Here is a 72,089-nt window from a genome sequence, read left to right as displayed (position 1 = left end):
TACATTTAATCAATTTCGATCCCCATTCTGTAAAAGCAGATGAGTTAGCTATAAGGGAATACAATCGTCTCAGACAGAAGTTTCGTACAGATCTTGTCCTCATAAAGTTTGCCAAACAATGGGCTCCCAAAATTCCAGATTTTGTTTGGGCTATATCCAAAAATGTTATGGAGTGTCAATCAGCGGCAAGTGAATGGAAAAATATGAGCTCCTGGTCTATTAACGGATTAACCAATACGGATGGTGTTTCGTGTTATGCTAATTCTATTATACAATGTATTTTCAATTGCAAACCTCTTAGGGAAGAATTTTTCAGAACTTCGGAGGAGAAAGAAAATCCTATACCTCTTTTACTTCGGTCTTATGTGGAAAGAAATAAATCAGTGAGTTCATGCGTTGTAAGAGAATATGTAGGAGAATCGTTTATTCAAAAAAAAACACCACGACGTTTCTGAATTTTTCATGGGAATCTGCAAAAAATCTGATTTACTTCAAAATGCTGTAGAACATAAATTGATTATTAAAGTTCGATGTAAAGCTTGTCAATATACGACCACAGATGAACAAGCAAATAATATACTAGTTTTGAGCTTTCCGCGTGTTAAAAAAGCTTTTACTTTACAGGAATTAATCGAACATAGTTTGTCTCAGTGGAATCCGATTGAAGGTCATCAGTGCAATGCTTGTGGCGGAATGGGAACACTCTTAACAAAAACTTCGCTATCAACTGTTCAAGGCGTTTTGATTCTTCAACTTTTAATATTATCTATAGATGAAAAAACTATGAAACTTTCAAAGATTAATTTTAGTATTAAAGGTATTCCATCCGCTGTAGTTACTGTTTGCGGCGAAAAATATAAAGTCAATAGTGCTATTTTCCATCATGATCGAACAGTATTTGAAGGGCATTATACGAACATGTTAAGATCTGGTACGTCATGGGTTTTTGCTGATGATGCTAAGGTCGAAAAAAGAAGTTGGCCGAGAAACGCCAAGAATAGTTATGTGTATTTCTTGGAACGAACAAAAAAATGAATTAATGATAATAATAGTTGTGTCGTAACATGGCCTGTGAATTTTTTTCAAGTTCACAGTGCACAAAAAGTAGTCAAATCAAACCGTGAAAACAGCATGAGTGCTGTAAAAAAATTGGAGACAAGTACATTTATGTTTTATGTAACCTCGACTGATGAATGAAACCCGACGTGTTACTCGTGTAGTCCAAAAAATAAATGCTCGATGATTTATAAGAAGTTGTTCGATCTATTCTCTGGAAACTTGCTTCAATAATGAGCAATTCATTACTAAAGGTTATAAAAAAAAACTATTTCAAACGTAATGAATAAAAAAAATGAATCTGTTAAATCTTGGTAATGTATGAAAAACATTTGGTTCAAAGGAACAAAAGGTTGTCAAATAAATGCAAAAGGGACGAGTACATCGGATGACGAATAGACAAAATTTTTAACATAATGGTATGTAAAAAAAATTACGAAACCAACTGTGTTTGAATAAAACAATTAAGAAAAGCTCTCACAAATCATGAAAAAACATTATATTAAAAAAATTAAAAATCTGGAATTATTTTGTAAAGGAAAAAAAAAATCAAATAGAACGTGAAAAATTCATTCTTACGGGAAGTATCCAGAACTTGAGAAAGTTCTAAAACTTGCTTCAAATGAGCAATTCATTACTAAAGGTTATAAAAAAACCATTTCAAACGTAATGAATAAAAAAAATGAATCTGCTAAATCCTGGTAATGTATGAAAAACGTTTGGTGTTCAAATGAACAAAACGTTGTCAAATAAATGCAAGTGACGAGTACATCGGATGGCGAATGAAAAAAATTAAAAACATAATGGTATGTAAAAAAAATTATGAAACCAACTGTAAATAATTTCAACAACACAATTAAGAAAAGCTTTCACAAATCGTGAAAAAAATATTATATTTAGAAGAAATACAAATCCGTAATTATATTGTAAAGGAAAAAAAAATTCAAATAGAACGTGAGAAATTCATTCCTACGGGAAGCACCGGAACTTGAAAAAGTTCTAGTGAATCAAAAAGTTACCAAAAAATCGCATCAAAGGTAAAAGTCATTTGTTACTCTATGGTGACAGATACTTAGAAGAAAATCGATTCTTCTCAGACTTTCAGGATCCCTTGGTATTCACAATATTCGATGTCGATTTCGTGTCGGTACAAATTATGTTTAAATATGTGCTAAAAGTACTTGTCCGGCCCATCACTTTTCATTCAAATTGCTCATTCAAATAAAAATCAGGGCTCTTTTAGATCTAATGGATCATATGTATGCCTACAGAGGGAATTGAGAAAATTATCTCCAAGAGATTTTAACTTAATTGCATTCAATTTTTTTGTAATATACAAGAGATATTATTGTGTATTGATGAAAAAATACCCTTCGGACGATAAAAATTGTCAAGCTTCCAAATTAACTCTCCAGTTTATATTGAAATGACGGCAATTTTTACTTCACATTTCCTTCTTCAACCGAATTTTATTTGTTATAGCAACTAACCTATTCAATTACTGAAGATATTCAACTGATAATAAATCACATTTTAATAAATTTTCGAGAGGATTCGTCTGTATAATCTCGTTTTTTTTTATTATCACATACACAATTGCACTTTGTTAAAATCAACATAAAAACATGAGTGAATTGTTGCGAAGAAATAGTTGCTGCCGAGCATATATGAGATGATGTTCGAATTCAGGTGGGCGTGTAACGGCAGCGTTAATACTAGTTCCATAAAAATAATACATTAATTAAGGTCTAGTTTGATTCTTATTTGAATGAGCAATTTGAATGAAAAGTGATGGGCCGGACAAGTACTTTTAGCACATATTTAAACATAATTTGTACCGACACGAAATCGACATCGAATATTGTGAATACCAAGGGATCCTGAAAGTCTGAGAAGAATCGATTTTCTTCTAAGTATCTGTCACCATAGAGTAACAAATGACTTTTACCTTTGATGCGATTTTTTGGTAACTTTTTGATTCACTAGAACTTTTTCAAGTTCCGGTGCTTCCCGTAGGAATGAATTTCTCACGTTCTATTTGAATTTTTTTTTCCTTTACAATATAATTACGGATTTGTATTTCTTCTAAATATAATATTTTTTTCACGATTTGTGAAAGCTTTTCTTAATTGTGTTGTTGAAATTATTTACAGTTGGTTTCATAATTTTTTTTACATACCATTATGTTTTTAATTTTTTTCATTCGCCATCCGATGTACTCGTCACTTGCATTTATTTGACAACGTTTTGTTCATTTGAACACCAAACGTTTTTCATACATTACCAGGATTTAGCAGATTCATTTTTTTTATTCATTACGTTTGAAATGGTTTTTTTATAACCTTTAGTAATGAATTGCTCATTTGAAGCAAGTTTTAGAACTTTCTCAAGTTCCGGATACTTCCCGTAAGAATGAATTTTTCACGTTCTATTTGATTTTTTTTTTCCTTTACAAAATAATTCCAGATTTTTAATTTTTTTAATATAATGTTTTTTCATGATTTGTGAGAGCTTTTCTTAATTGTTTTATTCAAACACAGTTGGTTTCGTAATTTTTTTTACATACCATTATGTTAAAAATTTTGTCTATTCGTCATCCGATGTACTCGTCCCTTTTGCATTTATTTGACAACCTTTTGTTCCTTTGAACCAAATGTTTTTCATACATTACCAAGATTTAACAGATTCATTTTTTTTATTCATTACGTTTGAAATAGTTTTTTTTTATAACCTTTAGTAATGAATTGCTCATTATTGAAGCAAGTTTCCAGAGAATAGATCGAACAACTTCTTATAAATCATCGAGCATTTATTTTTTGGACTACACGAGTAACACGTCGGGTTTCATTCATCAGTCGAGGTTACATAAAACATAAATGTACTTGTCTCCAATTTTAATTACTAAACGTACTTTAAGGAACTTTAATGAAACCGATTTTAATGATACACTTGGGTTTTTACTAAATAAATTTAATCTCACAACATTTATTTCGTCGAATTCTACTGCTGATCTTGATATCGTGTTAGACTCCCTTTGTAAACAAATACTTGTCGCTCTTGACACTCATGCTCCACTCAGCACTTTTAAAATAAACAAGCCACTAGCGCCATGGCTAACATATGAACTCAAAATGCTCATTAAACGAAAAAATGCTATGTATAAACAAGCAAAACGCTCAGGTAGCGTACTAAACATGGCTATCTACAAACAGTTTCGAAACGATGTCGCTCTAAAAACAAAACATGCTCGAAACAAATTCTACCGTGATAGAGTGTCATGTGCGAGGGATTCAGCTTCTCTTTGGCGTGAACTGTCAAAACTTGGTTTGATTAGATCAAACTCGTCATCACCTTTTACTTTTTTCTCACGAGAAGACCTTAACAACCATTACGCTCGAGTCTCAAATACTATAGCTTCTTGCTCTCTAAACATGTTTTTAAATTCTCTGACACCACTTGAGGAGAGCAGGCCGATTTTCGAATTTTCGGAGATTTCCATCGACTCGTTACGTGCCATTATGATGTCCAAATTGTCTGCCTCTCTGTCTCCTGGACCTGATAATATTTCGTCATTTGCCTTACGCAAAGGTTTAATCAACATTGTACCGGTACTAGTGGCTGTATTCAATAACTGTCTTCGGTTAGCTCATTTTCCATCTTTATGGAAAAAAGCATATATACGTCCACTGATAAAAACAAACCCTCCAGCCTCACCGTCTGATACCAGACCGATCGCAAATCTTAGTGAAACAGCTAAGCTCTTTGAGCGTTGTATTTTTGATCAAATATCTGCATTTCTCGTGAGACATAAACTATTAGACCCCTATCAATCAGCCTATCGAGGTCTACACAGTACACAAACTGCCCTTCTTCGGTTATGTCATGACATTAGGCAAGCAGTCGATGACAGGAAGGTGACGATTTTGATTTTATTTGATTTTAGTAAAGCTTTTGATACGATACCGCACGGGAACCTACTTACTAAGCTTCGCAGCTTTGGTTTTTCTGACCTGGTTTTAAAATTTTTTCATTCGTACCTCACGGACCGATCTCAAGCTTGTATTGATGGCCAAGGAAACTGCTCGGATTGGGCTAAGATTACATCGGGTGTACCCCAAGGTTATGTCCTTGGCCCTCTCTTGTTTTCTCTTTTTATCAATGACATCAGTAACGTTCTTACGTACAGTAAACATCTAATCTTTGCAGATGACACCCAAATTTATCGCAGCTGCTCTCTATTTGACATAGCTGACGAGATGAATAAAATGGCGATAGATGTGAAAGCAATCTCCAACTATGCTTCGAGAAACGGTCTAAAACTTAATCTAAGCAAATCCAAGGCTATCATACTAGGCAGTGGCAAGTACATAAATAAATTAAACGTAAATACTCTTCCTGTCATAAGCATTGATGGTGAAATTCTACCCTATGTTCATGAAGTTCGAAATCTGGGCGTTATCATATCATCAAATTTATCGTGGGCAAAGCATGTAAATAGTATTTCTAGTAGGTTAAATGGAGTAATGTATCGTCTTAGACACAACAGAAACGCACTCTCAATCGAGGTGCGAAAAATAGTAGTTGTCACACTGGTATTTCCAGTTCTCGACTATTGTTGTATTGTTTATAATGATCTCACTGCAGAACTAAATACCAAGCTGGAGGTTTTGTTGAATTCAGGCATTCGTTATATCTTTAATTTAAAATACGATGAGCACATTACTCCTTACCGAAGACAGTTACGCTGGCTAACTGTAAGGTCTCGTAGACTTTATTTTATCGGTATACTGATCTATCGAATTCTGAACAACCAGGCACCGTCCTACCTCATTGAACTTTTTCCGCGCGTTAATGCATCTCTCAGGACCAGCAGTCGCAGAGAGGCTGATATTTTTCACATTCCATCGCATCGCACCAGTACTTATAAAAATTCGTTTGTCATAGCCGCCATCTACTTTTGGCACTCCTTGCCAAGTCAGATTCGAAACTCATCATCTTTGAATATTCTGAAGACTCGCCTGTTTTCCCATTTATTTGAAGTCGTGGATATGTAATTACCAAAAATGGCAATAGCCACATAACTCGTATACTTATCATCTATTTTTGAACTTGTTGGTTTTATTGCTAAGCTACCGTACATAGTTTAGACCTGCGCTATCATTTTTTGATCATTCCTATCCTAAAACAAAACTGTACTGTTACCACTATTCTACATTTATTTTTAAATTTAATTTGGTTCTTCACTCATATCTTTAAACTTCTGTTTATTTCCCTTTATTACTACGGCATAATGATGCCTGAAATGTATTTTTTCGTTTCACCAAAAATACTGTTTGTATACTTGTAATTTAAATCGACTATTTATAGTTTATTTTTAAATGTTTTATACTACTCGTTATTTATAACTTTATACTTTTTTTTTGTATTTTTTAGCCTCAAGGACGTATGTCCAAGGCTTAATAAACATATCAATCAATCAATCAATCTCTCTCTCTCTCTCTCTCTCTCTCTCTCCTACTGTCAAAATCTCGTCCATCTTTGGCTAAATTTGCGTGTTCAGTTTTCCTGCTTTTCGTGTGAAATTATATCATCGTCAGCCATTACCTCTGGATTTACTGCGCATGCGTGTTACATGACATCCTTAAGTTCTAGATATATACTGCTTTGGACATATGTATTGGATTCTCATCAACTATATATTTCCGCGTGTGTGCCGTAAATCATCGACTACATGTTCCCTTGGAGATTCACCGATACCACCACTCTCACCTAGCTGTGTTGTGATTCTTACCTCGCGCAATTCACTGTTACTTATCGTTGTATTATTCGAAAAGTCAGCTTATCTCCATGCCGGTCGTGTGTGCTAAGTGTTCTCGCTCAATTGCTACTCATACAGCGTCTTGTGGCGAGTGTAAACATACTTTCCATCCGGGCTGTGCTATTTCATATTTGCGTATCTCTTCGGCTCGTTCGTGTTGCCGGGAAACTTTTATCCATTCGTCGAGTTACGATTGTACGTCTGCTGGCTCATCTTCTCCGGCAATTATGGCAGCCCCACCTATTGAAAGTTCCCTAGACTCTATTCTAGCTCTGCTAAGAACTTCAGAGTCAAATTTTACAGCATTTGTCGCTGAACAACGTCAAGCTAATGCAACCACAAATACTGCTCTAACTGAATTCTCTCTCTTCGCTGAAGAGCATCGTCAGGCTATCAAAAACATTCATGACGCTCTCAAGGACCTTCCTCAATTAGCCGAGGCCGTGGTTTCTAACACAAACTGTATCTCAGCTCTCGAATTGCAAAATGAGTTGCTGCTCCGACAAATTGGTGATCTTAAATCTCAACATGTTTCACGCTCCAATTTTTCCAATGAGATAATTTTCAAAGGATTTCCCTCGAACGTGCCGGATCTTCCTCGTGATCTTGTGATAAAAGTACTCAACGCTCTGGGAGTTCCTCATCTGGCCTCGCACATCGTTAGCGTCCGTCCGTTTCTGAGAAAACGTCTGGATAACGTTAATCTGAGCACTGCGGCCGGTACCATGATTTCACCGAATTTTACCTCGCTCTTGGTCACGGTCACCTCGTCTGCAATCTGTGATGCAATCATTGATGCAAAGCGCATCAAACGGGATCTTAGGCTTACAGAAGTGATGGGTAGATCGCATGCTGGCAAAATCTTCGTAAACGAATTTCTTGCCCACGAAACCTATGTTCTGCTGCAAGAAATCCGCAAAAAAGCAAAGGACCTGGGCTTTGAAAGAGTATGGACCCGTAACTCTTCTATTTTTGTGCGTAAAGGGGCGGGACAGGAGAAGCATGAGGTTCACTGCGCCGAGGATCTCGCTAGACTATGCGACTAGGCTTTTCAGCTGATTTGCACGTCATTCTTCATAGCCCCCTCAAATACAACAATTCAGCTGAGCGGAAAATCCAGTGCGGTGCTATTACTACCTAGCTACTATCTCTTTCTGCATTCCACATCATCGTTATATATTCTTAGTCCTATCTATTGTGTTTTTCCTCTTTTTCTCTTTATTGCTGATTGCTTTTCTCTGTAATTTTACTCCCTGTATCTACTTCCTGCGTCTGCTCATCTGTATACTCTTAATTTACGATATCTCCATTTGATATACTTTTGTAAACCGAACTGTACACTTAGTATTAAGTTTTATTTTTATTTTTATTTTAAAATTAATATTATCTTTAATTTTTTACTGCATTTTCTCTAGCTCTCATTGCTTATGTTCTATCTTTGTAAATCGCAATAATTTACTGTATTCTTTCGTTATGCGCCCTTTAGCTTGCTTGGGCGGAAATATATATCAATCAATCAATCAATCAATCTCTCTCTCTCTCTAAGGAAAGACGTGTCTAATTTTGCTCTGTCTTAAATTCGTTATAATAGTCGGAAAAGTTGCATATTGTGACCAAAAAAGAGAGAAAAATATAGTGCTAAATGCAAAGATCAATCTGTGTTATTTAAAAATAATTAGTGCCTGATACAAATTGAACTAAAGCAAAAATTGTGTATCTCTACTCGATCGCGTGTTATAACCGCCATATTTTTGTTTTCACAACGCAGTGATAACGTGGTTTGTCTACCGAATTTTGACAATTTAATAATCATAGTGAACTATCAAACACGGATTTCTCTGCACTACATACAAACTGGTGTTAAAGTTCTTCTGTCCATCAGTGCAGTGAAAGTGCATCCGCTCAATTTATGTGAAAACGTCAATAAATATCTATTTAAATATCTTTGAGTGTCTTCATGAAAGGGTCGACATGTCACTCAAATTGCGCATGCGTCTCTTTACTCACTAACACTATGAAAACAAACTAAGGTGTTATTGTAGACATTCATCATCACTTTGAACTTGTCGTCGGTGTAGCTGAAGTAAACATTACTGGGATTTTCAGACACAGTGTAAATATATATCTTATTATCATAGATCATTTCATCATATACCTTGACACTCTCAGTACAGAGGCCTTTTTCCGTCTCTCACACCGTTTGACATCACACAGAGCTATCACCTTACTACATATCTATTAAGATGATACAGTGCCCCCACTCTAGCTAGGCGGACGCTCGACCGTAAGCATCCATCTCTTTTCTTAAACAGCGTGAAAGAAAATACGTTTTCAGTATATATGTGCTAAGTCAGTGCTGGCACACAATTAAATCTACACATTCATGCCTATAAACTGTGCTAAATGCTCGAAAACAATCGCCACGACTGCTATAACGTGCCCTACCTGTACACGAGTGTTTCACCCTGGATGTGGCAGCCTATATATCACATATAGATCAGCAAACAGCTGTTGTGTCAGTTATATCTCGAGCATCACTAATCATTTTCCATCCACAGGAAGGATTACAAAGATGGCGACAAATGTGACACAACCAATTACCCTAGAAACTCTTGCCGCGATGATTCGAAATTCTGAGGCTAATTTCGCCACTTTTGCTGCAAATTCAGAGGCTAATTTCACAGCGTTCGCAAATAAACAGCGTCATGCTATTCAAAACATCAATGCAAAAATCAATGATTTACCAAAATTATATGAGACTGTGACCAATAATTGTTCTAGAATTACTAACCTAGAAACAATCGTTAATAAACTATCAAACACATCTCTGAATAAGAAAAATGATATCAGTGACTCATCTCTCCGAACTCCGGATGAATTAGTATTTTCTCGGCTACCGTCCGGTCTTACTATAGCACCAGCTGATGCAGTGAGGAAAATCTTCGAATCTCTTGGATTGGCCCATCTAACAAACCACATCATTGAAGTAAGAGTTATGAAGAAAATCAGCGCTACAAATAATCAATCTGCTCCCGATTACTCATTCTCAAGCAGTTCTAACACAACAAATGCAAATCGTGAGCGGGTCACTTTCTCACTGGCAGTGGTACTTACCTCACCGTCGATTGCTAGAATTATACTGAAGAAGAACAAGCTCAAGCGTGCCTTATTAGCCGCTGAATTATTTGGGAACAATGTAACTGGCAGAATTTTCATTAATGAGATGTTATCGTCGTCTCAATTCAGTCTTCTGATGCATACTAAAAGACATGCTCGTGAAACTTCCTTCAAGTATGTTTGGTCTAAAAATGGTCACATATTCGTCAGAAAAAATGCGGAACTTGAAGTGATACCAATCAACACCATGGATGACCTCAACAAGATGAAAGCGTGACTCTCTACTCCTGAGACCAGCTCTTCAAACGTCATAAATAATATCACACACTCTCAGAAATATGTATCGAACCTCAAAATTGTGCAAATTAATGCAAATTCTTTATTGTCGCATATTGATCAACTATGAATATTTGCACAATCTTCCTTATATCACGTTATTTCGATATCAGAAACATGGCTACATAGTTATATACATGATGATTCAGTCAATATCGAGGATTATTTCTTACTGAGAAATGATCGTGAAGGCAAAGAAGGCGGAGGTGTCGCTTGCTATACACACATCTCTCTTAAAGCCAAAATTGTTGCAAGTTCTCCTAGTGACTTCACAAATTCACCGGAATTCTTGATTATTAACATTTTCCAACCACATGGTGAGTCTGTTCTTTTCACTTCTATGTACAGACGGCCTAAAGGGCAACTCTTCAATGCGTTTATTGATATTTTCACACAGTATATGCACAATTATAAAAATATCGTTATTGCTGGTGATTTAAATTGTAATTTACTCACTAACAATTTTGAGGCATCGTTTCTAAGAGAATTTATTCATTCACACGCCCTATTTCTTGTACCTTCCGAAGCGACTTTTCACACTTCTCATTCTGATTCATGGCTCGATGTAATTATTTTAGACAATGCGAGTAAATTACTATCATTTACCAAATCATCTGAACCATTTATAGCTGGTCATGATATGCTCATATTAGACTTTAAATTCGAATGTCAATCTACACTGTCTCAGGTGATCACAAGATGGCGACTCTCTTTATTCAACGAACATGAATTTAGCAATGATGTCAACCTTAAGTTACATGAAAATATGGCTTGCTCATTTGAATCTACTTGCGGTCAACAAATGGTTCATGGTCTCGCAGTTTACTAACTCATTGTGTGACACTTTCAATTTACACGCACCCATGCGAACTTTTATGAGTTCGAAAAAAACGCTACCTTGGCTAACTGAAGAACTCAAAACGATGATAAAAGATAGAAATAATCTGTATAAAAGAGCCAAGCGTTTAAAAAGTGGATTGTGTTACGCAGTGTATCGTAAATTTCGTGATCGTGTTACCATTACTCTAAAAAAGGCTAAATATGATTATATACAAAATAGATTAAACAATGCCAAAAACTCTTCATGCCTCTGGAGAGAATTAAAAAATTTAGGACTCGTTAAATCACAATATGCGTCTCCCCTACACTTTTTTTCACCACAGGATCTAAATACTTTCTATACCTCGATAAGTAACAATCATCCTGCACTCAATTTTCAAGATTTCACTGATTCGCTCTCACTCCTACCGAACCCAACTACACCTATATTTAGTTTTTCTCAAATTCCGGTGACTAGTGTCTCTAAGTTATTAAAATCGACAACAAATACCTCTCTTAAACCTGGATCCGATGGGATCTGCCCTTTTGCACTTAAAAAAGCTGCCTTAGTCATCGCCGTTCCTCTTGCGAACATTTTCAATTACTCGATTGAACACTCAATTTTTCCGACCCAATGGAAACGAGCTCTTATTAGACCGCTATCTAAGATTAAATCTCCCATCACACCATCTGACACACGTCCTATTGCCAACCTCCCAGAGCCTTCAAAAATTTTTGAAAAAAATTATATATAAAATGATCTATGATCACCTATCGCAACATGGTATATTTGATCCTATGCAGTCAGGATATCGAAGCTCGTTCAGTACACAAACTGCTCTTTTAAAAGTCACTGAGGATATAAGACTTGCGATTGATGAGGGCAAACTTACAATTCTGGTACTCTTCGATTTTAGTAAGGCTTTCCATAATGTGTCTCGCGGCAAACTACTGCTAAAGTTAGCGATACTTGGCTTTGACTTCTCGTCACTCAAATGGTTACACTCTTATTTAACTGGTCGCACTCAAGCTATAGTTGATAATGAAGGAAGACGCTCTGACTGGTTGACTACAACAATTGGTGTTCCTCAGGGTTCTGTCCTGGGACCACTCCTATTTTCACTCTTCATTCACGATATCGGTAAAAATTTGCGTTATAGTTAGAGGATGATTTTCGCCGACGACACGCAAATATACCTTCACTGTCTTCCTTCTGAACTCAATCAAAATATAGCGAAAATTACATATGATACGGGCGTAATTTTTGACTTTGCAACAACAAATGGTCTCACTTTGAATGTGAAAAAATCAACTGCAATGGTCATTGGCAGCAATGGACAAGTTAGCAGAGTTGAACTCAATAATATCCCTCAAATACGAATTCATGGCTTTCCTATTTCATTCACAACAAATGCGAGAAATCTCGGAGTACATTTCTCATCCAATTTATCTTGGAAAAAGCACATACTTCAGATTTCGCAAAGAACGCATTCGACTCTTCACAAACTGATCTATCAGAAAACTCATTACCAACACGTACAAGAATTACGCTAGTATCAACTCTGATTCTCCCTCTTATTGATTATTGTTCGTTAGTCTACCTTGATCTACCTGAGTACCTAAATGCGAAACTACAAAAGCTTATGAATTCTGGTATAAGATTTATATTTAACCTTAGACGTGACGAACATATCACGCCATATCGAAAATTACTAAATTGGCTATCTGTAAAAAATAGAAGACTTTACTTTCTAGGCTTATGTATTTACCGCATACTATTTCTCGATGTGCCTGACTATCTCAGAGAACTTCTACCTCTGCATGATCTATCCACGCGTAGATTTACCAGAAATGTCCAAAACCTAACATTCAGTATACCTATACATAGAACATCCACATACCACAAGGGTTTCCGGCTCTCTGCAGCCTATCTTTGGCACTCACTTCCCACAGACGTCAAAACTGCCTCTTCTCTTGACATATTCAAAACAAGATTAAAAGCTTTTTTAACTGAGTCCGAAAACAATAATGTGCAAAAAATATAATGATGCAATAATAATATAATACTGTGAAACTCTATGTAAATGAGCTATAATGCTCCTATCTTATCCTACTTTATATTCGTTTATATATATATTTATTAGATATTAAGTTATGTTGAACAGAATGTAATTTGTATTTTTGCCTTATAGCTTTCTTGGACATAATAAATTTGTCATCATTATCATTATCATTATCATTATCATTATCATTATCTCTCTCTCTCTCTCTCTCTCTCTCTCTCTCTCTCTCTCTCTCTCTCTCTCTCTCTCTCTCTCTCTCTCTCTCTCTCTCTCTCTCTCTCTCTCTCTCTCTCTCTCTCTCTCTCTCTCTCTCTTTTCTCCCTGGTTTTCCCTAGAAAAAGCCCGGAATCTCCCGGCTTTTTCTAAAATCTTCGAGCGAGCGTTACACAAACAAATTTATAATTTCCTCCATCTTAATAATTTAATCGATCCGCGACAATCGGGGTTCCGTACTATGTTCAGTACCCAAACGGCTCTCCTTCGTGTCACTGAAGATATCCGTCGAGCTATTGAACAACGTAAAATCACCATTCTCGTACTGTTCGATTTTAGTAAGGCGTTTGACACAATACCCCATCTAGCTCTCTTGTGCAAACTTAAAAGTTTCGGCTTCGCTGACTCAGCTGTTTTATTCATGTACTCATATCTTGTTGGACGTTCTCAAGCGGTATCAGATGGTCAGAATGGGTGTTCGTCTTGGCATAGAGTCACTAGGGGGGTGCCACAAGGGTCTGTTTTAGGCCCTCTTCTCTTCACTCTCTATATTAATGACATAGGCACCGACTTGCGCTATTCTCACCGAATGTTATTTGCGGATGACACACAAATTTATCTCCACTGTCCACCGGCTGAGTTTAATGTGGGTATTGCTAAAATTTCGCACGATGTCAATGTTATTTATAATTATGCGGCCTCAAATGGGCTTAATCTCAATGCCGCCAAGACAAAAGTGATTGTCTTTGGCAGCAATGCGTATGTGCGAACTCTTGATTTGTCAACATGTCCACAAATCATCTTAAATAACAATCAAGCTCTCCCGTTTGTTTCCGTAGCTAGAAATTTGGGCCTAATCATGACATCAGATTTATCGTGGACCAAGCACGTAAACCTCATCTCGAGTAAAATTCACTCTACTCTCCATAAGCTCAAGCACAACAAAAATATATTACCTGCCGCTTTAAAAATTACTCTCATTCAAACTCTTGTCTTACCCCACATTGATTATTGCTGTTTGCTGCTTACGGATATTACGGGTGAGCTTGATCACAATTTACGAAAATTATTGAATTGTTGCGTGCGCTTCATATTCGATCTCAGGCGGGACGAGCACATCACCCCCTATCGGCACCGTTTAAGCTGGCTGTCTACTACACCGTGAACTCACTGCGTAAACATTATTGATCAGTAGCTCTGCGTCTACGATGATTATCTCTGTATTCCAGTCTCACATCTGATTACTCTATACTACACTCGATCAGTTCTATTTGTTTGTAACCATCCTCTACTCTAGTTCTAAGTTTCGTTAAATTGTGTTTTTAATTTTAATTTTAATTTTAATTTTTCTTTTTTTAATATTGTACTCTTCTCTACGACAGCGCTCTATTTAAATTGTATTACTATAAACTATGTACTTTCTTTGTTCATGCGCCCTTTAGCTTGCTTGGGCGGAAATATATATCAAATCAAATCAAATCAAATCTCTCTCTCTCTCTCTCTCTCTCTTTCTGAAGAAAGACGTGTATCAAATCGAGTCGTCAAAGTTTAATAATTGTGTTATGAATTCGATGTGAAAATTACTTATCAGTGAAAAAAATGAAGACTAGTGAAAACCTTTCATCAGTGGAGTGAAATAAAAAAAACCAATTACAAACGCGAGGGGTGTATTTTTTCGGTGAAAAGTGTGTAGATTTTTCGCAGTTCTCCATAGAAAAGGACGTCGTTACACCGGTTAACTCATCTGCGCAGACGCAGCCCGCGTTTTTCTCTGTCGGTAAGTACACCACTACGAGAATACTGACAAGATTTCGTGCACACTATGTCAAAGCTGACCAGTGACGTGAGCGACAATAGCGCCAAACCGGCCCGTACTATACCAACGAGCGTAGGATCACCGATCGATATTAGTGATCTGTCTAAGCGCTACGGCAGCAGCAAGAGCCATCTATTGAACGCATGATATAATAATAATATAATATATATCGATACAGTTATCATCTAAGGTGTGGACAAAAATAGTCGGTATAAAGGAGTGAACGGTAACATCACCGGGGTCGATGTAAATCTATCACGACGACTCTCTTAAACGGTTTGTTATGATCAAAACTCCGTTATGTCTACAACCAAACAACGGATGAAAGTTAAATGTAAGCAGTGCAGAAACCTCATTATGAAAAACGTCTTTGAGTGTCAAAAATGCTCGAAGGATTTTCATAGGAGCTGTGCTGGAATACATAAACGACTAAACTCTAATAATCAAGTTGTCAAATGTACCGGAGATATTATTGAACGTGTCAGAGAGGCAGAATCTTCCAATGATGAGGTAGAAAGAGGGGTGAAAAGAGCGAGAGAGGATGATGATGATGGTACAGGGTATGATAACGACTTTGAAGAAATTGAAGAGGAAGAATTGACGCTGAACCAGAAAATCGATGAATTGCTGTTCGGGCTAGAAACATTGACGGGCGCGGCCAAAAATTCGGAAGAAGTATTACGGAAGATCATGGAAAAAGAACTATATTTATTCAAACAAGAAATAAAAAATCTTATAACCCAAGAAATAAAAGAAGGGATTAAGAATTTCATTACAGATGATTTAACGAATGAAATGAAAAAAATTATGAATGATGTAAAAGAATTGAAGACATGTGTAAATAATATGAACCAAGGTAAAAGAAATCTTAATATGCCAGCAGTTGAAATAAGAAATGAAGTGAGTGAACTGGAAAATAAAAACTTAAACATGACGTATGCTGATAAAATCAAGAACTCGCGGATGCAGGAAATTGTAATTACACCTATAGTAGAACAATCAAACGAACAAACTATGGGACAAATAAAACCGAATCGGGGTTAGTAAAATCAAGAATGCAGGAAAGGGCAGAATAATAATAGGATGCGAAAAAGGACAAGATCGAGAAACTCTAACTGCCGAATTAAAAAATAAAATCGGAAAAAATTATAAGGTAACACAAATTAAAAAGCAACTTCCGAAATTAAAGATCGTGGGCATCGATGAGAACTTGAACTTAAATGAAGAACAGGAGAACATTTTTCTGAAGAAAGTTATTGAACAAAATGAAGTAGTGATTCCAAACCAAGATTTTAAGATAAAAATGATTAAAAAAACCGTGAGTGAGACAGGAATAGGAACAATAATAGTGGAAACAGATCCTAAGATACATAAGATATTTATTCAAAAAGGCAAAATTAAAGTTGGATGGAAAATGTGTCCAGTATATGACTTTGTAAGAGTACTACAATGTTACAACTGCTGGGGATACCACCATTATGCAAAAGAATGTCGAAATAAAGTGAGGTGTCGAAAATGTGCTGGTGAGCATAATCAAAAAGATTGTGAACGGGAAAGAAAACAATGTGTTAATTGTTCTTATCATGCAAGCAGATTTAAAGAAAGTGAAATAAGTGTTGATCATGAGGCTACGGACAGAAAGTGTGAGATATTTCGGCAGATGATCGTAAGGGCACAAAAAAATACAACATATAACAATGAATAGCAATTAACTAATACCTATGATGAAAATAAAATCAAAAAAGAAACTTGTAAGCCGCTGATCTTAATGCTAAATATTCAAGGCTTCTTAATGCATAAGGACGAGATTGATATGTTAACGCGTGATAAAAAACCAAAAATATTATGTTTAACTGAGACTCATGTAACAGAGGAAATAGGAGACTTTGAATTGAAGATAAATAATTATAACTTAATTAGAACAAACACACAGAACAGTAGAACTGGTGGTGTACTGACATATGTACGACAAGGAATATGGTACAAAATACTTCGCTCAGAAAATTTAAACTCAAATATGTGGATTAATGTGATTCAACTTTCGGAAAAATACGAGAAAATAATAATAGGTAATATATATCATTCGCCAAGTCAGAGTCATGGCAGATTTATAGATATGATCGTTGAAATTTGTGAGGAACTAATTGATATGGGTCAGGTCATATTATGTGGCGATTTTAATATAGATATGTTAAGAGAAACACACTATAAAAGAAGATTAATAAAAAATTTCTTGAGCCTTGGTATGAAACAGCGAGTGTCAGACCCTACGAGGATCAAGAGACTCGGCAGAGTCTCGGGACAAGTACATTGACAGCCCTGTCGTCTGCTGGCCCGAGGCTCTCGCCGAGACTATATTATCTCTGAATAAAACGATTCGCGGTGGTAGGGGTAAAATCGACATGTCATTTTCTTGAATTGCGAAGCTCAGGAGTTATGTCGCAATTTGAAAATTGAACTGTCAGCTAATTAAGAAATTCTCTTTCGATTGCGCCCAAAATCAGCATGATCGGTGGCGTAATTGCTGAGAAAAAACTTTGCACGGAAGTAGTAAGGCTATACCAGTTCTAACTCAGGGATCTCAGGGGGGAGCGGGGACGGGGGAGCGCGGGGACCGTTGCGGGGCTGCATGGTATGTGGAAGGGGAAGGTTCTCGGACAGCGGGGGTGCGGCGGCACTTTGATGACAAAAGATTGCCGCACTTCTCGAATGACTGATTTATGTTTCCGGTGTGATCATCAGATTGCATTGGACGGAATTTTCTTTTGAAAAAGTGACCTGCTCTTTTCGAAAATGATCTCAATTATCGGACCAAAGCACTACTCTAATGACAAATTTATGTGTCCTAGATATTTTTGCATTCCTGAGATGGTGCCAGTTTCCATGAGATTTCTTTTTCAAAATGCCCCTCCCCCGACTTTTCACTTGAGACTTGTATCTTTGAAAAAATATCAAGAGACTCGGTAGAGTCTCGGGACAAGTACATTGACAGCCCTGTGGTCTGCTGGCCCGAGACTCTCGCCGAGACTATACTTTCTCTGAATAAAACGATTCGCGGTGGTGGGGGTAAAATTGGCATGTGATTTTCTTTAATAGCGAAGCTCATGAGTTATGTACGGCTTTGAAAATTGAACTTTAAGCTAATTAAGAAGTTCTCTGTCGAATGAGCCCAAAATCAGCATTCTCGGTGGCGTATTTGCTGAGAAAAAACTTTGCACGGGCTCAAGATTATGCAAAAGTTACTGACACATCACGAGTTCGACGTATACGTATACGCGTTTTGACGTAATTAGTGGTAGTAGAGTTGTGCCTCTACGCATTCTGATTGGCTCAACGATGTCGGCTCCTCCAGCTGCTAGGCCGACCGCGAGTGGGGCTCAAGAGTTAGAAGGCCTAAAATAGCGAACAGGCATTCTGTATATCTATATATGCGTTATACAGAATGCCAGTTCGCCATTTTAGGCCTTCTAACTTTTGAGTCTTACCCCGACCGCGCTCAGACTCCGTGATTTATATATATATATATATATGTTTATGACGAGGTAGATATCAGGACCATTTCCAGGTCGCAACGGTAAAAAGCGGGACATTTGGCACATACGGGGCCGGTCCCCGTAATTTTTTATATGAAGCGGTCAATATCAGGGCCGGTCCTACTTTTTCTAAGGTATCTTATGAGGACCCTCCATTTCTTAGGTCAACAGTATACTATAGGGACCAATTATTTCACAACTCAAAAATCCTTCGGACAAAAATCTTTCCAGTAGCTGATGCTGAAAATAATGAAATAATTGAAATAGAAACCTAATAAACATTGGATAACAGTAATTAGTCATTGATGCTATACTATTAATAAATAATGGATTTTATTTGGGTTTTATCACCTGATCAATTGTCAATAGTTCAAACTGTTAAAACCATGATCAGTATAGCATGTGTGCCGCAGTTGCTACTTCACAACGTAATGTTGAAAAAAACAAAATGATACAGCCGTATAAAATAAAAATTAGAACGCTGTTCTGCGTTATCGAAACCAGAAAAAAAAGTAAAACTGTCCTGATACTTCGAATTTCTCCTATATACCTAAATAAAATGGGATTCCGATTAACAAAGTTAGTATATGCAATGTCTATTTTCATGCGTAACGGGTGTTCTGGGACCCTTGATCTCCACATTCCACAATTGCTACAGTCCTGATCTATAGCATTACAACCCAGTTCATATTGATGACAATCCCTAATTCTTTGATAATTCCAGTAAATGCGATTCCATCATCAATGTACATTCTGAGATGACACTCAAGAACAATACTTATGAATACCGCGGTAGATGTATACGAATTTGAGAACATGTTGTACAATCAAAATGACAGTGTCAGATAGTAGACTAATATTTTCATGACAAATCGAATCGAATCGTTTTAGGAGAATATAACTGAAATTACAAAACACTGTATCTTCGTCTAACTTTCGATTTTTGAAGACTAGTCCAGGACAATAGAGTGGAATACTTTAGAGCGAGAATACTATAGAAATTATTTTCCGCAATATCATAATAAAATGTGAATCCAAATAGGTAAGGACAACAAATAGGAAGGCAAGAATGCGTCGGGTAATGCGTTATTTCAAAAAAACATATTCGGTCATCCGAGAAAAACGAGTATTTTTACGATTGTCTATTTCCGGATCATTGGAGTCGCAGGAATATGCGAAGGAAGTTAGATACTGAAATATATTTATTGCCTTGGTCCTAAGGCACATTTCGACGTAGAACGACGTTTTACGATGATACTGTAAAGATAGTAAGTCGGGTTTTCATTTCTCTGGTGTTCACATGTACCCTTTCAAAATAGCGGAGGTGTCGGTATGTACCATTGAACAAAAGTCTGGTTGTAACAGTAAGTACGGAGACCACGGTCCTCCGATTCACCACTGTAACAATGTGGCTTTCCCCGTATGTGACACTGCATAGATGTACATATTCGCGCTCGTATACGGTCCTCACATGAACCGTTATGCAACCGTGACGGTGCCGATATAAATCGTTTGTCCAATGTACGTTTCAAGATTTTATTTGATGTAAGGATACAAGTCGGGACCTGGATTAGAAATTAATACAACACAATTATTCCATCTATCTGCTCCGAAGTACATTGTATTGAAAAGTGAAAAGTAATCATTCTTTCCATGCTGCTCTTCCTTCAAACTCCGTCTTCGTTGCATCACCGAATGGACATATTTTTTTAGCGTCGTATGCGCTGATAAAGCTATACTCTGCTCTAATATAATGAGGGATCTTAGCATTTTTCTTTACCGTTTTTGTGGAGATTATCTTTTGCGCTTTCGCAGTGAAATGCGAAATCAAAATGGTAGGAATAACAAATAGAAGGGTAAGAACCTTTCGGGAGATGCAGTAATTCAAAAAATATTTTCGGTCATTCGAGGGAGCTGAGTTTTTTTAAGATTACCTATTTTCCAGATTTTTGGGTTCTACGTGTCGCAGAAATGTTCAAAGAAAGCTAGTTACTGAAAATTATTAATTGCCTCCGTCATGAGATTTACTTTGACGTAGAATGACGATTTACGATGATTCCGTCAGGATATTAAGTCGGGATTTTATTTCTCTGACTTCTCATGTACCCTTGTAAAATAGCGAAGGTGCCGGTATGTACCATTGTACAAAAGTCTGGATGTAATAGTAAGTACGGGGACCACGGTCCTCGGATTCACCAATGTAACATTTGTGGCTGTCCCCGTATATGACACTGCATAGATGTACATATTCGCGCTCGTATACGGTCCTTACATGAACCATTATGCAACCGTGATGGTGCCGATATGAATCGTTTCTCGGATATACATTTCGAGATTTTATTTGGTGTATAGATACAAGTCGGGACCTGGATTGGAGATTAAAACTACACAATTATCCCATCTATTTGCTCCGAAGTACATTGTATTGAAGAGTAAAAAGTAACCATTGTTTCCATGTTGCTCTTCCTTCAAACTCCGTCTTCGTTGCATCATCGAATGGACATATTTTTTTAGCGTCGTATGCGCTGATAAAGCTATGCTCTGCTCTAATATAATGAGGGATCTTAGCATTTTTCTTTACCGTTCCTTGTGGAGATTATCTTTTGCGCTTTCGCAGTGAAATGCGAAATCAAACTGGTAGGAATAACAAATTGAAAGGTTAGAACCTTTCAGGAGATGCAGTAATTCAAAAAATACTTTCGGTCATTCGAGGGAGCTGAGTTTTTTTAAGATTACCTATTTTCCAGATTTTTGGGTTCTACGTGTCGCAGAAATGTTCAAAGAAAGCTAGTTACTGAAAATTATTAATTGCCTCCGTCATGAGATTTACTTTGACGTAGAATGACGATTTACGATGATTCCGTCAGTATATTAAGTCGGGATTTTATTTCTCTGACTTCTCATGTACCCTTGTAAAATAGCGAAGGTGCCGGTATGTACCATTGTACAAAAGTCTGGATGTAATAGTGAGTACGAGGACCACGGTCCTCGGATTCACCACTGCAACATTTGTGGCTGTCCCCGTATGTGACACTGCGTGGATGTACATATTGGCGATCGTATACGGTCCTTACATGAACCATTATGCAACCGTGATGATGCCGATATAAATCGTTTGTCCAATGTACGTTTTAAGATTTTATTTGATGTATAGATACAAATTGGGACCTCGATTAGAAATTAATACAACACAATTATTCCATCTATCTGCTCCGAAGCACATTGTATTGAAGAGTAAAGAGTAGTCATTCGTTCCATGCTGCTCTTCCTTCAAACTCCGTCTTCGTTGCATCACCGAATGGACATGTTTTTTTAGCGTCGTATGCGCTGATTAAGCTATACTCTGCTCTAATATAATAAGGGAGCTTAGCATTTTTTTTATCGTTCCTTGTGGAAATCATCCTTTTCGCTTTCACAGTGAAATGCGAAATCAAACTGGTAGGAATAACAAATAGGAGGGTAAGAACGTTTCGGCAGATGAGGTATTTCAAAAAATAATTCCGGTCATTGGAGAGAGCCGGGTTTTTTTAGGAGTTACTATTTTCCAGATTTTTGAATCCTACGTGTCGCAGAAATGTTCAAAGAAAGCTAGTTACTGAAAATTATTAATTGCCTCCGTCATGAGATTTACTTTGACGTAGAATGACGATTTACGATGATTCCGTCAGGATATTAAGTCGGGATTTTATTTCTCTGACTTCTCATGTACCCTTGTAAAATAGCGAAGGTGCCGGTATGTAACATTGTACAAAAGACTGGATGTAATAGTGAGTACGGGGACCACGGTCCTCGGATTCACCACTGCAACATCTGTGGCTGTCCCCGTATGTGACACTGCGTGGATGTACATATTGGCGCTCGTATACGGTCCTTACATGAACCATTATGCAACCGTGATGGTGCCGATATAAATCGTTTGTCCAATGTACGTTTTAAGATTTTATTTGATGTATGGATACAAGTCAGGACCTCGATTAGAAATTAATACAACACAATTATTCCATCTATCTGTTGCGAAGCACATTGTATTGAAGAGTAAAGAGTAGTCATTCGTTCCATGCTGTTCTTCCTTCAAACTATGCTTTCGTTGCATCGCTGAATGAATATATTTTTTAGCGTCGTATGCGCCGATAAAGCTATGCTCTGCTCTAATATAATGAGGGATCTTAGCATTTTTCTTTACCGTTCCTTGTGGAGATTATCTTTTGCGCTTTCGCAGTGAAATGCGAAATCAAACTGGTAGGAATAACAAATTGAAAGGTTAGAACCTTTCAGGAGATGCAGTAATTCAAAAAATACTTTCGGTCATTCGAGGGAGCTGAGTTTTTTTAAGATTACCTATTTTCCAGATTTTTGGGTTCTACGTGTCGCAGAAATGTTCAAAGAAAGCTAGTTACTGAAAATTATTAATTGCCTCCGTCATGAGATTTACTTTGACGTAGAATGACGATTTACGATGATTCCGTCAGTATATTAAGTCGGGATTTTATTTCTCTGACTTCTCATGTACCCTTGTAAAATAGCGAAGGTGCCGGTATGTACCATTGTACAAAAGTCTGGATGTAATAGTGAGTACGAGGACCACGGTCCTCGGATTCACCACTGCAACATTTGTGGCTGTCCCCGTATGTGACACTGCGTGGATGTACATATTGGCGATCGTATACGGTCCTTACATGAACCATTATGCAACCGTGATGATGCCGATATAAATCGTTTGTCCAATGTACGTTTTAAGATTTTATTTGATGTATAGATACAAATTGGGACCTTGATTAGAAATTAATACAACACAATTATTCCATCTATCTGCTCCGAAGCACATTGTATTGAAGAGTAAAGAGTAGTCATTCGTTCCATGCTGCTCTTCCTTCAAACTCCGTCTTCGTTGCATCACCGAATGGACATGTTTTTTTAGCGTCGTATGCGCTGATTAAGCTATACTCTGCTCTAATATAATAAGGGAGCTTAGCATTTTTTTTATCGTTCCTTGTGGAGATCATCCTTTTCGCTTTCACAGTGAAATGCGAAATCAAACTGGTAGGAATAACAAATAGGAGGGTAAGAAGGTTTCGGCAGATGAGGTATTTCAAAAAATAATTCCGGTCATTGGAGAGAGCCGAGTTTTTTTAGGAGTTACTATTTTCCAGATTTTTGAATCCTACGTGTCGCAGAAATGTTCAAAGAAAGCTAGTTACTGAAAATTATTAATTGCCTCCGTCATGAGATTTACTTTGACGTAGAATGACGATTTACGATGATTCCGTCAGGATATTAAGTCGGGATTTTATTTCTCTGACTTCTCATGTACCCTTGTAAAATAGCGAAGGTGCCGGTATGTACCATTATACAAAAGACTGGATGTAATAGTGAGTACGGGGACCACGGTCCTCTGATTCACCACTGCAACATTTGTGGCTGTCCCCGTATGTGACACTGCGTGGATGTACATATTGGCGCTCGTATACGGTCCTTACATGAACCATTATGCAACCGTGATGGTGCCGATATAAATCGTTTGTCCAATGTACGTTTTAAGATTTTATTTGATGTATGGATACAAGTCAGGACCTCGATTAGAAATTAATACAACACAATTATTCCATCTATCTGTTCCGAAGCACATTGTATTGAAGAGTAAAGAGTAGTCATTCGTTCCATGCTGTTCTTCCTTCAAACTATGCTTTCGTTACATCGCTGAATGAATATATTTTTTAGCATCGTATGCGCTGAAAAACCTATACTCTGCTCTTATATGATGAGGGAGCTTAGCATTTTTTTTTACCGTTCCTTGTGGAGATCATCCTTTTCGCTTTCACAGTGAAATGCGAAATCAAACTGGTAGGAATAACAAATAGGAGGGTAAGAACGTTTCGATGGATGAGGTATTTCAAAAAATAATTCCGGTCATTGGAGAGAGCTGAGTTTTTTTAGGATTGCCTATTTTCCAGATTTTTGAGTCCTACGTGTCGCAGAAATGTTCAAAGAAAGCTAGTTTCTGAAACTTATTGAGGAAGGTAGATAGCGACGATACAATGTTGCCTTGCTATACTATTTTAAATAGATTTAAATTTTCAAAATTATAAGAATCTAATCAAATTCGGTGAACATATTCTTTAGTGCCAAATTTGACAATACAAATTTTTAAAGATTTTTTTTCTGTACAGTTATCGAGTAATTGATCACTCAAGTTCACGTGCATAAGCATAGCGTTTCCATATATATATAATTATACATTCCGGGCATAAGCAATCTGCTTTAATGCGTAAATACTCGATAACTAAGCAGAAGAAAATTTTGAAAAAAATTGTGTCTTTGCACTTGATGTTGAAGAACATTATCACCAATTTTGATCAATTTCTTATCATTTTGACAAATGTAGCCACTCTCCTTAATTCTCTCGGTCATGAGATTTACTTTGACGTAGAACCACGATTCACGATGATACTGTCAAGTTAGTGAATCGGGTTTTTATTCCTCTAATTTCCACATGTACCCTTGTAAAATAGCGGAAGTGCCGGTATGTACCATTGTACAAAAATCTGGATGTAATAGTGAGTACGGGGACCACGGTCCTCGGATTCACCAATGTAACATTTGTGGCTGTCCCCGTATATGGCACTGCATAGATGTACATATTCGCGCTCGTATACGGTCCTCACATGAACCATTATGCAACCGTAACGGTGCCGATATAAATCGTTTGTCCAATGTACGTTTCAAGATTTTATTTGATGTAAGGATACAAGTCAGGACCTGGATTAGAAATTAATACAACACAATTATTCCGTCTATCTGCTCCGAAGCACATTGTATTGAAGAGTAAAAAGTAATCATTCTTTCCATGCTGCTCTTCCTTCAAACTCCGTCTTCGTTGCATCACCGAATGGACATATTTTTTTAGCGTCGTATGCGCTGATTAAGCTATACTCTGCTCTAATATAATAAGGGAGTTTAGCAATTTTTTATCGTTCCTTGTGGAGATCATCCTTTTCGCTTTCACAGTGAAATGCGAAATCAAACTGGTAGGAATAACAAATAGGAGGGTAAGAACGTTTCGGCAGATGAGGTATTTCAAAAAATAATTCCGGTCATTGGAGAGAGCTGAGTTTTTTTAGGAGTTACTATTTTCCAGATTTTTGAGTCCTACGTGTCGCAGAAATGTTCAAAGAAAGCTAGTTACTGAAAATTATTAATTGCCTCCGTCATGAGATTTACTTTGACGTAGAATGACGATTTACGATGATTCCGTCAGGATATTAAGTCGGGATTTTATTTCTCTGACTTCTCATGTACCCTTGTAAAATAGCGAAGGTGCCGGTATGTACCATTGTACAAAAGTCTGGATGTAATAGTGAGTACGGGGACCACGGTCCTCGGATTCACCACTGCAACATTTGTGGCTGTCCCCATATGTGACACTGCGTGGATGTACATATTGGCGCTAGTATACGGTCCTTACATGAACCATTATGCAACCGTGATGGTGCCGATATAAATCGTTTGTCCAATGTACGTTTTAAGATTTTATTTGATGTATGGATACAAGTCAGGACCTCGATTAGAAATTAATACAACACAATTATTCCATCTATCTGTTCCGAAGCACATTGTATTGAAGAGTAAAGAGTAGTCATTCGTTCCATGCTGTTCTTCCTTCAAACTATGCTTTCGTTGTATCGCTGAATGAATATATTTTTTAGCATCGTATGCGCTGAAAAACCTATACTCTGCTCTTATATGATGAGGGAGCTTAGCATTTTTTTTTACCGTTCCTTGTGGAGATCATCCTTTTCGCTTTCACAGTGAAATGCGAAATCAAACTGGTAGGAATAACAAATAGGAGGGTAAGAACGTTTCGGCGGATGAGGTATTTCAAAAAATAATTCCGGTCATTGGAGAGAGCTGAGTTTTTTTAGGATTGCCTATTTTCCAGATTTTTGAGTCCTACGTGTCGCAGAAATGTTCAAAGAAAGCTAGTTACTGAAACTTATTGAGGAAGGTGGATAGCGACGATACAATGTTGCCTTGCTATACTATTTTAAATAGATTTAAATTTTCAAAATTATAAGAATCTAATCAAATTCGGTGAACATATTCTTTAGTGCCAAATTTGACAATACAAATTTTTAAAGATTTTTTTTCTGTACAGTTATCGAGTAATTGATCACTCAAGTTCACGTGCATAAGCATAGCGTTTCCATATATATATAATTATACATTCAGGGCATAAGAAATCTGCTTTAATGCGTAAATACTCGATAACTAAGCAGAAGAAAATTTTGAAAAAAATTGTGTCTTTGCACTTGATGTTGAAGAACATTATCACCAATTTTGATCAATTTCTTATCATTTTGACAAATGTAGCCACTCTCCTTAATTCCCTCGGTCATGAGATTTACTTTGACGTAGAACCACGATTCACGATGATACTGTCAAGTTAGTGAATCGGGTTTTTATTCCTCTAATTTCCACATGTACCCTTGTAAAATAGCGGAAGTGCCGGTATGTACCATTGTACAAAAGTCTGGATGTAATAGTGAGTACGGGGACCACGGTCCTCCGATTCATCACTGTAACATTTGTGGCTGTCCCCGTATGTGACACTGTATGGATGTACATATTGGCTCTCGTATACGGTCCTCACATTAACTGCGAGAATGAATTTTTTTCGCAAGTCAATGTCTCGGTTATTTTTTGAATTGTTGTGTAGATCTTCTGGCCAGTTTTTGTTATTAATATAAACTTTTTTTTTGGGAAAAGCGGGCACTGTCCGATGCATAGTTTTTAACCTGTGGCCACCTTAATTTTTTACTATGCCATCTTACTGCAGCCCTCAGTGCGACTGGTTTTCATGGTCCGATTTTAATTTACCTCAACGATTTTGAAAGAAAAATTCTCATAGTTCAAAACATTTATTATGATTTCCCATTAAAACGCTAAAAAATATGTTAAAATAAAGCTTAACATCACGAGAACCGGACGAGCGCACGAGAGTAGTTGAAGAGAGGGAGAGAGCTACAGGAAAGGGGAGCGCAACAGTGTTACTATACATATGCTCTTCTTTGTCTGCTGCTCTCCCCCACTCTTCAACGACTCTCGCACGCTCGGACGTTTCTTGTGATGCCTACAACAGAATTCTATTCTTTGGAATGACGATTACGGGTGGGAATCTAAAAGCTATTAACTAATCCAAAATCTTATAAATTTTTCTGAATCTTCATCACCAATGACAATGTGATCTCAAATTTCATAATTATTTTGTAAATGCAGCCTGCAAATTCACGATTTTCATGATGGAACTACATTCTTAAATTTACCGCGGAAACCAGGATATGTAACGAAGTACATGGTTGAAATTTTTTTTCCATTATTGAAATCAAACTTTTGAAAATTCCAATGTAATATTTGGTCCGATTGTACCTATCGACCACTTTTACATCAAAAGCACATATCGAGGTGGTCCATAATGCGATTTGATTTAACATTCCAGTGTTTCCATTGAACGAATTTGTTACTGTGTACAAATGAAAAATTCCTTATCGGTGACCGAGATATCTTATTCTGTAAACTTTTATCGATAGTCGAAGTCGCGCATGAAACATTTTGGCTTATTTACTCGGATAGACTGTTATGTACGCGAGTACGAAATTTCGACGAATTGGATGTAAACATTGAACACTGTCGTGTCGATATATATATCAGTTACGCTATGAGAACAATCGCTGTTGGATTTGTTTTTCGCCCCTAACTTCCCACTCTAACCGCGGTCACCTACAGTAGCGGAGAATTTTCAACTGTTGCCACTAACAAAAAGTCTGCATTATAACGCGCAAACAATATAAGTGTCGACGCCTTTGGATGTGGTAGTAGCTCATCCGATCTACTTATGTGCCGGCCGGCCCGTTCATTGCTTAGTGTGCCGTCTTACAATCAACAAGTGAGAGTAAAAATGTTTGCGCTAATCCAGTTCGACGACAAGTCATATTATGTTTGCAAAGCCACGGACATTTCCAAAAAAGGGAACGAAAACATTATTCGTTACAAAGGAACGCGTTTCGCTGGAAAAATTTTAGAGAAGAATGGTAAGTAATGAATGAATATAAATCGCATAGAAAAATGATTTCACCTCCGATTATTTCGGTTTGGTATGGTTTTGTCCTTAGATTTCTCGCTCACTTATTATTGAACGAATGAATTTAAGCATCATTTTATTATTGTATGGTTCTAAAGGTAATAAGAAATATCTACTAGAAAAGAAGAAAACATTAGAACGAGAAGATGTTACAGATGCTGGTAATATCAAAACACAAACAAAAGTTGTAAACATTAACGTAAAACTACAACGCTGTGACAATGTAGACGCTGAAGTGAAAAGTTCTACATTAAACGTGTATACAGGTATGGACCTTTATAATTATGCACATCAGAATTTTTCTATACTCCAAGTATTCAAAGTTTTCTGTAAAATGAAAGTAGCTGAATTAACAAATGATTTTACTGCTTCAAATAGACAATAGGAATCAATGTGCCACCATGACGAAAGAAGATGAAATTACATTGCAAGGAATTGATGAGAATAAAAATTACTCAATAAAAGTCGAGCGTGAAGACAATGCTCTCATTGACAATTCAAGCTCTCAAGAAAAATCGAATACATTTTATATGAATTCGGGTATGTATGATAGTAAGTTTTCTAGAAAGTTTTTTGATCCTTCGTTTCTTTATTTACATTTCTTATCATTCAGTTGTTCGAACTAGGAAGCATCTTATAACTTGTATATCATATTTGTTAAATTTTACAGTTAAAAACATGAATATTGAAATTGTTTATGATCAACTTGAATTCATTAAAAGAAAACTAGAATCGATTTTGTATGTACAGTACACTCTACAAGCGGGTTATACTACAAGCTACAGCTATACAATACAGCGATACAAGCTCTGGCTACAAACATATTATAGTTCTCAATCACTCATTATTTTCTGTAACTCTGAAATGAAAAGATGTTTTTACTATTGCGACAGGAAATAAAACTGCATCTGCACTAAACAAAAAAGGGTCAATGATAATGAATCGAAGAAACAATGTGTTGATTGACGGTGCAGACACTGAGAATAAGACACCTCACATTATTACTGGTACGCATGATGATGTGGTTTTAAAAAACTGTAATCAAAGTTGTCTATAAATTGAAATCTATCAAATGCGTTATAGTTCTAGTTTGCTCATTATTTTCTACAACTTTAAAATGAACAAATGTTTTGATTATTGCCACAGAACATGAAAATGATAGTAACTTGATTGAGGAAAAAGATAAAATTGTATGTCAAGAAGACAATGAGAACAAAAATTGCTCAGCGATAATGAATCAAAGAAATAATGTGTTCGCTGACAGTGCGAACACTGAAAAAAATACATCTCTCATTATGAATGGTACGCATAATGATATGGTCTTCAAAATTTGTTTCAATTTCCAATGCTTTTCATTCTATTTGGTCTATCAAAGTTGACTGAGCATTGATCATACACATAGGTTAAACTACACTAATTTTTTAACATTATGGAATATGACAATGACAAAACATGAATATTTCTGTTTTTTCTTTTTTAACGCTTCACCATGATTCTATGTAAAAAATATGTGTCAAAGTTTTCTGCATATTGAAAGTAGCATGTATTCATGAAATGCCGTTACTTTTTGTGTAATGATTTCCTTTAGAAAACTCCAGACAGAAAATGACTAAATTTTCATTATTTTAAGTAGAAAACAAAAATGAGTGTACCTCAGGAGTAAAGGAAGATCGAACAGTATTGCGAGAAAATAATTTGAACAGAAGCGATTCATTAGTAACCGAGCAGAAAGGAAATGTGTTTATGGAAAGAGTCATCATTCAAAATGAGTCTAACGTGCCACACACGGATACAAGTACGTGCTACCAAGATTTCTCAGAATTTCGTTGAACTTTTTGTTTTGTTGATCTTAATTCGAATCGTTCAGTCGTTTGGTCTGATAAGCATATAGCTGTATTCACAAATATTTACCCATTGAATTTTACAATTGAAATTATTAATTCTGATGTTTTCTATGATCAACTTAAATTAAAAAAAAACTGCAATTAAAATTGTCTATACAATGAAATCTATTAAATAAGTCAGAATTCTATTTTACATATTATTTACTATATTTGTGAACTAAACAGATGTGTTGATTATTGCCACAGAACATGAAAATAAAAGTAACTTGATTGAGGAAAGAGATAAAATTGTATCTCAAGAAGACGATGAGAACAAAAATTGCTCAACGATAATGGATCAAAAAAATAATGTGTTCGCTAACAGTGCAAACACTGAGAACAATACACCTCAAATTATTACTGGTACGCATGATGATGTGGTTTTTAAAAACTGTAATCAAAATTGTCTATAAATTTCAATTTATCAAATGGGTTATAGTTCTAATTTGCTCATTATTTTCTGTAACTTTAAAATGAACAGATGTTTTGAATATTGCCACAGAACATGAAAATGAAAGTAACTTGATTGAGGAAAGAGATAAAATTGTATCTCAAGAAGACAATGAGAACAAAAATTGCTCAGCGATAATGGATCAAAGAAATAATGTGTTCACTGACAGTGCGAACACTGAAAAAAATACATCTCTCATTATTACTGGTACGCATAATGATATGGTCTTCAAAATTTGTTTCAATTTTCAATGCTTTTCATTCTATTTGGTCTATCAAAGTTGACTGACCATTAATCATACACATAGGTTAAAATACACTAATTTTTTACCATTATGGAATATTACAATGACAAAACATGAATATTTCTGTTTTTTCTTTTTTAACGCTTCACCATGATTCTATGTAAAAGATATGTGTCAAAGTTTTCTGCACATTGAAAGTAGCATGTATTCATGAAATGCCGTTACTTTTTGTGTAATGATTCCCTTTAGAAAACTCCAGACAGAAAATGACTAAATTTTCATTATTTCAAATAGAAAACGAAAATGAGTGTACCTCAGAAGTAAAGGAAGATCGAACAGTATCGCGAGAAAATAATTTGAACAGAAACGATTCATTAGTAACCGAGCAAAAATCAATTGTGTTTATGGAAAGAGTCGTCATTCAAAATGAGTCTAACGTGCCACACACGGAAACAAGTACGTGCTACCAAGATTTCTCAGAATTTCGTTGAACTTTTTGTTTTGTTGATCTTAATTCGAATCGTTCAGTCGTTTGGTCTGATAAGCATATAGCTGTATTCACAAATATTTACCCATTGAATTTTACAGATGAAATTATTAATTCTGATGTTTTCTATGATCAACTTAAATTTAAAAAAAACTGCAATTAAAATTGTCTATACAATGAAATCTATTAAATAAGTCAGAATTCTATTTTACATATTATTTACTATATTTGTGAACTAAACAGATGTGTTGATTATTGCCACAGAACATGAAAATGAAAGTAACTTGATTGAGGAAAGAGATAAAATTGTATCTCAAGAAGACGATGAGAACAAAAATTGCTCAACGATAATGGATCAAAGAAATAATGTGTTTGCTGACAGTGCGAACACTGAGAACAATACACCTCACATTGTTACTGGTACGCATGATGATGTGGTTTTTAAAAACTGTAATCAAAGTTATCTATAAATTTTAATTTATCAAATGGGTTATAGTTCTAATTTGCTCATTATTTTCTGTAACTTTAAAATGAACAGATGTTTTGAATATTGCCACAGAACATGAAAATGAAAGTAAGTTGATTGAGGAAAGAGATAAAATTGTATCTCAAGAAGACGATGAGAACAAAAATTGCTCAGCGATAATGGATCAAAGAAATAATGTGTTCGCTGACAGTGCGAACACTGAGAACAATACACCTCACATTATTACTGGTACGCATGATGATGTGGTTTTTAAAAACTGTAATCAAAGTTTTCTATAAATTTTAATTTATCAAATGGGTTATAGTTCTAATTTGCTCATTATTTTCTGTAACTTTAAAATGAACAGATGTTTTGAATATTGCCACAGAACATGAAAATGAAAGTAACTTGATTGAGGAAAGAGATAAAATTGTATCTCAAGAAGACAATGAGAACAAAAATTGCTCAGCGATAATGGATCAAAGAAATAATGTGTTCACTGACAGTGCGGACACTGAAAAAAATACATCTCTTATTATTACTGGTATGCATAATGATATGGTCTTCAAAATTTGTTTCAATTTTCAATGCTTTTCATTCTTTTTGGTCTATCAAAGTTGACTGACCATTAATCATACACATAAGTTAAAATACACTAATTTTTTACCATTATGGAATATTACAATGACAAAACATGAATATTTCTGTTTTTTCTTTTTTAACGCTTCACCATGATTCTATGTAAAAGATATGTGTCAAAGTTTTCTGCACATTGAAAGTAGCATGTATTCATGAAATGCCGTTACTTTTTGTGTAATGATTCCCTTTAGAAAACTCCAGACAGAAAATGACTAAATTTTCATTATTTCAAATAGAAAACGAAAATGAGTGTACCTCAGAAGTAAAGGAATATCGAGCAGTATCGCGAGAACTTAACTCGGACAGAAATGATTTATTAGTCATGATGCAGAAGGGAAATGTGTTTATCGAAGAAGTCGGCACTCAAAAAGAGCCTAAGATACCACATACAGATACAGGTACATGCGACAAAGATTTGTCCAAAATTCGTAAGAGTATACTTCGTTTTGTTTATCATATATTTATAGAGGTCTTACTTGATGTTTCTTTTTTGCAAATGCATGTGCAAGAATGTTTATTTTCTTTAATCGTCAGGCAAAATAAATTTATTCCCAGTGAATGATAAGCTGAATAAATATTTCAAAAAATTATGCGAACGATTGCAGGTAGTGGGAAGCAAGCGAAAAGAATAAATGCTCAATGATGATGCAAATATTTATGAAATAGCAAATACACGTTACATTCGCCCACGTTTATATGTACACATGAAAGCTTACTGGTTAAAAAAAAATTTCTCTCATTTAGTACTTCACTAAGTTAATTGGAAAAACACTTTCAAATAGATAGTAATTTAACAGAATTTTGAAACAAAACGAAAACATATTTGCAAAGTTATTCCCTTGGATCGATAGAAGTCAGATATTTAAAAAAAATTGTTCCGTATATTAAATTCAATTTCATTGAAATGGACTCGATTGTTTATGAATAGGAAACGATCGCATCGAATTTTCATGGGTTGAAGAAAAAGATAAACTCCTACTCCGAGACGTGCAAATGGATGTAAAATCGGTGCAAGGCGATATAAATGACATTTCTCTGATCGACGAAGTTAACAGCATTGAATTTCTTCTTCATAATAAACATGATCTTACAAGTTCGTATATAATGATACTGTAGGGTCCAGTTATGAATTACCGTTATCGCCGATTGTTTATTACCACTTCACTAATTATTTGCATGACATTTAGGAAATCACCAGTTTTTAAATATATAAGTTCTTTCGAACGATCAAAGTATTCGTGTGATTGAAGTATTTAGACGAATGATAAAGAAAACAGTCTGCGTAATCTTTTTTCAAATATAATGAAAATCCATTTCATTATTGTGTACTTTTATTCCGTTTATATTATTATCAATACTAAATTTATTTAATGCGAAACAATTTTCCGATTCTCTACGGAATATCTAATGGGAATTTTCAAAACTCGCAACAGAAATTGACACAATACCGCAGGCCAATGGAGACGATGAGTATTTACTTGCGCCCTACCAGACGAGTAGTATATCAATCGATGATATAAATGGAAATCAATTGGACCATCCGAATAAAGTCTTGACTCGAAAAATGCCAACAATCATTGATGATCAAATTATAAGAATACCTGGTGTGTTCAATATATATTTACTCGAAAATCAACAATATTCAAAAATTAAGACTAAATACTTATGTACAATATTATTTACAGAACTGAGTGAATCTCTGAACGGAGTAGCACAGATTTTGCTGAATGCTGATGATCCTCTTTGGAAAAAAGCTTTCTCTGGGTCTACAGAATACTCAAATAGTGAGGAACATAATCCGAATACCTTCACACTTGATAGTGCAAAGTACGCAAATAATATGTCAGGAGAAATCGCCGTTCATTCTTCTACATTCATCGATGAAGAAGGTATTTAAATTCCTTGATCCATGATCATATTCTTCACAATTCAAATTAACTTGGTAATAACGTGATTGTCATTCTCTTAGAAGACCGATCCTCAGAAGACAGATTCAATGCAGCTGTCCAGAGAGATGACGACATCAGCTCTATTATCGACGATCCTAATTTTATTCCTGATTCAAGTCCGTCAGATGAAAATGAGGAAAGCGGAGGCGATGATGAAAACGACCTTTTGCCGAAGAACGACTCCAACGTTTCAGCAAACACTACGACACATACATTTACACAAAGTGTCAATATTGAGGGTCATAGTGCTCCAGACGATCAAGATTTGGTTGTTACAACGGCGGAGTCGGGATCGAAAAAAGATTATTGCTGCTATTGTCACACGATTCAAGTGAAGCTTTGCCGCCATGTCATACGGAAACATAAATCCGAAGAGCACGTTGCTGAAATGTTATCGTACAGGACGGGCAGTGTCGAAAGGAAGCACATCATGGCGATTATTCGCAAAAAAGGATACTACTTATTCAACACGAATCGTGCTCATAATACTGGTGAAAGAAAAGTTATGAGGAGGCCAAACGCTCGCTATCGCAAAAATGCAACCGATTTCGCAACGTGCCCAGGATGCTTAGGAGATTATTCAAAATCATCATTACGCCACCATGCACGACGATGTTTAAAAAAAAAAGATAAAACTCGAAGGGACCTAATGATAAATTCAAAAGCTAAAACCGGTCGCATCCATCACGCAGCGAGCAATGTTTTGCGCCAACGAGTATTTCCTACTATGAAAGATGATCAAGTCGTCAGAGCAATACGGTACGATCATCTTATAATTCTTTTCGGAAATAAACTTTGTCAAAAATATCAGGATCCGCACTTCTACGATATGATCAGACAAAAAATGAGACAGCTTGGAAGATTTTTAATCGAGGCACGTAAAAAATCGAAAGATATTTCTGATTTGTTCAGCGTCTTTTACCCGAAAAATTACGATGCTGTAATATCAGCGATTCAATCGCTCGCTGGACTCAATGAAACTCAGACAGGATTCAGAGTGCCATCGCTTGCGACTGCTTTGGGTACATTACTCAAACAAGTTGGAAAGTTGTGTGTTTCCAAATACATTAAAGATCAGAACAAAGAGAATCAAATCTTGACTGAAGATTTCATCAAGTTGTTAACTGAAGATTATGGGTCCAGCATCGCTCGTACAGCTTTAGAAACTTGCGCCAGAGAAAAACGTAATAAAAAAATAGTGCTGCCAACAAACGAGGACTTAACCAAACTCCAAATGTTTCTCCGTGACAAAATCAAACAAAATTTTTCTGCATTGGAAGAAAAGTTCAATCGTCAAGCTTGGACGGACTTGGCATCATCAGTGTTGGTATCACTCCTGCTATTTAACCGTCGTCGTCCGGGAGAACTCGAACGGATTTACATCGAAGACTATCGATCGCATGAAAAAATTGGAGCCCACAACATCGGTCCAGAATATGATAATCTTTCTATGGAGCAAAAAAATTCAGCGGCACACTACGTCCGTTTTGAAATCCGTGGCAAATTGGTCCGCACGGTAGCGGTCTTAGTACATCAAGATCTTCGAAAATGCATCGATTTGTTTTTGGCGTACAGAAAGCAAGCAGGAGTCGATTCCAAGAGCCCTTATCTTTTTGGTGTAGCCGGATACCTCAAGGGAGACTTTAAATATTTGCGAGCTTATGAACTATTAAGACGCTATGCGGAAGAATGTGGTGCACCAAATCCAATTTCATTGCGGGGAACGACACTCCGGAAACATGTCGCAACAATGTGTGTCAGTTTTAATCTGTCCGATCAGGAAATATCGGACTTAGCAAACTTCTTAGGACACTCAAAGCAAATACATCGAGATTATTACAGGCAACCGATAATTGTCAGGGAGATTCTGCATATGACCAAATTACTCGAGACCGTACAAGGCTGTGGTGAGGGTAGGCTCGGTCAAATTTCAGATGCCGATGACGAAAGCGATGTGGATGACCCCGGAACTACTGCAGCACGTACTGGTGACCCGGTACACGGATCCGGAGAATTGTTTGATGAATCAAACAAAAGTATGCATGGCAACACGTCATTTGGTGAATGTTCAAAAACAACAAAGAAAACTCGATCAGGTAAAGGCAAATATATTTAAATAAAAATGCTTATTGAAATGAAAACTCATGTATTGATATTTATTTCAGCGTCACCATATGGCAAATGTAAGCGTGTACGTTGGACTCAACAGGAAAAAAATGTTGCTTTCCGAGAGTTTAAAGTTTTCATCGACGAAAACCGATTGCCGTCGTTCAAAGACATTGAGGGCGTCTTGGCCAGGAATCCTGGTGTTTTTTCACGAAATATGGCATCTCTAAAAACATGGGTCAATAACCAAATCAAAAAAAAAAAGTTTTGAAATATTGCTCAAAATATGAAGAAACAAAAAAAACGAAGCTTTTTGAGCATATTTCTGATCCTTTAATAAAGTTTTCTTTCTGATGTTCAATATTTATATATATAAAAAAAGACATGGAAAAATTATACCGATTTCTTTTATTTACCTAGGTTCACAATCCTTTCAATGTAATCCTTTGACTTTTGTCAATATTGCTTGACATAAAATATCATCTATACTTAATTCGTTTATTAAATTAGTGGCGAGTAATAAAATCCATTATTATTTTGTTAATCTGTAAACCTTCGAAAATAGCATCATTATCTTCACCTCAAAAAACGTTCAAAAGCTGACTAGTTTCTATGACGTTAACTAACGCTATTTTGATGAAGAAACTTCAACAGAAATGAAATTGTAATTACAGAAATTCCAAGAAATGAAAAGATCGACTGAACGAAATCGGTAACTCCGAAAAAACTCTTTTTTTTCTTCAAATTCGAGGCTCACTTCGACAGTAGAGTAGAAAAAAATAATTTTCAACGAATTCATAACTATCGGTTTTCGGTTCAGTTTTTATACATGAAAATGTGACAGAAGTGAATCTAACTGAAGATTAAATTATAATTGGGAGAAACGAATGCCTGATCTCAGGAGGATAACAAACAGACGCATACACGAATCTTCGATAAAAATCGAGAGTTCCGAAAAATCAAAGGTTTTGATGATCAATAGGGTTCTTGGATCGTACCAAATCATTTTCATATATCAGAATTTGTTTTCTACGGTTTCTATTTGTTTTTATTAATATTGTATACTTTGAAATATTTACAGCCCGTCGACCCTGCTGGTCGAGGTTAAACATACTCATGATCAAGCCCGTTCTATTTATTGATATAATCAAGTACATTCTATTTGATTTACCGATCAAAATGTTAATATGATTTTGATCAACGACTTCGAAATAGAATCCGTATTATCGATTAGCGAAAAACAGAACCATACGATTTCTGTAAACATTCCTAAAAATCTTGAAATGCATTTCTATTCTCTGCGATTATTCCTGTATTCATCGTTTTCGATAATACATTGAGAAATAGCGAGTTTTTACCAAGTCGAAGATGGTTCAGATTGCTTGACCTCGAAGAAAGACTAAAACAGCTACTCAGAGTTGTCATGTCTCCTGCCTCATAATATTTGGTCACTGGAATAGAAACACGAGTAAACTTATAAATTTGCTCAAAACTTACAGTGCGATTTGCTCAAAAAAATCTAAATCGAAACGTTGAAGCAATCGCCGGAAAATTTGAAAAATTTCGTTTCATCGAGGATGATATCGACTCATAAAGATCGAGGAAAGCTCCAGAGTTTGTCGGAATACTCCTGGAAGTAGATCGAACAATCCTTCACTTTGTCTTTCTAAACAATTTCATGAAGAATTGATAATTTTGGGAAAATAGCTGTATTATTTGTATTATTACGATTGTTGGGTATCTTCGGGCTTTCGCAATGTCGTAAGAACGAAGAATATAAAGAATAGAAAGTGATTTCATAGATGATATCCTAACTACTTTTTGCAAGAGAATATTTTATTGAACTGAGATCGCCATGGATCGCAGTAATCAAAAGCCAAAGTCAAGGGAATTAGTCAAAGTTATTTCTATATTATATAACGAGCCACGATTGTTTCTTGATATTTGCCTATTCATATTGGAATGAAAAAGCGTTCTTCATTTAATCTAACATCAAATTATCATAGATCAGAGAAGCGAGTATAAAATTCATTAATGCGATGGACAATATCTATCCAGATATGAGTTTCGTGTTATTTCTGGGCCTGTTATGTGCCATCTTATAAAAATAATGCCGATCCCAATATCAACCCGATCATATAAAAAATTGAAATTACATTATATAACCTGACAATCGATATACATATGCATACAGACAAATTTGTATACCTCAGAACCGATTTGTAGAAGTTTGTATGGCACTACCACAGTTTGTATACTTGGTCCTGATATCTACCTCGTCATAAACATATATATATATATATATATAAACCATGTGTCAGTTTTCGATCATCGTATAAACAAACGGAGTTTTGACATTATGGAATACGTGTGGGATAAATAAAGAAAACTTTGGTCATCTAACGAAGTGCATAGTACTAAAACCTGTGGAATGCTAAACGAAACCGGTATAAAAGCAGTCGCGTTAATGTAGTCTGTGATCCGACGTGTGTAAAAAAGAATAAAATAAAAAAATACGCGATGCATGTCGACGAATCTTTTTAAGATTTCATTAATTCGTTTGACTGAAAATAAGTTTATCATTTATATCATTGTAAATAGGTTATATGATATCAATACATCGATACGCACCTCCGAAACCACCCGAGACTTGTTTTCATACTGAACGTCATTTTGACAGGTGAGGTTATGATCCCCAAAGTGCTGTTGTGTGCGGACTCTAATTAATAAATGAACATGGTTAGTGAAAAGTGGTTAATATTTATTTAGTTAAAACTTGTGGTATACTAAACCGGTATAAAAGCGGCCGCGTAAATGTAGACTGTGATCTATGTGTGCAAATAAAAAATATAAAAAATGCGCGATGCATATGTCAACGAAACTTTTCAAGATTTCATTATTTCATTCGATTGGAAATAAGTGTCAACTGAGATAATCTTTCAATTAAACCAGATTGCGCGGAATATTGTTCAGTGTAAATATATCGTCAGTTGCGTCATTATATATCATGTGTAATTATGTAGGTTATATATACGAATTCCCTTTGATAGCTGTGTGGTAACAACGAACCGGCCGGGGTTTGACGTTACGAAGTGCGGGACATATGTAACAAACGTTCGCATAGTTAGTGAATAATATAAATAAAGCAAATCAGTTTATCAAAAATAGGTCTGGAAGTTGTAAGAAAAAATGTTCGTCAACTTATAACGTCAAATTTTCTTTTTGTGATCTCAAATATTATGGTTGATATAAAACAAGAACACACGGAACTGTTAGTATATATAATATGAGAAACTCCTATCGAATAAATGTTTTCTAATTTATTTTTTGTGTCATCATTATTTTTGAATATTCCCATATTTTGCTTCCTATTGAGTCTGGCTCTGCTCTTTCCGATCCTTGTTTTGACTCCATCAGTTTGCAGCGGATAGATACATACTATTAATTGGTTGCCTAATATGTGTCCTTTAATTTTCTACCATTTCTTTATGCTGATTGTGGTAACCTGATTCAAGTGGTTTCCGACTATGATCATTATTCGCACATTTTCTATATTAGATTCTCAAAACAGTTTCTGGTGTTGATATAAGTGTAGTTATACTTTTTCCACCTGGCCTGTCGAGTAATAAATTATGAAACTTGTTCCAAAAAGTCTTTGGATGCTTTTTTTGCTGATAATATGAAAAGTTAAATCTTCGAAATGCGGTAGGCAAACACAAATTTTGACAACAATACTTATGAAATAACGTGTATGTTGAGTATTCCTATTCTGCAAACTGCATCATGGAAACCTAGAGAATTTCAGAATGTTATGGGCGCTATGTCATTTTAATGTAACATCATGACTTCTAACACCCTTTCACTATAATACTATATATTTGGATCACTGACATACAGCAAAAATCTGCAAACTATAAAATTTATATACTGTGCCATTCATTTTACTTTTTGACTCTCACCGTAACATAAATATGAAGTGAAAAATTCATTGGAAAAGTCTTTAGTTGCTCATTTATGGATGGATTTGAAATTGTTGTGTTCCAAACTAATTGCGCAGATACCTGCGAACTTTGAAATTTCTGTGGATAAGTATATGTGCTAGTATCATCCCCTATCTTTGATTATAGTAATATGGAATGGAACTTTGTTCAGCAAGTTTTAAAGTGTTTCTTTTCAAATAGTATTGAAGTTTGTATTACTGCGGTATAGAGCGAATAACTTCAAACTTTGATATTTTTGTGTCGCAGCATGTGTGCCAATCATTTTAATTTTTTACTCCAACCGTAACATGTAATTTCAAAAATTCATCACAATAGTTTTCAGCTTTACTATTTAACTTAATTTTCCTTTTTCTAAATTCCATGATAAATTTCTTAATTTCTAAATTTATTTCTAAATTATCCTGAAATGAAATGTTTTCCTCCACAACCAATGCAGGTACCTTAATCGTCTAAGTACGCTCAGTTTTTTTTACTTCTTTGAATTCTGACATATCTAGAGTCGCGGCAGTGACTCTGAGACAAGTACATTTATAACAACATGACATGACGAGTTGCTGCCAGAGACTCTTTACCGGAGCTATAGCGTTTTAAATGTTTCCGGGTGCCTTTTTTCTGCAACTATCAAACTGTAGATAATTGGATCTCCGCGGCCACTTGCAAACTTTGGAAATATATTTCATCGAGGGCATGTTTTGGATGACACGAAAATGTCTAGATTCAGAATGCAAAAACGACATTTAAAAATGGCCAATTCTGTTGGATTCGTTGTGTCTTGAATTTGATCTATCTTTCCTCTTTTCCTTTCTTTTCACTAACGTTATAAGCCGGAAATCATATCTCAGCCCGCAACAAGCATTGCTGCATGCTCTTGAGTTTCCAATGGACAAAACATATTAGAAGACAAGGAGAAAAATCACCAAAGTCCAAGAACAAACCTCTATCGAAATATTTCCAGTACAATTTTGACGAAATTTAGGTCTTATTTCGTAGAAACCAACGTTATAAGCCGAAAATCATATCACGACCTATAACCTGCTTTTCACCGTGCTCTTTGGTTCCTAATTGACAAAACATATTAGTGTACAAGGAAAAAAATCGCCAAAGTCCAAGGAGAGACCTGTGACGAAATATTTTCAGTACAATTTGGATGAAAAATAGGTCTTTTTTCATAGAAACCAACGTTATAAGCCGAAAATTATATCTCGACCTCCAACCCGCTTTCCATCGTGCTCTTTGGTTCCTAATTGACAAAACATATTAGGGTACAAGGAAAAAAATCCCCAAAGGCCAAGAACAAACCTGTGACGAAATATTTCCAGTCCAATTTTTACGAAAAATAAGTCTTTTTTAGTGGAACCCAACGTTATAAGCCGAAAACCGTATCCCGGCCTCCAACCCGCTTTCGACCGTGCTCTTGTGTTCCCCATTGACAAAATAAACTAGAGTACAAGAGAAAAAATCGCCAAAGTTCAAGAATAGACCTGTGACGAAAAATTTCCAGTACAATTTTTACGAAAAATAGGTCTTTTTTCGTGGAAACCAACGTTATAAGCTGAAAATCATATCCCGGCCTCCAACCCGCTTTCGACCGTGCTCTTTATAAAATAAATGCTCTATAAATACTTGGGTAAACGATCCCATAACGTAGGAATAGAATTACTATAGTACTTTAAAAGCAAAGCCTTCGGCAATGACTCAAGTTCATTTTCCGTTAATGTCGATGGATCTTTAGCTGGATGGATAGCATACATACTAGCACACCTTTCCATCGCGACGTTTACTTTCAGAATAAGCGTTCGATGTGAAAATTTTTTTTTTCTCGGAAAACATTCAAACAACTCTCAAGTCAAAAGTTCGGGGAAGGGCAGGTGCATTTTGAAAAAGAAATCTCGTCGGATCTTGCGCCGTCTCAGGAATGTAGAGATATGTAACACTGGACATTTATCATTAGACGTCGTGTGACGTGCAATTCTCGGAATAACAATAAACCATAAACTTCCCCTAGGAAAAAAAAGGTTGGGACAAGTACATTGATGGTCCCTCGTTTGCTGATAATTCCATCAATAAAAAAAACTTTAAAAAAATTTTCTTTTTAAATTGTCAAAAAAATTATTTTATAAAAAAAAATACAGAACAATTCGAAAAAATTTTCACAAATCTTGAAAAAACATTATCTGTAAAAAAAAATTAATCTGTATCTATTTTTTAAAGTGTCAAAAGAATCAAATAACAAGTAAAAAATAAAAAACTGAAAAATCGCGCTTGAAATCATTTTGGAAACCAATGCCTCATTCTTCTTATTTGATTCGAACAGCTAAATCAATTGAAAAAAATTCCATCTAATTTACGTGCAGCATTAAAATTTATTATATCAATTCGAGGCCAAGTATTTTCTAATTAATTGAAAAAAGTTACCACTTGAGTTACGTGCAGCACTAAAATTTATGATATCAATCGAAGGACAAGTAATTTATGAGTAACTCCAAATTTCAACATTATGGAATTGTTCTAAGAAGCTTTTAAATCCAAAAAAATCACATGCAAGCTAGTCATTTCTTACTCTATGGTGGCAAAGACTTATAAGAAAATCGATTCTTTTCAGACTTTCAGGAGCTTCTGATATTATTCACAATATTCGACGTCGATTGGATCGATACAAATTATGTTTAAATATGAGTTAAAAGTACTTGTCCGGCCCGTCACTTTCCATTAAAATTGTTTATTCAAATAAAAATCAGGGCTTCTCTAGAACTGATCGAGCACAAATATTTATGCAGAGCGAATTTAGAGAGTTATCTTCAAGTAATATTCCCTTAATTGCACTAATTGAATAAGAATGGAAACGAATTGTCCTGTACTATACAAGGGATGTTATTGTGCATCGATAAATAAAAAACATTTTGCACATTAAATATGTTCAAGCTTCCAAAAATAACTCCCCAGTTGGTATTGGAATGACGGCAATTTTTACTTCTCACTTTTTCCAGCGAACGAATTTCATTCGGTATAATAACTAACCTATACTTTTATTAAGAACATTAAACTAATAATAAATCGCATGTCAATAAATTTTTAACCGGATTCTGCCGTACAATTTCGTTTTTTTATGATTGATTTTTATTTGAATGAATAGTGATGGGCCGGACAAGTACTTTTAACTCATATTTAAACATAATTTGTATCGATCCAATCGACGTCGAATATTGTGAATAATATCAGAAGCTCCTGAAAGTCTGAAAAGTATCGATTTTCTTATAAGTCTTTGCCACCATAGAGTAAGAAATGACTAGCTTGCATGTGATTTTTTTGGATTTAAAAGCTTCTTAGAACAATTCCATAATGTTGAAATTTGGAGTTACTCATAAATTACTTGTCCTTCGATTGATATCATAAATTTTAGTGCTGCACGTAACTCAAGTGGTAACTTTTTTCAATTAATTAGAAAATACTTGGCCTCGAATTGATATAATAAATTTTAATGCTGCACGTAAATTAGATGGAATTTTTTTCAATTGATTTAGCTGTTCGAATCAAATAAGAAGAATGAGGCATTGGTTTCCAAAATGATTTCAAGCGCGATTTTTCAGTTTTTTATTTTTTACTTGTTATTTGATTCTTTTGACACTTTAAAAAATAGATACAGATTAATTTTTTTTTACAGATAATGTTTTTTCAAGATTTGTGAAAATTTTTTCGAATTGTTCTGTATTTTTTTTTATAAAATAATTTTTTTGACAATTTAAAAAGAAAATTTTTTTAAAGTTTTTTTTATTGATGGAATTATCAGCAAACGAGGGACCATCAATGTACTTGTCCCAACCTTTTTTTTCCTAGGGGAAGTTTATGGTTTATTGTTATTCCGAGAATTGCACGTCACACGACGTCTAATGATAAATGTCCAGTGTTACATATCTCTACATTCCTGAGACGGCGCAAGATCCGACGAGATTTCTTTTTCAAAATGCACCTGCCCTTCCCCGAACTTTTGACTTGAGAGTTGTTTGAATGTTTTCCGAGAAAAAAAAAATTTTCACATCGAACGCTTATTCTGAAAGTAAACGTCGCGATGGAAAGGTGTGCTAGTATGTATGCTATCCATCCAGCAAAAGATCCATCGACATTAACGGAAAATGAACTTGAGTCATTGCCGAAGGCTTTGCTTTTAAAGTACTATAGTAATTCTATTCCTACGTTATGGGATCGTTTACCCAAGTATTTGCAGTGTGATGCTGATGTGCAATCATATCAATTGTGTTTCGATCATTTCAATCAACCCTGGGTGCGAACTCATGTTGATTCAGCTAGACCCAGACGTAGAAATTGTGAAAAGTGCTCGATTATGGAACGACTTGTAAACATCTATGGGACTTTACGGATAAAAAATCCCTGTGAAATGACATCGGAGGAGCTCCAAATTATATCTCCAACCATCTTCAAGGAATACTTTGGTGAATATACAGATATTTTGTGGGATCGTTTACCGGAATATTACAAATCCGATAATGAGATTGCATTATTACGTCGTTGCGTTGAACATTGGAATGTATCATCGATGGACGATCATATTGACGGTTCGGCTCCGCAACGTCGAAATTGTAGGAAATGCTGTGAACGTGTTTAAACAAGTTTAGAATGCACGTGCTCATAACGTCGGCGGAATCAAAGAGCCTGTACAGAAAAAAGGACCACCGGAGGAGATTGCATCGATTCCAATATAGATCACGTTTGAACCTGTTTGAAAGCGTGTGGAAGGGGATGGTTCAGTTTTGGGGTAGGGATAGATGGAAAAACTACAAATAGCAGAGTCCAGAAGAAAAAAGCATCACTTCACGTCTTCGTAAAGTTGAGTCAAGACTTGCTCTTTAAAGAAAATCTCAAAAAACTATATCCATAATGGAGTTCTCCGCCATCAACAATATCATCGCAAAGTCAGAGTATCTCCCTGCCAAGAAGCTGAAAGAACTCCAAGTCAACGAAGAATATCGCGTCTCGGACGTGAGGACAGCAGATACCAAATGGGGAAAAAGATACGTCGCCGAAATCGGGAATGAATTCACCGTATTCCTGCCACCGCGAGTTGTCAAGGCATTCGATCAGAATCCAGCGGTATTCGAGAAACTTCTGGAAACGACTCATTGTGGACAACTATACATGAAATATCTCGGTGGTGATTGGAACGCTATTGAATTTTCTCAAAGAGATTTCTAATATTCTCAACGCAAAAATGTATATATCTGAATCACCGATGAAATGTATATTGAAGGAGGAGGAGGAGGAAGAATATTGTATAAATAAAATTACACATTTATGAAAAAATTGTTTTGTTTATTCCAAGATCCCTCTATTACATAATGCATGATATACGTATAACCAGCTTTGCAAAGATTTTACATTCTTCGTTGCACAATTAAATTTCGATTCGTTGATGTGGTGGTGATGGTCGCATTTCGATGGATTTTTCGGCAGTTTTTTCAACGATGGGCAGTCCAAAGTCTCCAAATCGACAATCTCCGTTGACAGATCCAAAAAGTTCGTCAGCCATAAAGACTTTTCGCCGCCTTTTACGAAGATGGTATGAGCGCCGCGTAAGATAGTTTGAATTATTCCTCTTGCAGCATCGTATGGTATTACACCAAAATCCCATGACAATCCATGAAAATTACGTTCCAGCCATTTGTTTGTCGTTTTATACTTTGTCGGCAGAGAATCCCATGCATACGGTGGTGCGAAGAAAAGTGTGAGAGGTTCAGCATTCTTCACGTCCGCACGAATGATTGAAATTTCTTTGAGTATAAACTCATTGATGGGTCCTTTGAAGCCTTGTAGATCGATGACAAAATCCATGATGACTGTTGGCCGAAGAAGTTGATGGTACGGTTTTATACCAATTTTCTCACCCCACCACTCACAGGATTGTATTCAACGATGCGATCGTGTAGAATAAGGCAGTATGCGCATGTTTGTGCTGGAATATTTGTGCTTGTTTCAAATTCGAGGCGCACATCAACAGGTCCAGACTTGAGAGAATCGTTCTGCTTCGAGCAGTCAATCACAATGAGAGGTGCAAATTTGAGAAAATCCGCTTTTGTAAGCCATGGTTCGGCCTCCTTATTGTAGTACATTGGTTGAAAGTTTGTATACATATCGTAGAGTACTGCATACTGATTTTGTTCTATATTCAAATTCATATTACCATAAGGATAACATTGTGAATTCAAGTATAATTTTACATCAGTAACGTTGCAATGATCAAAATTACTCGCATTTTGCCTCTTATTATTCTTTCGTCCTGTTTGGAATGCCAGGATCACATATCGAGGTTTTTCCAGCTGCGTTGATGTCTTGACTGACCACACGTGTTTCGATGTCGCCGGTAACATTGGATATTCATACAATTCCCACGTACGAAAACTCATTGGAATTGGGGTATCTTTGGCGATGAATTTCAGCAATTGAATTTTCCGTTTATCCGCCACGGTGACGTATGGAACGAGCCATTCAATTTTCCGTAGTGTAATTTTATAATCTTCAGCGGCTGGTTGAACTATGGCATTATCATCGGAACGTGATCTAGTCAAAATCAATTCGTGCTTTGCATTCACCACCATTTTTCGATAATCTTCAGCAAATCCCAGCAGCATGCTCAGTGGTATGCATACGTCAAAGTTGCCTGCTACGTCTACAATTTGTTTAGTCTCCTCAACATCGAGCCAACCGGTGTTCTCAAGCATTGCACTTCTCGCCGACGAATGAGATGTATATCCTTTGATGAGAGATGTGATTCCGACATTTTTATTACGATCGATTTCAACTGCGTTAAGTTCATAACGCACCTCCTCGAATAAATGACAAATGGCATTGTTGACGAGGCTCGTTGCAGCTAACGCTGCACCATCCGCCTTTGTCAGTTTGCCGCAAATGTGAATTGAACTTTTACTCGGTAGAATTGATAAATCTTGATGCTGGATTGAAATACGTATTTCATCACTATTGTTGTATGTTGACGATGCGTATGGTTGATGAGCATGAACCTCATAATGTATGATGGATTCGTCAAACATGACGGGTGTCTGGATGTTTACGATTTCTTCCTCCATTGCAGGCAGCAGATGCACAACGAGCAAAGCAGATAATTTCTCACACGCGAACACCACGAATTTTGAGACCCAAACTCTTCAATAGCAGAAGGTTTTGAGGTGTTAGCTCTTTGAGCGTTGATCGACGACTGCTTTCGCGATCCCATGTTGGCTTATTAATATTGCCAATACGATGATTGTAAATTATGCCCATTGAGATTTTATATGAAGTCTTATGGTGATGACTTCACCGCGGAAATTGATCAAATCTCCGTCTTGATCGACAATACGAAGCTGTATATTGTCAATGCGACGAGTTGTGATTGGTAGATAAATGACGCTCGACGGTACTTCGATGATTTTATAGCCGGCCGGTACAGATGGGAAAAATTCGTGAATTGTATGAACTTTTCGCCCGTTGATGTATGCACCAGTGGTTATGTTACACTCGACTCGAATGGCGTTCACTTTGAGAATGGACACGGGTAGATCGGACACATGTCTTTTATTGGGCTCCAATCGACGCGACGTAAAACCCAGCAAAGGTCCAATCGAATTTTTGGATGTAAAATCAATCGATTGATTGCACTCAATTTCACTGCGTAGCGTATAATTATTCGGCTTAAGCTGAATTTGTATGTTTTTAGATGCCAACTCAGTTTTCAAATATTTTTCAATATCTTCAATTTCATAGCTGCCCGTTGGAATGGTCACCACATGATTTCCAACGTGAAATTCATTGCAACCAATGTCGATATTTGGAATCGAATTGAATGTGAGCAGCTCGACGAGTCCAAGAGTATAATTTTTGTCGGGCGATAGTTCGATGGGTGGAAAAAATTGTGCCTCGAGTATGGAGGATGATCCAGTAATGGTGATCGTCAAACTATCATCCATGATGCTCGCAGATTTAGAACTAAACACGCAGCTCCATAGTCCTCATTTATATAGTGCATAATTGTCTCGTCGATTTAGTTGTCCACACAAAAATTTCAAGCATAAATGCCCGCATATTATTGTATCGTATTCCTGATACTTTTTATAATTGTATTTCACGCTACCAACATTGAAGTATTTCATGAGTTCGGGTGGAGGTGGGAGATTACCGAAGCTGTCAAAGTATGTGACTCGTTGACCATTCTTTTTATATGCAACCCAGTGTGTCCCAGGGCCCACATTTTCATCCAAATTCACGATTGCTGATTCTTGTTTGAGTGGTCCATTTTCAGGCAAAGTGTCACGCATGAAAACCCCACGAAAGTTACGAATTTTCATGGCTCTCGCATACTTTAGCAGATCGATGTCGGTGAGTGGTTGATGTGGTAGCGTGATTATACGTTTTTTGTCCCGAGGTAAAGACCCAAACCCTGTTTGTATGGTTTCAGATGTAAACCTTTACCCAAAGCGATGGCCTCGAGTGTTCGGTTGTGACGTTTACTTTCCTCCAATTCCTTTTTAGCCGCTTGAGCAGCATTTACAGCTTTGACTATTGCAGCACTTCCACCAGACAGTGCACCAACGGCGCTAAGGCCGGCAAAGATGGGTACGAGGAAGGGCAATAAACCGCCGATTTTGCGAGGTACAGGTAGAACCCGAGGCGTGCGTACTTTAACACCTTTAACACTGGCACGCGCACCTTTCAATGCTGACATGACGATTTCACGGGGGTCACCACTACGAACCATGGCTTTCTTTGCAGCACTGATGATCTTTTTCAGGCAAACACTTTTTTTGGTCTTTTTCGTCACTCCTTTCATACCTAGACCAAATTTCTTTTTCGCCTTCATAATGTTTGTCACGGCCCAAGCACTTGCTCTTTCACCAAGACTTGCGTCTTTCGAGGTTACACGTTGCCAGGCTTGTTCAGCCAAAATTTTATCCGCCAGATGTCGTGCTTCCAAGTTTTCACGATTTTTCGAATATGCGATATCGTGTTCTTTACACGCAGCGTCCAGCGCGTTTATACCAGGATCACCACGAGCAAGACGTTTGATCAATTTCGTACCGGGTCCACAATATTGATATCCCGGTAGATGTAGTTCCACGGGGAGATTGTTGATTATACTGTTTACCAAACCTTTACCAGGTTTATCATGTACAATCATCACTCTGCAGTGGTTACAACTCGACTGACTATTCCAACATTATAAAGTTGCATTTATATGATTTTTTCAATCAGTCGCACGCGAGATGAAGTCGAAGAAACAAGTTTCGAGCGGTCAACTCCCCATAATAAATTTCGATGAATTTATTGTTGGAGCGGGTAGTGTGAAGAAGCGTCATGGAAACTTACTACCTAACAGCATTCGAGCCGTATTTTGTGGCCCCTCGAATTGTGGAAAAACGAATGCCTTACTCACGCTCCTAATACATCCAAATGGTTTGAGATTTGAGAATATATATCTATACTCGAAATCTTTGAAGCAGCCTAAATACCGATTGCTCGAGCAAATGCTTAAACCTGTGGAAGGAGTGGAATTTTTTCAATTTAACGAGCATGAACAAGTTGTGGCACCTAGTGAAGCTCGCCCAAACTCCATATTCATCTTTGACGATATAGCGTGTGAGAAACAGGACAATGTGAGAGCATTTTTTTCCATGGGAAGACACGAGATTGTGGATAGTTTTTATCTCTGTCAGACGTATACTCGTATTCCGGAACATCTCGTGAGAGACAATGCAAATTTTATAGTGCTATTCAAACAAGATGATATGAACCTCAAGCATGTATATAATGATCATGTCAATACGGATATGACTTATGCAAGTTTCAAAAAAATGTGTGTCAAGTATTGGAAATCGGACAAGTATGGATTCATCACGATTGACAAGGACAGTGAGTTGAATGCTGGAAGATATAGAAATGGATTTGATTCTTTCCTCACTGTCGATGATGATGATGATGATGATGATAAATAATTGTTCCCCTGGATTTTACAAGACAGTCTAAAGTCTGACTTACTCGTGTCAACATGAAGCGCAAAGAACTTTTAAAGGAGACGGCTGTATTGAGTGAACTTGCCAAGGCGAGTGATGCAATCAGACGAAAACATCGAATGTTGAAAAGTGGACATGATAGTGCTCAGCAGAAAATGCAAGATGTGTTTAAACCGATTGTTGAACCATTAGAAGAACTAGTTTCATATACGAAAAAACCTAAAATTAAGAATGAACGTGTAAATGTTAAAAAGGAGGAAGAGGAGGAGGAGGAGGAGAAGGAGGAAGAGTCTCCAAATTTTGGAGAAAATAGCATGAAGCAAGATATTTCTTTCAAAGATGATATTTGGCATGATGCAATTACTGATGAGAATGTCGGTGTACCCTTAACTAAAAATAGTGATAATGATATTCATGAAGATAATAATGATGATGATGAGGACGATGATAACTTGGAATCATCTGGAGATGTTGATAATTTGATACGTGAATATCTGGGCTTACTGCGTAGTAATAACAAAACAAGATTAGATGGCGTGTATGGAGTACGAAATCTCGCTCAAAACAGATTAATGATTGGTGATTCACCAATTCATTTCGAACTCGATCATATAGTGGTTGGAGATGAAAAGTATCCCAAAAGTATTGGCTTGGTGGAACTGTTGTTTAAAAAAGAGCCCGAACTCAAATATCTAACACCAAATGACTTGGAGAAATATCAGAAAATTATCATCACAACGAATGCTCATAAAAAATTTTATAAACGCACGGGTGCGATACGTCAGGATAAAAATAGTAAATTTAAAAATTATATATCCCAAATGCTCGGTAGCAACGATAAGAAAGGTGGTGCTCTGCCTCAGTATAAGGTAGCACGAAAGCATACCTCTGTCGACTATGTTCATTGGGATGATCCAAATGAGCTGGTGGATCGTCTTCGCTTATTGCTCGCATCTCAAGCTGCTGGAAATTCATCACATTCGAATGAAATTATATCGATTATCGAGGAGTTGCGTGAAGCTGAAATCATTTATTAACATGTGATGGCTTGCTTTCATCCACATTCCCAACATGAGCGTCGATGTGTTTGGACGAAAGTTGAGTAGACGTGGTGCAGGTCCTCCAGGTAAACCAGGTGCTGGATTCAAAATTACATCGGACGGTCATTACGACTTGGAACGAAAACGACTGAGCAACGTTGGCGAGCCAGTAAATGCTCGAGATGTTGTAACACTCGGTGTATTCAGCAAACACATTCATTCTATAACTCATAGTGTGACTCATACAACGAATCAAAAGTGTGAATCGAATGTGGCGGCTGCAGAAAAGCGTGTGAGAACCGAGCTCGCCCATCTCCGTGAAGAAATTGATAATATAAAGAGAGAAATCTCAGAACTTCATGATGATATGAAGTTTTTACGAGATCATCTAATGATAAGTCAGTGAAAAATCCTCCAGACTCTTATCTTCTGCAATTGATGAGGACCGTGGGGGGCAGAAGAAAAAATGAGTGAAAAGAAGCTTGCGGTGGTTGAAGAACTGCATAAGCCAGCTCGGCGGAATTATCCACGTCGACATGTGGATATACGCGGCCTGGATGAGACTTGGCAAGCTGATCTTGTAGATATGTCTGCATATGCACAACACAACTCCAACCATAAATTTCTCCTCACCGTCATCGATATACTCTCCAAATTCGCCTGGGCCGCACCGTTGAAGAGTAAAAGTGGAAAAGATGTGAGTGCTGCAATGGAAACGATTCTCAGCAAAGGGCGCATACCGAAAAATCTTCACGTCGATCAAGGAAAAGAATTTTATAATACTGACTTTAAGGCTTTGATGAAAAAGTATAATATACACTTGTATTCTACATTTAGTAATTTGAAAGCATCAATTTGTGAGCGCTTCAATCGTACACTTAAGAATAAAATGTGGATTCAATTTAGTTTTCGCGGAAACTGGAAATGGATCGATATTCTCGATACATTAATTATAAAATATAATGATACATTACATCGTACGATAAAAATGAAACCGAAAGATGTGAACACTGCGAATGAAAAACGCCTGTTGTGTAATGTATACAATAGATCAGAAGTTGGAAACCAAGCAAAATTTAAAATCGGTGATAAAGTACGCATAAGTAAATTTAAGAATGTATTCGAAAAAGGTTATACACCAAACTGGACAACGGAAATATTTACAATATATCGAGTTAGAAAAACTAATCCAGTTACTTATAATATAAAAGATCATCAAGATGAACCCATCACAGGTAGTTTCTATGAGCAAGAGCTGCTTCGAGCAAAATATCCCGACATATATCTTATTGAAAAAGTATTGAAGAAACGTGGTAGTCAGTTGTTCGTAAAATGGCTAGGTTTCGACAAAACACACAATAGTTGGATAAGTAAAAATGATTTGTAAACAATAAAGATGGAAAATTCGAAAGGCTGGTTGATTTTTACGACCTTTCCCCAACTCCGCATGAAAAGCAGATTAAAGAAAAACAATGACAGATTTTCACAAAAAATTTTTATTTTACATAAATTACAACATATATTTACAAATTTACAAGTTTTTGAGGAAAAGTCCTCTCGCACAAAATTTTTTTTATTTCATATCAATGTTGAGAACAAGTTCTCACTCTCACAATTTTTTTTTTTTCGCATTCAATGTACAAATATTCTCGCAATCTCTAACATTCACAAGCACACATTCGTATTTACAATGATCTATGCCTCCATAGCTTCTGGAAATTCGGGAATATTGTAATGGCCCCATGGTAACGTGTCTACCGTTCCAGGTATAACATATCGCTTGTCATCGTGTGGACTTAGAGCAATTTTTGTCTCCGTGATGGTATAGACATTGTGTAATGTCGAGCGAATTGAAGATTGAGAACGCTTCATTTCGATCTGCTCATTGAGACATTTCACGTAATCTTCGAATGTTATGGTCCTCGCCACAACATTACTTTTTACTCCTTTTGCTTTTTTGACATCGTTCTCACCCTCAACTCGCGTCGCATACATCTTCGATCTAAGTCCAACGAATTCGGTCATTATGGCCCCATTGTTCTCATCTTTCATGAGACCCGGGACCTTTTTGTTGACTAGCGGTATACCATAAACGTTGTCATGGGGATAGTCACTGGTGTCATATTTGTCGAGATTACATTTCATGTCCTCGTACACATCTTCACATTCAATGTGGTAAATTAAACTATCAGTATCCGTATACATGACTTTACATTTATTTTGATACGACGGCATCATGAACTCGTGATGGAATTCATATAAACAAGTTTTTGAAATATCTAAAATAGACATGCCAACATATATCGGTTTATTGAATTTGACTTAAAGATTTCGCAACTCTACAGCGATTAAATTTTCCGCAAAAATACTTCGACTGTGAAAGTTAGGTTTAGCAATCATAGCCTCTGCTCCGTATCGACCTGCCCATTCCGTTAACAGTTTAACTTGGACGTGACTACGAACATCCTCCATGGTTTTTCCAAACACGGCATTATTCATTAATTTGAATAGATTTTTTTCAAAATCATTTTTCGCACGTGTACGAAACTGTGTATTCAAATCAATGTATGTTTTGAGCCAGGAAGATTGCTTAAACTTCAAGACTCTATGAATTTTAGTGATTGTCAAACCATGTTTCAAACACTGCTGCAATGCACGATAGTGGATGACATATCGTTTTTTCGCATTCACCGTGGCAAGAAGCTTCTCTTGCTTCGCGCCCGGAGGTTTGTCATGCGTTGGACAAAATGGCAAATCACTATGTGCATCGTGCAAGTGTTTCGGATATTCCAGATCAACCTCAAGAATATAGCCAATTTCAGATTCAAATGGATGAGACTCGATGTTGAAGTTGGCAAGGTCTTCAATCCATTCGAAATCTACATACGGCAGTGGTTGACTCATTGCCCAACCATACAAATTGTTCACATCAAAATACATCAAGTATGACGATGGAATAGATGGGTCATACGAGTTCATGTACTTGTTATTGGCACGGGCATGTCTTTTGGAGCATTGACTAAGACCACCTCGGATACCTCTCTCCACAAACAATACCATGTCGATGTCTGTGAGCAATTCAAACTTTACTTTTGTATATTTCATCATGGCATCCCAGGTATATCCGGGGAGAGTGTAGTAAAACGCAGGGTCAAGACCATAACTTTTCAGGCAAGTATCGCGAAAATTCTCAAAGATATCGGCTAATAGTAATACGTCAGTCTTCAAGTATAAATCGCTGTATTCGCCGAGCGTTCGCGTTGAAAATCGTTCCCACACATTTTTCGCATGTGCATACTCCTTCTCGGAAACTGTTGAATCAGTTAAAGAGCTGTAAAATGCTTCCCGCGGTGGAAGCTCCGTTTCATCCAACTTTTCGAAACTGTCAATATACTCGTACGGGAAGACACCTTTCCGTGTTAATAAATGAAAATGGTCTACATCTTGGAATTGCGACTTTAACGTCGCGAGTTTATCTACAGTTAAAAAGGATGCTAATTTGTCTAGGCTCGTATTGAGAAATCTGAGCGAGTCAATGAAACGCAATTTTATATTTTTCCGCGTGTCTTTGCCTGTTTGAACCGTTTTCGAGAAGGAGATGTACTTTTCTTTTGTTATTGGGAGCAAGTCGATTTTCCCCGCGAACGCAGTTGCTACTTCTTTAATTATAAAATGTGCATCATAACCGGATAAATTGTGGAAAACTATTGGCATGAAAAACGAATTCTGATAGTTTAAATTACAATTTGAATGAGCCGGACCTCTGAATTGCCCTGTCAGGTGGCAATGATCGCGAACACGCTCGTCACCCTCGACAAAAGGTTTCTCACAAATATGGCACTCTTTTTCTTCCCGAAATTTCCTCCACTCTTGCGGAGACAATTCTTTCATCGGAACGTTCGTAAGAAGAATCTTTTCTACGCGCAAAGCTAATTGTTTAAGTTCTTCTACGAACCATTCCACGCAGTCCTCACCTCGGCGTTCGTGGTATCCCGAAAGCGAATCATCGTAGGAGCACTTTACATAATATCCAACGCTGAAGACGCGATGATGTTGGCTCTTATTTTTCTCCCTTTCTTCTTCAGCGCTGGTCTTCTCCAAGATGCATTCGAGGTCGGCGTATACCACGAACGGGAGACGCTCCTTCCGATTGGCATTGGTAAACTCCAACCATTTGTCGTTCTCAGCTGGTAGTCGAACGGCACAATCGTTGATAACGCCACAATCCACCTCATGGAACTGCAGCTTATCAATGGTTGGGAAGTAATGAAGGCATCTATAACAATCAAAAATTTCAAATATTTACAGTATATTATCATAATCGTAAAAAAATGTATACAGTTGTATATTAAAAATACTTACCGATCACAGATGTATTTCTTGTGCCCATCAGAATTGAGCTGTGAGTTGACGAGCCGGGATAAATTCTTGATCCACGCGAAGTGTCCAATTCCACATCCCGACACGTCTTCGATGTAAAGCAAGTTGAAGTGTCGCTCTTTCTTCTCCTTGCTCACACGGACTGGTAGAATGACTTCCTCCTTCTCGCTATAGACATTGATTGAGAGATTATTCATCTTCTCAAATTTCCCAATCTGGTCCAACGTCATAGGGAAGTTGATGCCTTGGAAGTTGAATATCGTTGAATAATGCGGGTAAGAGGATGTGCGATCGCTGTTTTTTTCTGCTGGATAAAGTGCAGCAGTCATAGCCCATCCAAAACACGCATTATCCGCCGATTTCACATTTACCACCGCCCTTTTCAACTGTATACGTTTCACCAATGAAACGTGACATCCCGCCCGCAAAGCGTTGTACTTGTTGATGTTCACAGTTAAATTTGTTATTGATGTTAATGTCCAGCCACTGTCACTCTCCTGGAACTCCTCGAGCGATCTCAGAGTCGGCTCCACGACTCGCTTCCGATACCACTCACTCAAGTCCGATGTTGTGAAAAGTTCAACATTTCCCGTGTTGACACTTTTATTTGCCCGCTTATCGCCCACGGTAAACTCTCCGTTAAACGAAGTGTTCACTTTTATACTATTATATTTGCAAATATGAGCCTGCACTTGTTCTTCAACAAGCTCATACGCATCCAATAGAAACTTTCGTGGGTCGATATGATCACGATTAATCACAGCACCGGTTGACAAGCGATTTTCAAATGCGCTGTCAATTTCACGCCATGTTAATCCATGATCATTTAATCCTCCGCCCCAATGTATGAAGCGTTGGCGTGTTGCCTGCTTCAAACATTCGAGACGCAAGATTTGCGAAGTGACCGAGTGGTGATATTCCAGTCGCGGTCGTTTCGATCGAACTTGCTCCTCCAGCGATTCGATGAGGGTATCACACTGGTGTTCCCACACCAAAAATTGCTCCAACGTCCGCAGGAGAGTTGCTTGCATACGCAGCAATTGCTCGGTAGCGATGTCGACGGTGAGAGACATGATGCGCTGAACGAAATTTGACTCGAAATGTAACTGTTACGTCGTCTCAACAGAGTCTGAACCTTCCTCAAAATTGTTTCATTTTATATACGCGTTTTTTCGTTTCTGAGGTGGGGATGAGTAGGAGGGAGGAAAAATCTTGACTTTTCTGGAAACTCGAATGTGGTACCCAGGATCTAATCGAGGAAGTGCGGTTGACTTCAAAAATCCCTTCTTGCGCCTTTTGAGAAATGCCTCTGCAGGTTAAAAATGTGCAACACCGGACACATAAATCTGTCATTGAGCGAGTGCATCTCTGTAAAGATTTCTAGTCCAATGTGAACATTTTTTTTTTCTCGGAAAACATTCTTCTAAACATCTCTCAAGTCAAAAGTTGGAGGGAAGGGCAGGTGCATTTTTAAAGAAATCTCATCACCATCTCACGAATGTAAAAATATGTAATATGGGACACATAAATTTCTCATTAGGGGTCTCCGTCACGGATTCCAATAATTGAGAGCACTTTTCTTCTCAACTGACTTTTCTTAAAACTCCGCAGGAAACATAAATCAGTCATTCGAGGGGGGGGGGGGGGCATCCACGAGTTCTTTTTATTCCGGAAAATATACTTTGTCTATGCAATGCCGCAAACAGGACCGCTGCATCCCCTCTCCCCTTCTTTGTTACCCTGAGAACCTCAACACACCATGCAGCCCCCGCAATGCGCTTCCCCGTTGTCGCACTCTCCCTAAGAGCCCATCGGTTAAAACTGGTTTTGAAAACAGAAATCTTGTCGGAACTTGCACCACCTCAAGAATACAAAAAAATGTAACACAAAACACATAAATTTGTCATTAGTGTGACTTGCAAACATCGTAGGTCGCGGAGTCCGATAATTGAGATCATCTTTGGAAAGAGCACAAAATTTCGTCCAATACAATCTGATACCGGAAACATAAATCAGTCATTGGTGGGTGCGGTGAAAAAAAACCTTTGTCCCAAATTTTTTGTCTCTTCAAAGTGCCGCCGCACCCCCGCTGTCCGAGAACCTTCCCCCTCCACATACCATGCAGCCCCGCAACGGTCCCCGCGCTCCCCCGTCCCCGCTCCCCCTGAGATCCCTGAGTTAGAACTAGTATAGCCTTACTACTCACGGACTCAAGATTATGCAAAAAGTACCAACCCATTTACGCAGCTGACGTATCCGTATATGGGTTCAGACCGATACATACAAGGGCTTCTTGATGCCCACCATAACCAATCACCGGTGAGAATCTATCCGTCTCGACTAATCGCCGATGAGAAAGTTTCTGATAGTCCTCAATGTTTTCTTGTATACCGTCTGTTATCGTCTGTTATGTTATTATAAAGTGATTGCGATCGTAGCCCCGTGGATCAACGGTGCAAGATTTGCAAATTTCGTTTAAATAAATAAAACATTATTGGAAATAGCAGTGGATATAATCAATTTTATTTTTTTCATAAAAGAAGTTCCAATAAGTTTCGAGCCCAATTCACGACAATAATATCTATAATAAATAAAACCTCAAAAGTGGATTAATTGATCTCATACAGTGTACTGAGAGTGAGTAAAATGTTGAGAAGTGAAAACGTGAATAATGTGTCGTGAAAATTAAGAATTATCTGTTCTACTTCGATATCGTAATCAAGAGACTCGGTAGAGTCTCGGGACAAGTACATTGACAGCTCTGTCGTCTGCTGGCCTGAGGCTCTCGCCGAGTATACTTTCTCTGAATAAAACGATTCGCCGTGGTGGGGGTAAAATTGGCATGTCATATTGTTCAAATAAGAAACTCATAAGTCATCTGAGGCTTCGAAAATTGAACTGGAGATTAATTAATAAATTCTCTTTCGATTCCGCCCAAAATGAGCATGATCGGTGGCGTAATTGTTGAGAAAAAACTTTGCACGGGCTCAAGATTATGCAAAAGTTACTGACACATTACGAGTTCGACGTATACGTATACGCGTTTTGACGTGAGTTAGTGGTAGTAGAGTTGTATCTCAACGCATTCTGATTGGCTCACTCCATCTGACAGACCACGTTTAAACTCCATAAACGTATCCACGGTCACACTCCATGAACGTAACCACGCTCAGACTTCGTCAACGTATATATGTACAACCATCTGTCAGTTTTTGATAGCATCATGAACAAACGTTGTTTCGACATAACAAAGTGCGGTCTAAATTTAATTTTAAAAAATGTTTGTTGTTTAATAGAGTGCATAATATTTATTATTTTAGTAAAAATAGTGATGTGCTGGTGTCATAATATTAAGAAAACCGGTCTTTTAGTGAATTAAACCGGTATAAAAGCGGCCGCGCAAATGTAGTCTGTGATCCGTGTGTTTTTGGGTGATGCAGATTTTATTATTTCGTTCGATTGGAAATAAGTATTAATTCCTTCAATTGAACCAGGGTGCGAGGGATATTGTCCAGTGTAAATATATCGTCAGTTATAGCGTGGTTATATGTCATGTGTATAATTAGATTATGTATACGAGTTCGCTTTGATAGTTGGCGTTTGACGTTACGAAGGCGCGACAAATGTAACGAACGTTCGCATAGTTGGTAAATAATATAAACTTGATAAGTCAAATCAGTTAATCGAAAAGAGTTCTAAAAGTTCAAAGTTGTGAGGAAAAACGTGCGTCAACCTATAACCTCAAATTTTCTTTTTGATCTGAAATGACATGGTTGACAAATATCAAGAGACGCGGTAGCGGCTCGACGCCAAGTATTAAAAGGAAAAACTGCAGCGCAAAAGAAAAGCCAGCGCGAGCCCTGCCGCTACTCTTATATACGCGAATATGCCGGTTTTATGACGTCAGAGAATTTTCAAATGGCTCTCACAAATAAACCATTTCATAAAAGAACTTGAAAATTTGTGACGATTTTTTTTCGATTTTTCTCTTTCCATTGGTCTTTGTTGCAAGTAAGTCCGTCCAGTAGATCCTGAGATATGTAACGTTAGTGATTTAAAATCCATCATTACGTCCTTTGCACGATTTCTTACTTTTGTCACACTCTACGTCACGTACTACGCTGAACGCGGCTACCCCCTCTCCTTCTGTGTCGCCGAGCGAGAGAGACAGAGAATGGGCGCACAGCGGGGACAATACCAGCTCTTGATTTGCGCATAAAATATGTATATAATTATATAATATATATTTTATTTATTAATATTAATTAATAATAAAACATTACTATAATAAATATTTTATTATAGTTAATATATAATATAATATATATATTATATTATACAATATATAATATAAAATGATAATAATATAATAAAATAAAAAAATATAAAATTCTGGTCGACGCCGCTGGATTTTTCGAGGATGTCTAGGGCGATAGCTCATGGGTTTTGGAGGACTAGGTTTAGGTACATTCTATCGCGATTTTCCATTTCTAGGTGGACGACCCCATAGTTTTTTATGTCCAGTTATATTCCTCCATGGCTTTCGTCGTCTAGGTATGTTTTTTCATGCTTTTCGAGGTCTGGGTCGACGGCTCCTTAGTTTTCGATGTCCAGGTATGTTTCTCCATGGTTTTCATGGTTTCGGATAATTCCTCTATGGGTTTCGATGTCTAGGTATATTTCTCTATGGTTTCTGATGTGCAGGTGTATTTCTCCATAGTTTTTAATGTTCAGGTGTATTTCTTCATGGTTTTCGTGGTCTAAGTATGTCTCTTCATGGTTTTCGCGGTCGAGGTCGACGGTCCCACAGTTTTCGATGTCTAGGTATGTTTCTCCATGATTTTCGTGTTCTAGGATAATTTCTCCATGGGTTTTGATGTCCAGGTATATTCCCTCATGGTTTTGAATGTCTGGACATGTTCCTTCATGGTTTTCGTGGTCCAGGTATATTCCTCCATGGTTTTCGATGTATGGATATGTTTCTCCATGGTTTTCTTGGTCTAGGTACATTGCTCCATGGTTTTCGTGATCTAGGTAGATTCCTTCATGGTTTTCGTGGTTCAGGTATATTCCTCCAGAGTTTTCGATGTCTGGATATGTTTCTCCATGGCTTTCGTGGATTAGGTAGATTCCTCCATGGTTTTCGATGTATGGATATGTTTTTCTATGGTTTTCGTGGTCTACGTAGATTCTTCCATGGTTTTCGTGGTCTAGGTATGTTTCTTCATGGTTTTCGCAGTCGAGGTCGACGGCTCCACAGTTTTCAATGACCAAGTATGAAGGACCACGAAAACCATGTTCCTTCATGGTTTTCGTGGTCCAGGTATATTCCTCCATGTTTTTCGTCGTCCAGGTATATTCCTCCATGGTTTTCAATGTCTAGGCATGTTTCATTATGGTTTTCGTGGTTCAGGTATATTCCTCCATGGTTTTCGATGTCTGGGTATGTTTCTCCATGGTTTTCGTGGTCTAAGTTGATGGTTCCACAGTTTTCGATGGCTAGGTCTGAGTTTCCATGGTTTTTGTTCTCTAGGTATATTTCTTCATCATTTCCGTGATCTAGGTCGATGACTCCATACTTTTCGATGTCCAGGTATGTGTCTACATATTTTTCAATGTCTAGGTATATTCCTCCATGGTTTTGGATGTCCAGGTATATTTCTTCATAGTTTTAAATGTCTACGTATGTTCCTTCATGGTTTTCGTGGTCCAGGTATATTCCGTCATGGCTTTTGATGCTAGGTCAACAATTCCATAGTTTTCGATGTTTGGTTATGGTTCTCCATGGTTTTCATGGTCTAGGTCGACGGTTCCATTGTTTTCGATGTCTACGTCGACAGCTCCATGGTTTTCGATAGCTAGGTATATTTCTCCATGGCTTTCGTTGTCCTGGTATGTTTTTTCATGCTTTTCGAGGTCTAGATCAACGGCTCCGTAGTTTTCAATCTCCAGGTATGTTTTCCCATTGTTTTCGTGGACTAGGTTGACGACTTCATAGTTTTCACTATCCCGGTCGATAGCTCCATAGTTTCCGATGTTAAGGTGAATTTGTCCATGGTTCCCGATATGAAAGTCAAAGGCTCCATAGTTTCCGATAGTGTGGTCAGTTTTTCTAAGGTTTTCGATATCTAGGTCGTCGGCTCTATAGTTTTCGATGTCTAGTTTGGCGGCTATAGGGTTTTCGATGTCTAGGTGGATGCCTTCGTATTTTTCAATACATATTCGACAATTTTATATTTCCCGATATTTAGGTAAACGGTGCAATGGTTTACGATATATTTCCTCATAGTTATCGATATCTAGATCTGCGATTTAATAGTTTACATTGACGAGGCAGGTTCAGACGTTACAGAAGACCATGCAAAAATATCACTGGACACCAATAACCATAAAGCTGTGGTCTTAGACATTGAATACCATGAAAACATCTCCTTGGACATTGCAAACCATTGACAGTATCCATGTCAACATGGAATCCATGAATGAGAAGAAGATAGTTTCAAAAATCATTTTTCCAAGTAAACAAGTGGAGCTTTTCAAAAAAAGGAATAGAAAATGAAAATATCATCCCATTGCATAGGAATTTCCCAATCTTTCATTGGAAAATTCGATTTGCTGAATGGATAATCAAAATCGTCACCATTATTGCTTGTAAAAGGTTTCAACTCACATGAACATAACCGCACAGTTTTCGTCCGTCTACATAGAAAAATTGGCTGTGTCGATTGCTTTTGGCACATAGAGGAAAGCACTCAACTTGAAATAAATCGTTTTAAAAATTTTCGTGGAAGACGAGGAATGTATTTTTATTCTTAAGTAAATATTGTCACGCCTCTAAAAAATAAGCTAAATTAGAAAAAAAAATAATTGACAAAGTAAAAAAAAAACGCCAATTATTAAAAGGTCGCGACCGTAGTTTCCAATAATTTTCTATATTTGTATTATCAATAGAAAACTTCAAAATATAAAAAAAAAAATGAGATCGTTTTCTGAAGTTGACAAATATAGTGAATGAAATACGATTCCTATATAGTTGTCACGTCTCGCAAAAAAAAGTGAAATCAGTAAATATTAATACTTCAAAAAGTAAAAAAGGCACGCCAAGTATTAAAAGGTCGTGACCGTCGTTTTAAATGATTTTCTATATTCGCATTGTCAATAAATAAATTTAAAAAAATGTTTAACTGTGAAAAAATATGAGATCTATTGTAACATATACAGTGAATGAATTAAGGTTCTTGTGGAATTCATTCGTGTACACTTTTAGCCCTAATCCCTGACTTATTCAGAAAAATTTTCCAGCAAACGTCACAGAGCAACAAAGGTTTCTCGAATGATTCTGCAATTATTAAGAGATTATCATCTGTTTTTATGCTAGCTCGGGTTATAAACTTAAAACAGTTTACGCGTACAAGTGCATGCATTGTATCTATACGATGAACTGCACAAATTCATTTTCAACATTACACACAAGCTTGGCGTGCATGGTTTTCAATCGGAAGCTCGGCGAAGGAATGCCTCATCCGTCCATATATTAGAAGAAAACTTGATGATCCTCTCATGTAATTGCTTTTCAATTTGCCATCCCTTTTCCATCCAACTATTTTATTGAGTAGTTCGACGTGAGATCCCGCGCTATGTACATAAAGAAAAATATCTATTCTTGACTAGTTTGACTGATAAATTCATTACTCCAAATGTTTCGTACTCAACGCGTTTTCTTTTCTGAAATCAATGTTTACACAGCTTACTTCTTTGTTCATCCATTTCAATACTTGTGTAATTCATCCAATCATCTGCCCATTTGGGAAAAAAAGAGTGTACGGACAAACGAGTGAAAGTGACGCGTGGATAAATTAAAATGCGTATGGGCATGAAAGAATGGCCGTATCTATCCGTACAAGATAAAGGCATATAAAGGGATTGATTGATTCCATTTCTTTATCCGTTCGTTTAATTGTTTAATTTTATCCACAAATTTCACCCATTTGTATTGTTTACCAAATCATTATATAACAGGGCCCCTCTTATTTTATAGGGGGATCGGTTTTTTCACACTCGTTCATACAATTCTAATTAATTATTGTTTTCATAGTAAATTTGAACAATTGTCTCTTCTCGAGCTTCCGATTGAAAACCATGCACGCCAAGCTTGTGTGTAATGTTGAAAATGAATTTGTGCAGTTCATCGTATAGATACAATGCATGCACTTGTACGCGTAAACTGTTTTAAGTTTATAACCCGAGCTAGCATAAAAACAGATGATAATCTCTTAATAATTGCAGAATCATTCGAGAAACCTTTGTTGCTCTGTGACGTTTGCTGGAAAATTTTTCTGAATAAGTCAGGGATTAGGGCTAAAAGTGTACACGAATGAATTCCACAAGAACCTTAATTCATTCACTGTACTTGGCTACGTTAGAAAATGATCTCATTTTTTATTTCCAAAATTCAGAATTCCTACATTAATAAAACAAAAACACACGGAACTGTTAGTATGATGTTAGAAACTTCAATTGAATAAATGTTTTCTAATTTATTTCTTCTGTCATCATTATTTTTGAATATTTCCATATTTTGCTTCCTATTCAGTTTGGCTCTGCTCTTTCCGATCCTTGTTTTGACTCCATCGGTTTGCAGCAGATCGATACATAATATTAATTGGTTGCCTAATATGTGTCCTATGATTTTCTACTATTTCTTCATGCTGATTGTGATAACGTGATTCAAGAGGTTTCCAGCTATGATCATCAAACGCACATTTTGTACATCAGATTCTCAAAACAGTTTCTGGTCTTGATATAAGTGTAGTTATTCTTTTTCCACCTGGTCTGTCGAGTAATAATTTTGAAACTTGTTCCAAAAAGTCTTTGGATGCTTTTTTTGCTGATAATATGAAAAGTCGTATCTTCGGAATGCGGTAGGCAAACACAAATTTTGACAACAATACTTATGAAATGACGTGTATGTTAAGTATTCCTATTCTACAAACTGCAAATGTGGAATTATTAGTGAAAAGATTCATTACGATAAGTCTACAGTTGCTCAGTTTTGGATGCGATTAAGTATAATACCTGCCAACATCATGGAAACCTACAGAATTTCTGAATGTTATGTGCGCTATGTCATTTTAATGTAACATCATGACTTTTAACAACTTTTCACTATCATACTATAGATTTGGATCATTGAAATACAGCAAAAATCTGCAAACTATAAAATTTATATACTGTGCCATTCATTTTACTTTTTGACGCTCACCGTAACATAAATATGAAGTGAAAAATTCATTAGAAAAGTCTTCAATTGCTCATTTATGGATGGATTTGAAATTGCTGTCTTCCAAACTAATTGCGCAGATACATTGAATCGCAGCAGATACCTGCGAACTTTGAAATTTCTGTGGATAAATATGTGCTAAGTATCACTCCCTATCTTTGATTATGGTAATATGTAATGGAACTTGGTTGAGCAAGTTTTAAAGTGTTTCTTTTCAAATAGTATTGAAGTTTGTATTACTGCGGTATGGAGCGAATACCGTCAAACTTTCATATTTTTGTGTCGCAGCATTTGTGCCAAACATTCAAATTGTTTACTCCAATCGTAGCATGTAATCTGGAAAATTCATCACAAAGGTCTTCAATTTTTCTGAATTTCTTAATTTTCATTTTTCTATTCTATTCTGAATTTTTACATTTCTGAATTCATTTCTAAATTCTCCTGAAATTGTTTTTCTCCAAAACCAATGAAGGTACCTTAAACGTTTTTGAATTCTGTTGCTCTGTTGAATTAAGTACGCTCAATTTTTTTTGCTTCTTTGAGTTCTGACATAATAAATGTTTCCGGGTGCCTTTTTTCGGCCACTGGCATACTTTGGAAATATATTTCATTGGGGGCACGTTTTGGATGACACGAAAATATCTAGATTCAGAATGCAAAAGCGACATTTAAAAATGGATAATTCTGTTGGATTTGTTGTGTCTTGAATTTGATCAATCTTTCCTCTTTTCCTTTCTTTTTTCTAACTTTCTAACGTTATAAGCCGAAAATCATATCTCAGCCCGCAACACGTATTTCGGCATGCTCTTGGGTTGCCAATAAGCATAACATATTAAAGTATAAGGAAAGAAATCGCCAAAGTCCCAGGATAGACCTGGGACGAAATATTTCCAGTACAATTTTGACGAAAAATAGGTCTTTTTTCGTGAAAACCAACGTTATAAGCCGAAAATCATAAATAATTTATAGAAATTGAAACCAAAATCCTATAGTCATCTGAACATAAATAAGGAACTTTCGAGAAAAAAGACGTGATATCAAACCATAAACTTCCCCTAGGAAAAAAAAGGTTGGGACAAGTACATTGAAGGTCCCTCGTTTGCTGATAATTCCATCCATAAAAAAAACTTGAAAAAAAATTATTTTACAAAAAAAATACAGAACAATTCGAAAAAAAATTTTCAAATCTTGAAAAAACATTATCTTTGAAAATAACTAATCTATATCTATTATTTAAAGTGTCAAAAGAATCAAATAACAAGTAAACAATAAAAAACCGAAAAATCATGCTTGAAATCATTTTGGAAACCGATACCTCATTCTTCTTATTTGATTCGAACAACTAAATCAATTGAAAAAATTCCGTCTAATTTACGTGCAGCATTAAAATTTATGATATCAATCGGTGGACAAGTATTTTATTAGTAACTCCAAATTTTGACATTATTAAATTGTTCTAAGAAGCTTTTAAATCGAAAAAAATGACATGAAAGCTAGTCATTTCTTACTCTATGGTGGCAGAGACTTATAAGAAAATCGACTCTTCTCAGACTTTTAGGATCCTCTGGTATTATTCACAAAATTCGATGTCGATTGGATCGATACAAATTATGTTTAAATATGTGTTAAAAGTACTTGTCTGGCCCATCACTTTCCGTTCAAATTGTTTATCCAAATAAAAATCAGTGCTTGTCTAGAACTGATGAGTCACAAGTATTCATGCAGAGGGAATTGAGAGAATTATCTTCAAGTAATTGTTGCTTAATTGCACTTATTTAATAAAAAACGGAAACAAATTTTTTCGCAATATACAAGGGATATTATTGTGCATCAATAAATGAAAAAATTGTACATAATACATATGTTTTAGCCTCCAAAATAACTCTCCAGTTTATATTCAATAACGGCAATTTTTACTTCCCACTTATTCTTCCAGCGAACGCATTCCATTCGGAATAAGAACTAACTTATATTATTATTAAGAACATTAAATTAATAATGAATCGCACTTCAACAAATTTTTAACCAGATTATGCCGTACAATTTCGTTTTTTTATGATTGATTTCTTATTGAATGAATAGTGATGGGCCGGACAAGTACTTTTAACACATATTTAAACATAATTTGTATCGATCCAATCGACGTCGAATTTTGTGAATAATACCAGAGGATCCTGAAAGTCTGAGAAGAATCGATTTTCTTATAAGTCTCTGCCACCATAGAGTAACAAATGACTAGCTTTCATGTGATTTTTTTCGATTTCAAAGCTTCTTAGAACAATTTAATAATGTCAAAATTTGGAGTTACTAATAAAATACTTGTTCACCGATTGACATCATAAATTTTAGTGCTGCACGTAATCAAGAGACTCGGTAGAGTCTCGGGACAAGTACATTGACAGCTCTGTCGTCTGCTGGCCTGAGGCTCTCGCCGAGACTATATTTTCTCTGAATAAAACGATTCGCCGTGGTGGGGGTAAAATTGGCATGCGATTTTCTTTAATTACGAAACTCATGAGTTCTGTACGGCTTTGAAAATTGAACTTTCAGCTAATTAAGAAGTTCTCTGTCGAATGAGCCCAAAATCAGCATGATCGGTGTCGTAATTGCTGAGAAAAAACTTTGCACGGGCTTAAGATTATGCAAAAGTTACTAACACATTCGGGATTCGACGTATCTGTATACGCGTACTCTGACCGCTACAAGCATAGGCTCCTTGGCCCCCATGATCACCAATCCCCGGTGAGAATATTCTTGTTCCAACCAATGAGCAATGAAAAAAATCCTGGGCCAATTTCATCAAAGTTTGAAATGGCATGCGCAAGCATATAGCATGTGCATTTCAGTTCTGACTATGAATGTACAATATATATGACGTCGATGATTAGCAAGCAGATAGTGCTGCCGTATCGACGTATCTTTGCGAGCTCTTCAAACCGGCTTTTCTGATTCTGCTACCATTTAAAAATATCAGTGTTCAAGTGTCTCTAATTGCTATTCAATTGGATTTAATCACATCTCAAATTATAAAATCTAAACATCTCTCATTAAGCTTAGTGCTGCATTAAACCAGTCAATAAAAGGAAGTGATTAAATTAATTAATTAAGTATTTATTTAATCAAAGGACAGTAATTAGGAAGAAAAAGTTTCCTCTTCTCTGATCTCTCCGGCTCCTGCACCGTTCTATTCCGCCAAAAGACCTCCGCCTCTTCGCGGTCATTGGGTGAGCTCTGTCCTGTCATTTTTTTATGGTCTAAGTTGAAAGTTTTTGAATATCTTGCACAACTGAATTAACTATTGCTAATCGAATAGATAAGGAATAAATCATTGGGAGGAGGAGTGTCTCCCCCGGTTCATGTACATTAGTGTGGTGGTTATTTTCTAAGTTGCTGAGATATTCTAAGACATAAGAAATTTGCCGTTTAGCCTTGAGGCTTGTTTACGTTGGTTTTTTCTTCTCGCGCTCTGATATAGGTTGCTCCCAGCGTTTCTATCGTATTACATGCTATAAGCTACCCTTTTCACAGCTTCCACAGTTTTTGTTCTCCTTCGGTTTAAATTATATGTTCGTGATAGATTCCCGAAAGGTTCTCCCTCTCGATGGAACGTAAACATTGGCTTAAGGCCAAGGCCATCGCGAGCCTCGATTGTGAGATTGCGCGCGGTTCGGCAGTTGATATTATTTCTTTATTTGTGTTCATACTTCGTATAATCTCAGTCCTCGCAATTATCGTAATAGCTCCCCGGGCTATCTACCATGGCTTCCCCGCCGTCGGATAAGAAGAGGAAAAATAGAGACAATAACTCTCCTCCGGAGGAGTTCCACCTCGATAAATCAAGGTTTAAAGCCTCTAATCAAAATAAGGAAAATGACACGGAGAATTTTATTCCACCCCAGATTTCAAATCAATTGGAAAATCGTTACTCGGTTGAGTCTGTGCCTCCTTTCTTGGTCCAAGTATTTGACTCCGAAAGAGGTAAAAATCTGGGGAATTTGCATCCAATGAAAATTGGGAAGGAATTTGCTGCATTTACCAACGAGTTAGCAGAAATTAAACCTTCGGGCAGTGACAGGATTAATCTTATTTTTGAAAATTTCGAAACGGCGAACCGCCTGGTTTCCTCTGATATAAAAAAATTAACCCAAATTGGGTGGCCTTTATCCCGGACCACAGAGTATCGTCCGTAGGTATAATCAAGGGAGTAGATCCAGATCTTTCCACCCAGGATATTGTTGAAGGAATTAGAGTTTTCCCTGCAGATATTAAGATTATTCGAGTTGAGCGCATTACGAAAATCATCAACCTCGTCGAACATCAAGCTTCACCGAAAGCCACTCCGGAACGTTCACCAACTAGTTTTGTCAAGATTTTTTTTCTCGGTAATTCTCTCCCCAGCTGGGTTTCTATCTGGTTTATCAGACGGAAGGTTTCTCCATACATTCCTGCTACAAAAATCTGCTTTAACTGTTTCATTTTCGGTCACGTTAAAGACCAATGTAGAAGCAAGCTGGAAAAATGCTCTAAATGCTCTGGTAGCCATAAACTCGACGAGTGCACTGAAACAAAATTTTTTTGCCGCAATTGTTTTGGAGATCATTCTCCTTTGAATAAACAGTGCCCTGCCTTTCTGTTCCATAAAAAGGTAAACGAACTCAAATTTCTTAAAAATATTTCTCAGTAGTAGAGCTATGCGGGTTCCGCGCCATGTAGGAATCTACCTTACCGACCGTCGGTAAAGTAGATTCCTTGCTCAAACCCAAACAAACCCAAACGGTCGGTAATGAAGATGGCCGCCCAAACCCAAACAGCCGGTAATAAAGATGGCCACTCTAACCCAAACAAACCCAAACATCGAACTGACAAGGAAAGGTTCTCTGCTGACGTCCTTCGATTTTGATGAAATTTAAATATGTTATTCTACATCAAAATCTAAAAGACACGTATTTTTTTTTATCGGCGGAAAAACGTTTCTAGGGGTTGAAATCACCCTTCAAAGTTGAGACCTCCGAGGGGTACTTTTCAGGTTTCACCTATTTTCACCTGAGATAATAGAATGCACCCAAATAGATAATTATCTTAATGATAAACGATGAAAAATGCAACTGGTTTCATATCGGAGGGTTGCATAGGAAAAAAGTTATAGGGGTTGAAATTCACAAAATCGTTATAACAAAAAAAGTATTGCACCTATCTCGATGAACTTAATTGCATTTCGAAGAGGGCAAAAAAATAGTAGATACGGGTTTTTGCGTTTTTCTCGCAAATCAAGTTAAGGGGGTGAACTACCCCTATATATGTTTACATCAAATCTCAATAAAACGGCAGTAATTTTTTGTTTTCCTTATTTCTTCTGGTCGTGATACGTTTTTCCTTCACATTTTCAATATTTACATCTTAAATGATGGATAGATTTTTCTCGAAATTACATTTTCATAACTAGTGAAAGTTATAGAACCTAAAGTATGCGTCCAATCCTTATGGTTTATTTTTCATTTGAAGGCAATCTGACTCTTCTAGTTATACTTAGAAGATTCTATTCAAAATTTATTTAAACAATGGATTTTACCTAATTGAGCAAGAAAAATGCGAGAACATCAAATTTTTCGGTTGAAAATTCTATCACATCCATAGTTTGAAAGAATTCACTTTTTCCCGCCAAAAATTACTGATGGGATAACTTCTACAGATAACAATTTTTTTTATTAGTTAATATTGAATAACCCCCAAGACAAATTCCAAAAATATCTATTCCTTATGTTTTTCACAAAAATTCGGTAAATATTGACACATTTCTATAGTTATCATCAATTCAAGTTATCATCAACTCCCCCCTCCCCCCCCGTCCTGTTACTTGACGGTGTTATTTGGAAGTCATCTCTGTTCAGTCTGTGACTCGCTCCCAAAATTAGATTTGAAATATGACGCAGAAGCAGTGATAAAACTGCGATCGCGGAATATATTCACCACAGTCGGTTATTTTTATTCTACACGAAAGAAGTGCCTTACAATTCGAGACTATTTAAAACGAAGTTGCAAGTATTAATCAAAATGAAGATAAATCCTTTGAACGTTATTAGAATGCTTCTCGCAACTTTTGAAGTCATGCATTTACCGCATTCGCCAGTGAATAACGATGAAATACAGTTGAAAGAAAACTTTAAAAATATTTTGTTGACTGCAATGAACGAATACAGTGGTTTTGAAATGGTAGAAGAAAATTCTTTGGATTTTGAAGAACCGT

At 36.6% G+C, this 72,089-nt stretch overlaps 2 protein-coding genes across 2 annotated transcripts; one reads left to right on the top strand and one right to left on the bottom strand.

Annotated features, from left to right (window-relative positions):
* Nucleotides 1–35,674: 35,674 nt before the first annotated feature.
* Nucleotides 35,675–37,141, top strand: LOC122416266 (uncharacterized). The gene has a single exon (XM_043429034.1). The coding sequence runs from the start codon at nt 35,675–35,677 to the stop codon at nt 37,139–37,141; it is 1,467 nt and encodes a 488-aa protein (XP_043284969.1).
* An 18,547-nt stretch (nt 37,142–55,688) lies between these two features.
* Nucleotides 55,689–56,762, bottom strand: LOC122416265 (uncharacterized). Its single transcript, XM_043429033.1, has 3 exons — nt 56,548–56,762; nt 56,052–56,461; nt 55,689–55,708 (listed from the first exon to the last, which is right to left on the bottom strand). Exons 1-3 carry the CDS (start codon nt 56,760–56,762, stop codon nt 55,689–55,691), a joined length of 645 nt encoding a protein of 214 aa, XP_043284968.1.
* Between the last annotated feature and the right edge of the window lie 15,327 nt (nt 56,763–72,089).

This window comes from Venturia canescens, chromosome 9 (genome assembly GCF_019457755.1).
Source record: "Venturia canescens isolate UGA chromosome 9, ASM1945775v1, whole genome shotgun sequence".
NCBI lineage: Eukaryota > Metazoa > Arthropoda > Insecta > Hymenoptera > Ichneumonidae > Venturia > Venturia canescens.
Note: the sequence above shows the minus strand (reverse complement) of the source record. Positions and strands in the feature narration are given on the sequence as shown.

What these genes read in the sequence shown, in the direction of transcription:
- LOC122416266 (XM_043429034.1), top strand. Translation starts at nt 35,675, where the DNA reads ATGATAAATTCAAAAGCTAAAACCGGTCGCATCCATCACGCAGCGAGC.
- LOC122416265 (XM_043429033.1), bottom strand. Translation starts at nt 56,762, where the DNA reads ATGAATAATCTCTCAATCAATGTCTATAGCGAGAAGGAGGAAGTCATT. An exon ending in AAGAAATACATCTGTGATCG is followed by an intron (nt 56,462 to 56,547) that starts GTAAGTATTTTT and finishes TGATTGTTATAG; the next exon opens with ATGCCTTCATTACTTCCCAA. An exon ending in AGAATTGTCTCCGCAAGAGT is followed by an intron (nt 55,709 to 56,051) that starts GGAGGAAATTTC and finishes TGACTCGCTCAG; the next exon opens with ATTTCTCAATACGAGCCTAG.